This window comes from Silene latifolia, chromosome Y (assembly GCF_048544455.1).
Source record: "Silene latifolia isolate original U9 population chromosome Y, ASM4854445v1, whole genome shotgun sequence".
Classification (NCBI taxonomy): Eukaryota; Viridiplantae; Streptophyta; class Magnoliopsida; order Caryophyllales; family Caryophyllaceae; genus Silene; species Silene latifolia.
Window position 1 is genome coordinate 326,511,479 of NC_133538.1, and position 72,089 is coordinate 326,583,567.

The window sequence follows — 72,089 nt, forward strand, 5'->3', positions numbered from 1 at the left end:
TTCTTTGCTTCAACTCTCGTATCTGTATGTAAAATTTTATTTCATTCTATATTAGAATAATATTCTGTTATACAAGTGTATATTAATAGAAGAATATTATGTTCTATGTGTGTAGCAAGCATTTCAAGGGCAAAGGAAAGAATTTAAATTTGAAAGACAATTGGAAGTATTGAAGAGGCATTTTAGAAATGAGTTAAATCATGCTGGGATTATTGATGTGACAAAAGTTGATATGGTTAGCTCAAACAATATATATAGTCAATACATAGTGTTTTCTGCTGCTAATTTACTCTCGTAACAAATTTTATGTCTGTTGTATCTTCTAATCTTTTCTTATATAAAACAGTTTTTTTTCCCAATAATATCCGACAAGCATTTTTACCTGTTCGTATTCAATATGGAGAAGAACAAGTTTGTCATTCTTGATAATCAACAGCATGATGAAACCCCAAAAACGCGTTATGGAAACAAACCTTGGAATATGGTAATTGTTCAGTTGCCTTTCATTGGTTATTTTCTCTTTTACAATGTCATTTTTTGCACGGTCTCTCTAGACAGTTTGATCTAAATTTTTCCATGCAGCGTAATGCTTTGGCAGAATATTTCAATATTGGTGATTTGAAGGAAAGAGTAAGAGCAATGGAGCCTGCTGTATTGAAAATGCCTTGGAGAAACCATCAAAATGTTGTTGACTGTGGTATTTACACAATGAAACAGATGGAAACGTACAAGGGGGTCAGTATTGGACTTATGGGTTGACAAAAAACAACGTAAGTTTCTAAACAATTTATATCCAATAATTGTAAATGCACTTTTGTTTTAATTAAATGATATTTCTTAAAGTATTAAAAGCACATTCTTGTTTATAAGTTACCTATCCTCAAGATATTCAAACATTTGTAGATGGATGGACTTCGAATATCGAGAATCAAATATCTTTCCACTTTGGTTTCATCCAAGTGCAACATTGTTTGTGATGACGTTTTAACAAAGGTGAAGCAGTATCAAGAGAAGCCCTTCCCAAAGAAACTGGATTTGTCTGATGAAGAATTCTACGAGGGTGATGAGACTGTTGTTGATGTGAAGATAGAAGAGGAGGTAGTTGGAAAGAAAGAGAGGAGTATCGATGATATTAGTGTCCCTGACAACAATGAGACTGTTAGGGTTAAGAAGAGAACAATTGAGGTAGGTTGTACAGAAGGGAATATACCAGATGGTTATGATGCTTGTGAAAACAATGACAGCATGACAGATGTGAGTAATACAAACGACAAGAGTACAAATGGGCATAATCTGCTTGACAGTGGTGACACTACCAAGGGCAAAGTCATCAACAATGAAAATGTTCATGAACATGAAAGAAGTCAACCAGAGTCTCTGAGCATCCTTGCAAATCGTAATTTACTAAGCACAGATACATGCATTATTACTCCTCTTACTAACTTTCAGAATTGCATTGCTGATTATGTGTCATATAGTAGAGGAAAACATACCGATTTAGCCAGGTATATATATATATATATATATTTAGCCAGTATATATATATATATATATATATATATATATATATATATATATATATATATATATATATATATATATATATATATATATATATCTACTAATGTACAATATTTAAATTTAAAATGTTTTGTATCCTGTTTTGAGTTAACACTGGTAGTCCTGAACCAGGGAACTTCTTGTGCATGTGGGTGAAATTTCTCTTCGGCGTATTGAAATGGCAACGCTACGACGATATAAGTATTTAACGAGTGATGTGATCAATTGTTGGGCAAAACTTTTGAATGCCAAGGAATCTAGAAGAAACTCTTCAGAGCCATATCGACTTTTTTTCACCACAGATGTGTGTGTAAGTCAAATATTTATATAAACTTATTTCAACAAGTAAATTTGTAATGTTTTTTCCCTTAGTTAACATCAGAAACTTTACTTGTCTTGCATATAGATGATGCTTCAAGGAGAACTGGACACTGTTGAAAATTTTATCGTGATTAAGGATATAATGAAAGAAGAGTTTACCCAATTCTCGATTAACCCAGATAGAATTGATTTGGTTTGCATCGACAATATACACTCTTTCTGCATGTTATATTTAATTTGCTTGTTGCCTAATTAAATCTTTTAAAATATACAGTTCTTCTTCCCAGTTATATATAAAAGGCATTACCATTTACTAGTCATTGACAGTGTCGACATGGCCCACCTGCAAGCCCAGCCGATCTGTGAACATACAGCGGTCTTTATGAAAGCCACGCTCGGCGGCGTAAAGATGCCTTCCGCCGGATCGTTTTAGATTGGTCGGTTTCGTCTCGGTAAGGGTCTCGAAACGATTAGAGATGTTCGGAGTCGCCACCAAGAATTTGTGGGATGCCTGGAACCCGTTCGAATTCTACTTTATACCTCGGTCAAATTGAAGCACAAAGCAGCGTTTGACATAGGTACTAAAGATAAGGAAATCGTCCCTCTTTAGCATCCTATCTCTAGAATGACTCTCGTACGCCCTGGATAAGGTCGTCCACTATCCAAAGTTTCTGAATAAGAGGTGAAGGTACGTATTGGGAAGCCCTTTAATCAGACACCCAATCCCGCCCGCGTTTAGCGGCCTCTACTGATCGATCTTGGTTGGTTGAATGCAGAAGTTGATAAAACAGTTTAAATGCATGAATGCGCATCCAATGATTTAAACCTAACATGTGAGCGCTTTCTAAGTCGATTGATTTAATCCAAGTATCAAGTATAAGATGTCGAGTTGGATTAATGATTGATTTGCTCGCAAGACGGAAATTAAACATCCATTTACCGTATTAGGTTTAGGGTGCATAACATGATCCATTTGTCTTAGTAAGACATTTCGCAAATATGGTTTTGAATAATTGAATAGTCATATGATCCGTCCTATATCCGGGTTATCCGGAGTCGGGATCGTCCTAGACTAATGCTGAAAGGGAAATGGCCCTGTACCAGACGGCTATAAGAGGCGCGAGCCAGCCGGCGGTGTAAGGGGTCTCCCTCTGGTTTTGAAAATGAGAAAGAAAAGGCCTGCTTGAGGCGCGGGTTAGCCAACGGTTGTATGCCGTGTTCTGACTATTTAGAAAACGTTATAAAACGTGTTAAAAATGGGTATTTGAACCCGGTTTGATTTGAAAGGGTCGTTTAGACCGCATTTGTCGATTTGAAGAACTAGACTCGAATAATCATCATTATTTGATAAAATTCGGTGTCGGGTTCGGTTTGACAAGCTTAACATGAATAGTTTTGAAAATGATTATGGACTAATTGTTTTAAGTCCATTTTGAATGTAATTAGTCGGTACTCATCATCGTACACGAGTTAAAATCCGGCATGGTATGTATAACCAAGGATGACTTTGTGTTAGTGACTAATATGTTTGTTTGAAAAATGTAAAGAAATGAAATAAAAGGCTTTAAAATACCTCTTAAATGTCATTAACCAAATATTATCACCGAAACACGGATTTAACCGTCATGGTATGAAGAACCAAGGGTGAAAAATGCTTTATGGTTAAAACATGTGAAATGAAACAAAAGGTTTCGAAAATACTTGAAATGGTAAAAACTGATTACAAATATGAAAAATGGATTAAGGGAAATGATGAGAACAAACACGGTTGATCTCTGGTCTGAGCACCCCATTTAGGCGCGAGCCTGTTGGCGACCTAAGGGGCTTCTGCCTCAGACCAAAAATCAGTTTTGGCTCGTTTATTCCATGTTTTGGTTCATGTTATGCATGTTTTAGCATGTTAAAGTCATGAAACAAATGAAAACATAATAAAAGAGGATTTTTACACCCTCATACTTACATATTTGGTTATGGCGAGTGACCGACGTAAGTGTAACAACTCGTTTGATCGGAAAAAACTCGGTTTAAAACCGTTTTGGTAAGTAAAAGAGTGTTTTAAAAGTTTAGTGATGGTGTAGTGGTCAAAGTGGTCGGACAAGTGATTTAATGCACGATGACGGTACCAGAAAATGTGTAAGGCTCGTGTTTACGATTGGTAGGTCGTAAACACGCGTCGGATTGCGACTTTAGAAGTCGAGTCGAGAATTTTAAGGGAGAAAAGAGGGGGCGGACACTCGCGTAAGTCTCAAATGGGTGACATTTGAGGGGTATTTATAGGAGAATGAGTGGTTGTGTGAGTTTTGAGCGACGTGGCCACCTGGGCTGCTCAAAGAGGCGCGAGCCATGCCGCGGGTCTTCGAATTGTGTTGTCGCTTTAACAACAAACGCAATCATGATTTTTTCTATCCTAGGTTATATAGTCACATGTTTGGTACTTGACCATTCATGAATCCGGGAAAACTTAGCATAGAAGGCTTGAAGATATTTTGTTTTTGTGGTTGACTCGGTTTGACTCGTTGTTGGAGTCGGGATTTAAATTTTCGAGTCGGTTTTTGGTCTGGTGTCTGTTTTGACTCTAATTAGTGTCATCGTGACCCCGTCGTCGTGCATTAAACACTCCAGGTATTTTTGAAATGTTTTGTTTTCGAAATCGTTTTAAGTTTTCCTACGTAAAGTTGTACACAAACTGTCGATTAAACGCTGCGATCCCAAAACATGTTGTAGTCCGATAATCATCGGGTGTTTGTTGGAGTCTCAGCAGATAATGGGTATCTACAGAGCCCCCACTTTGACTGAGGCTTAGACAGGGCGAAAGTCAAAGTAGAGTCCCCAGGTCAATCGAAGATTACAACCTGAAGACCCAAACGACGTCGAGGCGGCTCGAAAGGATTCGGGCCAATGACCTGCCGTCGGGAAGGGCGATGCCGAGGAGACTCGAGGGTACGAGTCAAGGACCTGTCGTTGGGAACGGTTAAGAGTCTGTCGACTTCTTGTTCGAGTCGTTTAAAATCCATTAGACTACGTACGAAGGCTCGCCAGCCATAAGAAGGAGTCATACCTGAGGCATCATCGGATATGTCCTTGCATGGTTGCGGATAAATGCTCGCCAGCTGCGGTGCATACCTGTGGAGGGCTCGCCAGCCACGGTGCGTTGTAAGGCTCACCAGCCGAGACAAGGAAATGTACCCGAGGCATCTTTGGGATGTGTCCTTGAAAAGGTAAGGAACTGTACCCGAGGCATCTTCGGGATGTATCCTTGAAAGGGTGCGGACAAAGGCTCTCCAGCCATGGTGCGTTGTAAGGCTCGCCAGCCGTGGTGCGTATGTGAGGAGGGCTCGCCAGCCGCGATGCGTTGTAAGGCTCGCCAGCCGTGGTGCGTTGTAAGGCTCGTCAGTCGCGATGCGTTGTAAGGCTCGCCAGCCGTGGTGCGTTGTAAGGCTCGCCAGCCGCGATGCGTTGTAAGGCTTGCTAGCCGTGGTGCGTTGTAAGGCTCGCCAGCCATGGTGCATTGTAAGGCTCGCCAGCCATGGTGCGTATGTGAGGAGGGCTCGCCAGCCACGATGAGTTGTGAGGCTCATCAGCCGAGACAAGGAAATGTATCCGAGGCATCTTCGAGATGTGTCCTTGAAAGGTTGCGGACAAAGGCTCGCCAGCCATGGTGCGTATGTGAGGAGGCTCGCCAGCCGCGGTGCATTGTAAGGCTCGCCAGCCGCGGTGCGTTGTAAGGCTCGCCAGCCATGGTGCGTTGTAAGGCTCGCCAGCCATGGTGCGTTGTAAGGCTCGCCAGCCATGGTGCGTATGTGAGGAGGGCTCGCCAGCCGCGATGCGTTGTAAGGCTCGCCATCTGAGACAAGGAAATGTACCTGAGGCATCTTCGGGATGTGTCCTTGAAAGGTTGCGGACAAAGGCTCGCCATCCATGGTGCGTATGTGAGGAGGGCCTGCCAGCCGCGGTGCGTTGTAAGGCTCGCCAGCCATGGTGCGTTGTAAGGCTTGCCAGCCATGGTGCGTATGTGAGGAGGGCTCGCCAGCCGCGATGCGTTGTAAGGCTCGCCAGCCGAGATAAGGAAATATACCCGAGGCATCTTCGGGATGTGTCCTTGAAAGGTTGCGGACAAAGGCTCGCCAGCCATGGTGCGTATGTGAGGAGGGCTCGCCAGCCGCGGTGCGTTGTAAGGCTCGCCAGCCGCGGTGCGTTGTAAGGCTCGCTAGCCATGGTGCGTTGTAAGGCTCGCCAGCCATGGTGCGTTGTAAGGCTCGCCAGCCAAACGATATGGTCGGGTTAATGGACCATGGGGGTAGCCGCGTCGAAGGGGCTTATTTTGAAAGTAGTGAACTCGTGATGCCGCTGTGGAAATAGTGAGTAGGGGTTCTCACTATCACTATTTTTGGAATGAGTGGGTTTCGCGAGCAAGCCCCCTGTTGGTATTTGAAGGAATAGTGAATTTGGAATCTTCACTATTAATTGAAGTGACGGTTTATGTGCCGACGTTGACATTTTGAAAGAAAAAAGTGAATTTGGAATCTTCACTATCGATTGAAGTGAGGGTTTATGTGCCGCCGTTGACATTTTGTAAGAAACAGTGAATTTGGAATCTTCACTATTGATTGAAGTGACGGTTTATGTGCCGCCGTTGCTTGAAATAGCGGTTTTTGAATTTTCGCCATTATTTTTTGAAGTTGGCGGTTTTGATCGCCGTTTTGCTTGATGTTTTTTGAAAATAGCGAAATTAAATTTTCACTATTTGGTTTTGTTTGTTTTTCTAGGAAATGACAATATTCAATATTGTCAACGAAGATTTTGAAGCTTGTCATGGGAAATTGGGCCAAAGCCCAAATTTCGCTGAAAAAGAAAAGGGGAGGCCTGGTTTAGGCGCGAGCCACCTGGCGATGCAAGCCGGCTTCCCTATTTCTTGTTAAAAAGATGGGATGTTGAGCTGCGGATGATTATTCATCTTCAACCTCGAAAACTCGCCATTAAAGGACCTTCAAGCTTGCTTCCACTTGTGCCATTGTCAACAAATGTCATCTCAACGTAAGTATTTCCTCTTGAATCCTTTCAAATTTGTTGATTGTTAGCTTAGTTGAATTAGGGCGGATTTTGCCCTAAAAAATCGAATTGGGCGTTTTTAGTTGAGCCAATTTCGAGTGAAATTGATGTTTGCATTAGGTTAGAAACCTGTCTAGGAGTATAAGGGTGCTTTTGGTTTGCATTTTGGTCCCCGTTCCCGCTCCCTCGGCTCGAAAAACGTGTTTGAGGCGAGAAGCCGTCTCATTTCACAATGCCAAGTTTATTTGCTTGGGTAGTGGGTCCCACTAGGTTGCATTGTAGTTGGGAAAACCTGTATTTGCCATTTAAGGACCTTCGTTGGATGTTTGTGGGCAAAATTGAATTTTTGCCTTTTGCGACAGTCTTACATCTGACCAAATAAGCGCCTGTTTGGGCTTGAATTGAGTCAGTTTGCCTTGAAATGGACCTGATTGGTAATTTAGGTCGTGTTGAAGCGTGATAAAATCACGTTTGCCTTTTTGCGGTCGTTTTTGAATTTTTGTCCGGCTCGGGCTCAAATTAGCGTATGAATTGCCTTTTTGAGCCGCAGAAAAATCCCCATTGTGTCGGGAATGTATTTTGGGTTATTGGCAGACCTTGTATGGGTCTTGAAATGCCGTTTTTGTTGTTTTGACTCGTCTTTTGCTTGAAAAGAGGGGCGAGTCGTTTTTGTGTTTTTTTTGTGAACCTTTTTGTTTGGTTGGATTTTGGGCGGGATTGCCCTTGCTTTTGCATTGCAGGTTATTTTTTTTGTTTTTGGATTTATCCATTTCATGCCGTCCTAATGCCGAAATTTCGGCAGACGTTTTTTTGTTGTTGTTGTTTTTTTTTTTATCGCAGGGTATCGTCTGGGACTGATGGGGTCCGTTGTCGAGGCTTTGAAGGAGGAAGTCGATCCCGGAGGGGGAGAGTCGACTGTTTTTTGTTACAGGCTTGGTTGTGTTTCTCCCTGGCGGCCTTTGTCCGGCCAATGATCGGGTATCGATCGTTGGTCGTTGTCTGCAGAGATCCGGATAGGCGGCTAATATGGCCGATTTGTCCTTTTCGTCGTGGCTCATAGACAGGGTGGCTGATGAGTGGGGTTCAGTATCGGAATGGTGCATCGCATCATGGTTCTTGGCCTTCTCATCATCCAAAGTCTGCAAGACACTGTCTTCTTTTTTGTCATGGAGCAGGAGCGGAGGGTTATCGTCATGGTAACCTCCTCTGCTTTCGCTGTTGCTTCTCCGTTTCCCATGTTGCTCTCTTTCTTTTCCGTTTGAGAGGATAGAGAGTGCTTAGTTCGGTAGGTGGCGGATAGCCCCCAGTTCGTTGTCTTAGGCCATTGTCTGTATGATAGACGTTTATTTTAGGCCAGTGTCTGTATGATAGACCTTTGTTTTAGGCCAGTGTCTGTATGATAGACGTTTGTTTTAGGCCAGTGTCTGTATGATAGACATTTGTTTTAGGCCAGTGTCTGTATGATAGACGTTTGTTTTAGGCCAGTGTCTGTATGATAGACGTTTGTTGATGTATTTTACGTAAGGCGGTTTGTATGTACGTGTTTTTGGATTGTGGTTTTTTTCGTGATTTTTGGCTTTTTGTGTTGTGTTTCGGAGGAGCGCTTATCGGCTGTTGATTCTCCTTTTGATGTTTGCACCAGTTCCTGCATCGTTAGTGTAGAAAACAGGCAACAGATAGCATATACGCATAAACGTAAACACGTAAAAGCATTTGATTGAAAAAAACAAAAATTAACCAAGATGACTTGAAGTTAAAATTTGAAATTTTGAAATGAATTTTGAAGATTCCGTGACAAATCGTCGCGTTTGGAATTCAAAAGGAATTGATTTGAAAATTTGAGCAATTAACTCGTGTCGTGAATTAAATTGCATCGAAATTTTTTGAAAATTGACTCGAAAAATATAAACTCAAACTGTCAGGAAAGAATTTTAGAAAAGGATTTTTGCGAGTATATTTGGCATTTTGATGTCAAGACTCGAATTTGTGAGTGCTTGAATTTTTGAGGAAAATTGATGTCGTGTTATCAATTTTCGATTTTGATTTATTTGATGGAAAATTGCGAAAAAGCGAAAACAATTCTGGAATTTCGACTGACATGGAAACGATCCATCGCGGATCGGGGCGACTAGCCCTTCCCTCCTAAAAAAAGAAAGAAAAATCCGTATGTTTAAAGCTGCGTCATGGAAATCGTGTCGGATTTCGTAAAACGCGAAAACAAGGAAATGTGAGTGTGAAGAAAGAGACAAGTCAACAGCGGGAATCCTGGAGAGGCCTCAAAGAGGCGCGAGCTGCTCGGAGATGGAAGCCGGCTCTCCTCTTTTTCTGAAAAAATGCGCTGATCGTTTTGTATAAATAGGGACGTTTGCGCTTCATCGTTTTATCATCCGTAACACAAAAAACATCTCTACGAAACCTCTTCTTCTTCCACAAAAATATTTCATGGATGCTTTTGAGAACGCATTGCGACAATGGTGCCGGGATTTGTCGCCTCACGAGAAGTATCAACTCGATTGCATGGGAGTTGGTCAATTGTTGGTTCTTCGTCAAGTCAAGGTGCAACCTCCGTTTCTTGAAGCATGCTCTCGGTTTTGGGATTCGAAACATCATGTTTTCATCTTCCCGAAAGGTGAGATTTGTCCTCTTGCCGAAGAAGTTGGAGTCATTGGTGGGTGGCCGGGTTGTGCTCCGGTGCTTCCTCCGACTCGGTTGTGCTACAAGGAGAAATTCCGTTCCATGTTGGGCTTATCAACAAGCCAAGTCAACTTCCTTCTTGCTCCCCATGGTGTGGATATGTTGGCTCTTTTCAACATCTTCTCGAATCGGTTAGATGCTAATGTCTCGGAGGTGGCTAGGAGAAGGGCTCTTGCATTTTGCCTTGTCCATGTGTACCTCTTTGTAGATGTCTTGAAGAAGGAGGGGCCAAGATGTCATGGTAGCATGACCCTCATCCATGTGATTGAGCAAATGGAGCATGGTAGAGATCCATCATGGTTGGTGCTTGGAGAGATTATCCAAGCTTTAGACAAGGAAGGCTCTTGTGGAGAAACTCCCTCTTTTGGATCGCCAAGGATCCTCCAAGTGTGGCTATTGGAGAGGCTAAAGTATGTAGAGCCTCCGGTTAATCCTTCTTCTTACTCCTTTCGTCACCTTACCATGAGGAAGAAGTTGTACCCGGATAGTTTTGCTTCCACCGAGGCCTATTGGGCCGCAAGATTGGCGGAGGAGGGTGGTCCTCATATCCGTTGGGTGGTGCCGTGGTGGCAATTGAGGTCCTTCACGGGGTTGCCCGCTTCGGGTGCTAGTCCTCGTTCTTTGATGGTGGTGGGTTTGAAGGTTGTTTCCTTCATTTATCCCGAAAGGCTCATGAGGCAAATGGGGCGTCAACAAAAGGTGCCCGCTCAAGATACTCTTGTCCAAGAGAATGTTTTCCGGAACTCCGAGCTTGTGGAATTCTTCGAAAGGTGGTGGGCCACTCGGCCGCTTTGGGAGGTGCCAAACCCCGTTGCCATGACATGGGTGACTCCCGCTTATGTCAAGTGCTCACGTGCTCCGTCCTTGGAAGAGAGATCCAAATTCAGTAAGACCGAGGTTGTCGACTTGAAGTACCGAGAGGTTGGCAAGGCCAACCGTGCCTTCTTTGAGGAATATGTTGATGGAGCTACCCCCGATGTGATGAGACCACCGAAGAGGAGGAGTTCCGACCCCAAGAATATAGTGAGCCGTGCATTGGCTCGTCTTGGGTCGAATATGGGGTCTTGTGCTAGACCGGAGGCCGTTGCCGTCTTAGATCCGTTGAGGATCCGTTCCGAGGAGGAAGTCCATGCTTGGCGGGCCAACAATAAGAACAAGGGGAAGATGTACCCCGAAGGAAAAGGCAAGGGTAGAATGGAAGAGTGAAGACCTCTATTACCCACTTTATTATTATGTTGTATTATTGTTGTGAGTTTGTATTATGTTGTACTAGCTAGTTATTGTGTGATTTGTGCTAGTTTTGAGGTGTGTTAGTTGACACCTTAGCTTTGACAAGTTGCAGACTCATCGAGCTTTATTTGTTGTTGAAATTGTAATCCCTCCCATTATTAATTAAATAAGAGGATTGCTCGTGTCGGAAAGTTGTGAACGCTTGTTTCTTCCATCCGTTTTGTGAAGGCAACTCGATTTGAATCGTCCTAAACAATTGCACTTGGGAAAGTGGTATTTTGTGGAAAGGGAGAAAGGCTCATTTTTGTATTTTGTGGGAAAGGGAATGGTTTTCCCTTTCTTCTTTTTTGATGGGGATGTTTTTTTGTATGTGGGTAATGTTTTATTGTGGGGATGGTTGTATCCTTCTTGTGTAAGAAAGGACTACCAACGTATCCAACTGAAGAGGTGAAATCAAACCATGATCGTAGTTCGAAATGTTTTGTTGAATTAGAATTGGGTTTTGTGGTTGTATCCCTCAGGCATAAGAGGAACTGCCTACGTATTCACCTGAAGAGGTGAAATCAAAACATGCTAGTAGTTCAGGGGGTTTGTTGTTGTAGTGCAAATGGACGTTGCCTTTGACGGATCAAAGGACATTCGAAACGGGCAAGGTGCCGCAGCTTAGACTCGATAAAACATGCAATTTCAAATCAGAACATATTGAGGAACTTGACTTGAAAAGGGTTGAGGTGGTTGCTTGTTGCAAAAACTAGGCTAGGTTGTTGGTTGATAGGGCTCAAGGGTAGTATTTTTTGAGTTGGTCTAGGTTGGTCGGGTTTGTAAAGTCCTCCCCATCTAGGTCACTAAGTCTCACTGCACCCCCCGAAAGTATTTTCTTGACCAGGTATGGCCCGGCCCAGTTGGGTTTGAATTTTCCCCTCGGATCGACGGGTAATGGTGCTCGAACTGACTTGAGGACAAAATCGCCCTCCTGGATGTTTCTGGGTTTAACCTTCTTGTTGAATGCCCGTTGTATACGTCGTTGGTATAGCTGGACGTTGTGTAAGGCGTTGAGTCGTCGTTCGTCTAGAAGAGTGAGTTGTTCGTACCTTCGACGGGTCCATTCCGCCTCAGGGACTTGACTCTCCAGTAGGATGCATAGATATGGGACCTCTAACTCCACCGGTTGAACCGCCTCCATACCGTATGCTAGTTAGAAGGGTGTGGCGCCTGTCGGTGTTCGAATGGAGGTTCAGTATCCCCAGAGTGCGAATGGGAGTTTGCTCGGTCAATCGCGGTAGTTGTCTTGCATTTTCTTGATAATGGTAACAAGAGTTTTGTTCGCTGCCTCCACCTCTCCGTTGGTTTGGGGACGGTAGGGGGATGATCGATGTCGTTTGATCTTGTATTTGTCCAGCAAAGCCTGAGTTTCCGCCCGGAAGTGAGAGCCTTGATCGCTGATGATTTCATGGGGTACCCCATATCGGCAGATGATGTTGTTTTGAATGAACTTGGACACTTGTTTGGCGGTCAAGACTGCATATGACTGCGCTTCCACCCATTTGGTGAAGTAGTCGATGGCGACGAGGACGAAGCAATGCCCCTTGGTGCCTACTGGGTTAACTTTCCCGATGATGTCGATGCCCCAGGTTGAGAAAGGCCAGGGTGACGTCATGGTGTATAAAAGGGATGGTGGTATATGTTGTATATTGGTGAAGATTTGGCAATTGTGGCAATGTTTGACGTAGTTACGGCAATCGGCTTCCATGGTTGTCCAGTAGTAACCTAGCCGCATGATTTTCCGTGTAAGCATCATTGCACTCATGTGAGGGCCACATTCTCCGTCGTGGACCTCTCCCATTTTTTGGCTTTGTGATGGTCAATGCAAAGGAGGAGAATTCCTTGGGGTGTTCTTTTGTAGAGTTGATTTTGGTTTATCACGAATTGTGATGCAAGTAAACGGATGGCTCTTTGTCCTCTTTGATCAGAGTTGGGAGGAAATTCGTTTTTGGTTTTGTAATTGAGGATGGCTTGATACCAAGGTTCATAATGGCTTTCCTCGTCGTCGATAATGGCACAAATGTGAGCTGGCTCGCTCCTTCTCTCGACACATAGGGGCATCGATGTCATGTCGTCAGGTATGTTGACGAGCGCGACAAGCTTTGCCAGGGCATCAGCAAATTGATTTTCCTCTGGCGGCAAGTGGAAGTAGTCGACTTGGTCGAAGAACTCGGCCTCTTGATTGATCTTTGCTCGGTAAGGAGCTAAGCTGTCAGATCGAATTTTACATGATCCGGATACCTGATTGATGATGAGTAAGGAATCGCCATGGACCCTCAATCTCTTGATGCCAAGTGTGATGGCTGCTTGTAGGCCGATGAGGCATGCTTCATATTCAGCGGCATTGTTGGTGACGGCGAAGCCTAGCTTGACCGAGATCGGAACATGTTCTCCCTCTGGTGAAATTAGAAGGATTCCTACCCCGAAGCCTCTCAGATTAGATGCACCATCAAAATATAGGTCCCATGCGTCGGAGTCGGCACAAAGGATGTCTTCGTCAGGAAATGACCATGTGTCGGTCGTTGGATCCTCGTTAACGGGATTTTCTGCTAGGAAGTCGGCGACTGCTCTTCCCTTGATAACCTTGAGGGGTACAAACTTGAGATCGAATTCGAGACACATGGATGACCGGCTAAACTAGACCTTCCGTTTAGTACGGGTTTTTCGAAGATGTATTTAACCGGGTCCATCTTGGAGTAGATGTGGACCGAGTAGCTGAGCATGTAATGCCGCAGCTTCTTTGTTGACCATACTAGGGCAAGGCATGTCTTTTCCAGTTGGGTATACCTCGTCTCGTACTCAATGAACTTTTTGCTGATGTAGTAGATGGCTCGCTCCTCGTTGCCAACTGTTTGTGCTAGCATTGCTCCCATGGCTGTGACAGTAACAGTCAGGTACATGGATAGAGGAATCCCCGGTTGAGGTGGCATGAGGACAGGAGGTTTGGATAGGATTTCCTTTATCATGTCGAAGGCTTTTTGACAGTCGTCGTCCCAATCGGTGTGATCGGATGCACGAAGCTTCTTGAATATCGGTTCACAGATCATAGTGAGCTTGGCAATGCACCGGCTAATGTACTGGACCTGACCGAGAAATCCCCGAATCTCCTTCTCGTTCTTAGGCCGAGGCATTTTTTGAAGGGCTTTGATTTTGATTGGATCAATCTCAATGCCTCTTTTGCTGACGACATGTCCCAAGAGTTTTCCGGAGGTGACCCCGAATGCACACTTCTGAGGATTTAGTCTCATGTTATATTTCCGCAGACGAGCGAAGAATTTCTGGAGGGCGCTGATGTGGTCGTCCCGTTATTTTGATTTGACAATCATGTCATTGTAGACACCTTAAAATGCCTACCGCCCTTGCGAAGACCCGATGATGAGGCCCTTATTTAATTCGGAATGAAACTTACTTGAATTTTATATAAGGTTATTTATGCTCGAAATCGTCTCCAAAACAACCATTTTATAGCCCAATCCACTTCGACAATTTACTATATTTTTAGCCCACTTAATTCATTATGAGAGTAATATTTTATGTTGACGGCATAAAACCGTAAACAATGTTGAGGAGTTACACATATTTTATGGGTCGTTCTCAATACGACACTTAATCAAGCCAAATAATAAGCATACACCTTATAATTCGAAGGCCTTATCCCTCTTTTTGGTAAATTAATAACCCAGCCCAAATAAAGTTAATTATTTTTGTTGAGGTATGATGGTGTGCAAGGACGTTTCCGACAACAATAGGAAATTTGATTACCATACTATTAGGGAAACGTACTCCATATAGGAGATTCAACTAGTCAACTTGCGGATGAAGTTTGCCAAGTAGCAGAGTTAGAGGAGAATGTCAATTGAAAAATCAAAGAGATAAAAAAAGCCAGCTAAATATTTCGGAAATTCCATCTTCTACATGAGTTTACGGATGAACTTGTATAGGATAGTTTTATTATATAAAAATTCCAGATCTTGTCAAATACTCCCGTCCTAACTAGTATAAATACACCCATTTACACCCTTATAAACACACACAAAAAAATTCATAGAAATATACTACCTTTTCAGAAAATACTATTCCATACAAAATACTACCTTCCCAGAATACCCTCCACATACATACATCCATCCTATTTTGAGCATAAAGACGCCCTAAAGTCAGTTCGAGTAAGCTAATTGTCGAAACGCCGTATCCAGGTAGGCCTGAGGGTGTCACATCTATTCTTTACTTCTTATATTATCGTAATTTAGCTTTCGTTGTATGTAAATAATTTGTATAAAATTGTTCTAAAAAAACGTTTTCTTTTGCCTAAATCGTCAAATATATAATATTACAAATAAATAGTAGAGGCCGTCAGTTTGATGGGCGGTCCGGGTGCCTAACACCTTCCCTGATCGTACCTTTACCCCCGAATCCCAATCTTTGGTTCAGACCGGAGTGACGGATCAGTCCCCATTCCAGGGATCAAAAGGGCCTTTTCCGTTAAACTAATTTTTGTATGTTTTTTTATAAAACCTACTGGCGACTCCACATTATTTACCTATAATTTCAAAAAGGAGATTTTTTCAGGGATCTCATAGTGGCGACTCCGTTGGGGATTTAATAAGAGGGTAAGACTTGAAATTTATTGGTAAAATTATATATTTGACTTCGGTAGAGGACGAGCTCGGTATAAAGTTCGTTTTCTATTAACACATCCGTAAAGCGTGGCAAGCTAGTAAGTTTCTATGTCTGCAGTTGTTGACTCATCAAAAATTTGGTGTATATGTTTCTATTCCCATTCCTAACCTCATGAGCAAAGCAATGTGTCAACAAAGATAATCCTAGAATATCAAGGTGCTAGTTAAGTTGAATTGATATTGCGAATTTATGACTCCTGCTAGTATCTATTTTTTTTTTTGTGGTGTGCTTTTGAGCGTTTTTTTTTTATGTTTTAATTTATATTGTAAACGTATATTATTTTAGACAAAAAAGGCATAGGCTCTCCGTAAGTCAATATTATGCCATCTAAGCTACCCTAATTCACCCTCGGAAAGTACGTTGTATACTTAGAAGGTCCATTCGACCGACTAGGCCTTTCACGTATTTTCCACCTCATGACGTCGCGTTTTGGCAACTCGTCTGGTCCATATGACTGGGGGAGCACAGAAGCGAGAGATACCTTCGGGTATTTTAATGTTGTGAGTGCCCAATTTCCTACCCACAAACCTAACCATAGATCCCGTAGAACCTTTGTCTAGGTCATGTTTGATATGTCCTGCTTGATTTATCTTATGGTCGTGTAATTTATCTTTGTATGATATATCTTTCCCATAGCCATAATTAATTTAAAAAAAAAAAAAGTATACACCGAGCTGTAATAGACAGTTCTTTGAGCTTCGTATATTAATAAAAAGTCCAAAACATTTGCAATTGATCATTAGAGTTAGAGTCACCATACTGAGACATCACATTAGGATTGTCCTTTTCCAAACATACTTGCATCATGCATATTGCATCCGCCAGTGTCATAGCACACACCCCGTCAGTTTGTCCGTCAGTCCATCCCTGCACATTTAAGGTTTCCTTTTGTAAATATAGTAAGCATCTGCATATAGCATCACCAGTAGAGCATGCATTATTCACATCCAAGCAGCTCAGTCCCACTCACCGTCCTGCGTTTTCGTTACGCGCGTCTGACCTTCAGTGTTTGCATATGGCATTATCAATTCATCACTTTATCTGCTGTTTGTCAAAAGAAAAAAAGAAAAAAAGGGGTTAGGATTAGTGTACTTGTATTAAGTTTTACCCGCATCATTCAGTCCATTTGCGTATTATATAAATACAACATGCATCCTAGGTAGTTCGACATATGCATTCAGTATATATGCTCTATTCTAGTCCTGTTATAAAAGTAATAAAATCTTTCTCTAAAGCTAAGATGTCATGATCCAGGATAGGGAGGCGTAAAAAAGACCCAAACTTAGTAGTCACTCCAGCTTGCGGACGAGAGAAAGGTACAGGGAGACTAATTAGTATACCGCGGGCCGTACTTGTAACCCAACCACCAGTCACCATGTCGCTCGAAGAATCAGTCAAAGACCTTAAGAATGCTCTATCCATTTTGACCGACCGATTGTCATCCATAGAAGACAAAATCAAGGATGACGGTAGTGGTGAGGATGACCTAACCAAAAAGCTCAAGGACATGGAGAAACTTATCAAAAGAAACGCTAAGTATGCTGACCTACTCGATGTTGAATGTAACATGCCGAACATGCGAGGCAAACTACCTCCGAAATTTACGACCGCTGACCTACCAAAATTCAAAGGTACCGAGCATCCAGCTCACCACATAAGAAGCTTTGTACAAGCAATGGCCTTAAAAGAAGTGGATGCATCAGTTTTTCCGGCTATTTTTCCTTCCACTCTAGAAGATGTAGCCCGGAGTTGGTTTTTCTCCCTAGATCCTTCACGTGTATCTAACTGGGAAGACATAAAAAAAGAATTTCTGACACAATACTCCAGCAATGCAGACTTATTGATCACAAGGCGGGATTTAGAAGTTACGAAGCAAACTGAGAAAGAAGGTTTTACAGATTTCTTGGCTCGGTGGAGGAGTAAAGCTGAAAAAATGATTGAAAGACCGCCCGAAGCCGAACAGGTGGATATTTTTGTGAAAAATTTACGGGAACCTTATAAATCACACCTGCGATATGCAGGCATTGAATCCTTTGCTCGACTAAACAATATTGGTATACAAATAGAAGATGATGTTCTCGAGACTACTGCCAAAAATCAGTCCAAAGGTTGCTTTAACAAAGATAAGAAAAACTTTGCTTCAACTTCTAAAGGGGGAGATTCAGTAAATGTCGTGGAACAAAAACCAAGAAGGGAGTTCACTGATCTAGGTATGAGCCTGTCACGAGCACTGGACCGATTAATTAAGGAAGGATATATAAAACCTATTGGACCCACTCCAGATCCAGCAAACAAAAGTCCGAAATGGAGAGAAAATGAATATTGCAAATATCATAGAGGTAAAGGGCACGACACGGATTATTGCTTCACCTTAAGGCATGCTATCCAAAATTTGATTGATAATCGCACTATCCCTTTACCCAAAGCAGCCCGAAAGCTAAACAATAATAAAAATCCACTCGGAGACGTTCTGGCCATCTCAGCTAATGACTCTATTTATACTGACCCGACTCAGTTTATATATGATATTATGGGTTTATGGGTGAGTGATGAGGAGGACGAATGGGAAGATGATGATACGACTCATGATATTTGGGGTGATGAAGAAAGAGTATCTAATGACATTTGGGCAGATAATGAAGGCAAAGACGACACTGATACTGAACTCGACCAGAACAATGTACAACATTTGACTCGGTCAGGTAGGCACTATAAACCTACTGATGCAAGCCCACCCCAGGTTATGCAAAGTAAAGAAGGGGAAAATAAAAATGCACAGGAGGATGATGCTCTCATTAAGTTATTCAAGAAATTAAAAGCTGACATTACTGTTTGGGACTTATTCTGCAACTCACTGGAACATAGACAAGGTATTCTAAATGCATTGACAAGTATGAGTGTCCCATCTGAAACTACTCCGGCTGAATTGGCCAGTTATTTGACAACGGACAGAGAGGCGCCCGTGGTCACGTTCTCCAATAAATATTTACCCCCAGAGGGTATAAAGCATAATAAGGCACTCCACCTAACTACACTATGCAACAAAAAATATGTGCCCCTCTCACTAGTTGATAATGGATCAGCAGTAAACCTATGCCCACTCAGAACAGCCCAAGCTTTAGGCTTTGAAGAAAAAGACTTTAAGAAGAGTAATCGGATTGTTCGTGCATATGACAACACACGTCGAGACGTATTGGGGCTGTTAACAACTAATATAACTACTGGACCCATAGAAAAGAAAGTCACGTTTCTGGTGATCGACATACCTGCCTCATATAATCTTCTTCTGGGAAGGCCGTGGCTTCATGAGCTTAATGCCATATCTTCATCCCTGCATCAAAAAGTCAAAATGATAATTCAAGGATCAGTAATTACTCTAGATGCATCACCTGCCAGAGTTGAAATCACACCCAATCCAGTATTGCAAGTTAACCATGGTGAAGATGACGTAGACCTATGGGGTTTCAGCGAAGAGGTCGCTTTCATAGAAGATGAGTCACAACCCATTGATAAAAAAATTAGCCCCTATTATGCAAATACTACTGTGAACTTAATAATGAAAAACAGCGGCTACATGCATGGGACAACACTTGATAAGACTCCAAAAAGGGCATCCAACCCTTCACTTAACCGAATCAAACACGACCTCTTTGGTTTAGGGTTTCAGCCATCCAAGAAAGAAATAAGAGAAGCATTGACAAAAAGAATGAAGGAAAAAGCTGCTAAGAGAGACAATAGACCTACAAATCAAACAATAGGTGAATATCCACACACATTAAATGGACAATTTGTCAAAGAAGGTCATTATTTTCCATATTTTAACTTTCCAGAACCATTCTTTGTCGAAAAGACAAAACAGAAAGTTCCCGGATTTGAAATATTTGAGGACTGTTACTTTTATGAGGAGGCACTTCCCCTCCCATTAAAAATGCCAACCGAAGATTGGATTCCAAAAAAAAATAATAATGCCTTTGGTTTACTCTTTGGACAGGCACCCATAAAACACTCAAACCATTTTGTCATGGCACTTCAAGACAGCAACTTTGACCCTTCTAAGCTAATCACAACCCATTGCAACAATAACATGAAGCATGGATGGCGTAAAACCTGGAAGTGGACTACAACTAATGGAAGGAGTATCAAAATCAGTGTGGGAGAAGGGCCTATGTTTGAGGAAGCTGAGTCCGAACCCGAATCTGAAACCGAGTCTGAGACAGAGAGTCAGTCCGAGTCTAGCAAGCAGGGGTTTTCACCCTTCCATACCCCTATCGAGTCTAGTTTTATCAAGTCTAGTGTCCTAAATGAGTCGGGGTTTAACCCTATTTCTTTTCATGCTGAGTCGGGGAGTTCCCCTCGTAATTCTAATTCAAGTTCAAATTCCGAGTCTAGTGATCTACTCCTTAATATACTTCTTTCCAAGGATAATAAAATAACTTTCAATTACTTGTCTGGTTCTCCTACCCCTCCCATTTCTTATTCTGATTGTTTAGTTTTCGACGAAGATGAGTTGCCAAAAGATATAATAAAAGCATTAACACATCAGGAAAATAAAACATCAATAATTGAGGAGACGGAATTAATAAACATAAGCACTGATCAAGATAAGAAAGAAATAAAGATTGGATTGTCACTAAACTCAGAAGAACGAGCAAGTTTGATTAAAGTACTCACACAATATCGTGACGTGTTTGCCTGGTCTTATAAAGATATGCCCGGCATAGACAGAGAAATTGCTGAACATACTATCCCATTGTATCCTGCGGCAAAACCCGTAAAACAGAGACTTAGAAGGATGAAATCAGAATGGGCATTAAAAATAAAAGAGGAAATACAAAAGCAATTAGATGCAGGTTTTATAAGAGTAGCTAACTACCCGGAGTGGGTGGAAAACGTTGTTCCAGTACCCAAAAAAGACGGAAGGGTCAGAATGTGTGTTGACTATAGGGACCTTAATAAAGCAAGTCCAAAAGACAATTTTCCACTACCCCATATTGACATTTTAGTGGATAACACGGCTGATCACGCTCTACTTTCTTTTATGGATGGTTACGCGGGGTATAATCAAATTAAAATGGCCGAGGAAGATATGGAGAAAACTACATTCCTCACTGAATGGGGAACATATTGTTATACGGTTATGCCATTTGGACTTAAAAATGCGGGAGCCACTTACCAAAGGACCGCCACAACACTATTGCATGACATGATGCACAAGGAGGTCGAGGTCTATGTAGATGATATGATAGTAAAGTCATTGGATAGAGAAGGTCATACGACCGCGTTACAAAAATTCTTTGATAGGCTCCGAAAATATAATGTTCGACTCAACCCGCAAAAATGTGCTTTTGGGGTTACCTCTGGGAAGCTTTTAGGATATGTTGTTAGTAATAGAGGCATTGAGGCTGATCCATCCAAGATCAAGGCAAATAGAAATATGCCACCGCCAAAAACAGAGAAGCAAGTTCGGGCATTTCTGGGACAGTTACAATACATTAGTCGTTTTATATCCAAGCTTACCATGGTGTGTGAACCAATTTTTAAGAAACTAAAGAAAGGGGCATCCCTTGAATGGGATGAACAATGTCAGCAAGCATTTGAAAAAGTAAAAAAATACTTAGAAAACCCACCTATCCTGGTCCCTCCAAGACCTGGACTACCACTTCTCTTATACTTGACAGTAACCGAGACATCAATGGGTGCAATGTTAGCACAAGTTCAGGATGGTCAAGAAAAAGCAATTTACTACCTGAGCAAAAAATTCCTGGAATACGAAACCAATTATTCTCCAATCGAGAAATCTTGTCTAGCATTAGTGTGGGCCACCAAGAAGTTAAGGCACTACATGTTGACCCACATAATTCATGTCATATCACGAATGAACCCTCTTAAGTATCTCTTTGAAAAGCCAGTTCTTAGCGGTAGAATAGCAAGATGGACCATGATGCTTGCTGAGTTCGATCTTACATTTATGGCTCTTAAATCGATTAAGGGAAAGGCAATCTCTGATTACCTAGCTGATTTTCCCGTTTCAGAAGACAAACAGGAAGCATACGACTTCCCTGACGTGGAAATATTTGTTACTGATGACGACTATTGGCAGTTATTTTTCGATGGCGCATCCAATCAAAAGGGATATGGCATAGGGGTACTTTTGATTTCACCAGATGGGGCACATACCCCTCTTTCAGTCAAGTTATATTTTAGCGTCACAAATAATGAAGCAGAATATGAAGCGTGTATATTAGGACTTGAGCGGCGGCAGTTTGGGGATTAAAAACTTAAGAGTATACGGAGATTCGTCACTCGTTATAAATCAGATTTTGGGAAAATGGAAAGTCAAAAGTGAGGGCCTGGCACTTTACCAAACGTACCTCGAAACCATTCTCAAGCATTTTGACGATCCGAAGTTCATTTATTTATCCCGAGAGGAAAACCAATTTGCAGATGCTCTAGCTAAATCGGCTTCAATGATCAATATTCCAAATGAATTAGAAACTATCCCATTATGCATTGAAAGAAGAGAGGAACCAGCATACTGTATGGCCCTTGACGATAGAGTAGCTGGTGATGACGCACCATGGTACACGGACGTTTTAAATTATCATTTAGGAAGAGGCTTTCCGCCAGATTCTGATGTAAAGACGCAGCGCGCTATCAAAAGGTTTGCGGCACAATTTATTCTTAGTCAAGGCAAGTTATACAAGAAGTCTCAACAAGGGATATTACTCTTATGTGTGGATGGAAAGGAAGCTAAAAGAATTATGGAAGAAGTGCATAATGGTACTTGCGGACTGCACATGAACGGCCGAATGTTAGCAAAAAAGATAATGCGGATAGGATATTTTTGGTCGACACAGGAACATGATTGTACACAATACGTTAAGAGATGTCATAAATGCCAGATTTATGCCAATGCACAGCATATACCACCTTCATTGCTGTACAATTTGGCATCACCTTGGCCATTTTCGATATGGGGCATAGATGTAATTGGCAAAATCACTCCCAAGGGAACCGGAGGACATGAATTTATATTAGTAGCAATCGACTACTTTACTAAGTGGGTTGAGGCAGCGTCTTATGCTACCTTGACTTCTAAACATGTTGCCAAATTCATCACCGAAAATATAATTTGTAGGTATGGTGTCCCTCATAAGTTGATTAGTGATCATGGTTCCCATTTTAAGAAAGATGTGGCTGCCTTACTAACGCATTACAAGATCCAGCAGCGTAAGTCGTCTACGTATAGACCACAAATGAATGGGGCAGTTGAAGCAGCGAATAAAAATGTGAAAACTATAATTGAAAAGATGACAGAAAAATATCATGATTGGCGTGGAAAATTGCCATTTGCTTTATGGGGTTACCGCACATCAGTTAGAACATCAACAGGAGCGACACCATATTCTCTAGTCTACGGTATGGAGGCCGTGCTTCCAATAGAACTTGAAATTCCCTCCCTTAGAATCGCACTAGAAAGCCAAATACCAGAAGTCGATTGGGTGCAAGCTCGATATGAAGAATTGTTATTAATAGATGAGAAAAGACTCGCGGCTCTCAACCAGGTTCAGTTATACCAACGAAGAATTTATCGTTCTTTTAATAAAAAGGTCAGGGCAAGGAACTTAAAAGATGGTGATCTAGTTCTTAAAGAAATAAGGGCACCTGTCAGGGACCCGAGAGGCAAGTTCAAACCAAACTGGGCCGGTCCATACATAATTAAAAAGATCTTAAGAGGAGGAGCAGTGCAATTAACAGATATTGAAGGGGTTGAGTTCAGTCAATTAACCAATCTTGATCAGTTAAAGAAATATCATGTATAAAAAAAAAAAGAAAAACGACCCGCACCAGGTCAAATAAAAAAAAAAAAAAAAGGAAAAGGAAAAAGTAAAAAAAAAAAAAAAAAAAAAAAAAAAAAAAAAAGAGACCGAGAGGATGTAAAGAGCAGCGGCATTAGAAGAAAACCAGAGAACAGACCCCTTTTAGGTCGAAAAAGAAAAAAAAAAGAAAAAGAAAAAGACAAAATAAAAACAGCATAAAAGTAGCAGCAGTCATGAAAGAGAAGGAAAATAAACAAAGGAGGCAGTAATTCGGGAAGGAGACCCCTCTCAGGTCTTTTAAAACAAAAAACGAGGAAACAAATTAGAAAACAAACTTAAAGGAAACCCATAACAGGTTTTAATGGCAAATTCATAAGCACGCTATTAATATATGTCGCTCCCAATTAGGAGTTTGCAAAAAAAAATATACCATAAAAGATGGCAACTAATCTGAGGGAACTAATAATCGTCTCACTTATTCCGTGTCTAGAATCTATCATTGCAATAAAGTAATTCCTACTCTAACATTTGAGAATGCATAATTTCTCTTATTGCAGCCCTGTGGCTATAGCTGCTGTTACTAAAGATTCCACTTGTCACTCTTTCGGTTCGTTAGCTGTACTCTTCTTCCTAGGTTCATTCTGATCATTCGAGTCATTCTAATCTTTCTTTCTTTTCCAAACCAGACTTCTACTTCCCCCACTTTTGTGTCCCCTCCTTAAGTCTTGAGTTTTAAGAGTCAGGTCAGGTCCTTCTCTCACCTCAATAGCATCAAGTTCCAGCCCACGTTCCGCTTGGCGAGCTGATTCACGCTCCTCTACCGAGTGTGAAATCATCTAGGCCTTATAATGCTGGCTTATGTATGTTGAGTCAGAATTTTTCTTCACAGTCCACGTCACACGCGCATTCCAATATTGGTACCAGTTACGTAAATAAGTGTGAGTCATTGGAGAAATTCCAGGAGAAATAGTGTCTAAGGAAGGAACTCGTTGTGTACGCCCAAATTGTCGTAACAAGCGAGAAGGAAATATAAAAGAGGAATGAGTAAGCCCAGGTAGCCTATAATACGCCACAGAGGATCGCGGGGCAGTCATAGCATGGATACGCCACCATGGTATAGTCATACGAATTGGGAATTCATTGCTCATCCAGTCCCTCCAAAAGCTAAGCGATCGCTCTCCTTTGATGACTCTTTGCCTTCCAGCGAAGCTATGGGGTTGATAAGACAAGGGATCAAGAGGTCGTTCAATTAGTCGTATGTGCTCTTGCAGCCACACCTAGGACAAGGATTAATTGAAACTGTTTCAAGAAGACCCACAACAGGTCGACAAAAAAAAATGAAAAAAAAAAAAGCAGAACAAGGAGGAGAACAGGCGTGTTGTGACACTAAAAAAAAAGAAATACCTGAAGTAACAGGGGGCTACCGCAAAACGCAGCCTCTGGATTACGTCGCAAGGTATCCAATCAATGAAGGGTTTCAGCTAAAACCAAGGCCATGGGGAAGCAGTCGTTGCGCATGTGTTTAACTACTTTAAGAAGACATCCATGACCAAAAATAGTAGAAGGACTTACGAAGAGAAAGCGGTTCAGTAGGCATAATACCAGTGCTCGTTTTTTATAACGGGAATCAATAACAGTCCTAGGGTAGCTAGGGGAACTGAAGTGCGCAATCAGACGACAGAGATTCACTCTACGACCATTTAGAAACTCGTCCAAACGACTTGTAATACCCAGATAGTCTCTGAAATCCTTTCTCAGCTCGTCATCAAGTTTAGGAAGGGCAGGAGGAGACTGAATAGATAATCCTAGGATGGCACTAAATTCTTCCGTCATGGGACAAATCTCACGATCGCCAAAGCGGAATACGTGAACTTCAGGATCCCAAAATAAGGTAGCAGCGCGTAAAAATTCCCAGGAGATCTTAACTTGTTTCAGTGATAGCAGCAAGGGTCCTAGCTGAACACCAATGACGTAGTCCTTTTCATCCTTCGTGAGGTTGTCAAGCCATAATTTTAGTGCGTTTTCAAAATTTTAAGACATTGTGAGTGAAGAGTAAATTTTGAGATGGAGAAGTTTAAAGAGAGAGTGCTATTTAAAGAAAAGAAAGCTGGGGGCTAAAAGAAATCTTTATCCGTATTAAATACGGAGTTACCAGATACCCATCCTTGTCAGGTGTGGAATAGGAATAGCTACTGAGATTTAATAATTCTAGTAGAAGTCGATAAGCTGGACTTTCTAAGAAAAATCACGGCCAAAGGCTCGATTCCTATCTGAATTCGAATGCACCGTCCCTATTCTGGATCATGCTCAACAGCACCGTCTTTCACTTTTATTTAACAGAACTAGTAATGGAGATGTAACACAAATTTATCTAGTCTTTTCTTTTGAAAACAAATGCGTCATTAATTGTTTAGTGTGGTCTTCATTGTCAAAGGTGCATCAACATATAGCATTAGCATTATAAGGATACATTAATTTACATCATGCATTATTATCAGCATAGAACATAAAAAAATGTATTGTTAAAATCATTAATATCAGTCATTATTCACAGTAGTGTCACAATCATGCTATCAATTCAATCAAATTATCAAGCACACAACTCGATTAATCATTTGCACTATCAGTTTATCAAGCACACTACTTGATTCGTAAGACCAGTGAAAAAATAAACTTGGTGTTAATACCCAGCTTGGCCATATTGTCAAGCAAGAACTCGATTTAAGAAAGAAAAATAAAAAAAGAGCATAATTTCAATTCAATTCAATTATCAGTCAAGCACACAACTTGATTAATGACCAGTTAGAAAATGAAGCACAGCAAAAAGACAAGGCGAAATCAGTTAAACAAAAAGGCGGAAAACCTTACAGTTCGAATCAGAGCTTAGCACTCAGAATGCAAAATCCGGTCAAGCAAATCATGACCAGCAGGTTTGTCGAGTCTCCATTGAAGACGGCTACTCTGACTGATCTCATCCCACATCAAGAGACAAAAGATTCGATGATGCTCCTTCATCAATTAACTTGTTGCCAATCGGGGGCTCGAACCATAGCTACGATGGTGCATCTGCTACAGATTTAGTCCCATATCAGGATAGGACGTCTGAGCAATACTGAAAAGTTTTCAAAATCAATCGACAAAAAAAAAATGAAGCACGTACTTCGACAATATTCCAGCCATCGGTTATTTGGTCGCCAATCGACATGCCATATGACGGCCACGGCGGCGCAACCCACGCTGATTTCATCCCATATAAGGATAATTGAATTTATCAACAACAGAAGAAATTTAAGAACAAAGAAGAAAAATTAATTCATTCACAAAGTGACGATTGATTGGAGCTTCGTGGAGCAACCATGGAGGAATTTAATAAAATTAATTAGAGAATGGGGAGAAAGTACCTGAAGTCCTAATACGGAGGAAAACACGATCGATGAAGTGAGTATTCAAGATGCTAAATCCGTTTCACGATCAAAGCCATATCAGCTCCGGCGGTGCTTCGTCATCGTCCATTTTCTCGTAAAACTCCAGCACACAACTTGATTTTGAGACCTGTAAAAAATGGAGACATAAATTTGAAAAGTCAATCACCTCGTCGCTAATACGCATCTCGAACAATGGCTACGACGCGTACAACTGTTGCTTTGTTTAATTCCATACAAGAAGAATCGTGATGATTTGATTACCTCTCATGAGCAGCCATACATGAATTAAAGAAAAAGCCCAAAGAACTAACATGCGATTTATTGAAGTTTCAATCCTCTTAGTAACAATAGAGGAATTAATCTATTGAAAGACAAAGCTCTTTGTGATGTGCAAATCAGAAACAAGGTAAAAGCTTGTTGGTGGAATAATTTGGGGAAACGTAAATTGGGTTTTTCCTTTGCTAAAGAAAGCAGCGCATCAGTGATGACAAGTTAGAGACACTTATCCACTTCAATTTGGGGGCAACTAATTAGATCCACTTATTTCTCAACCCGTCTTTTATTTAAGCATGTACTCCCTCCTATTCATTTTAACCTTCCCCTTTCCTTTTTCATCTATTCATATAACTCTCCCCCTTTCCTTATTTAGTAAAGTTTTATACTTATTTTAATCACTTTACCCCACAACAATACCCCACAATACTCATACTTTATCTTATTTTAATCAACTTACCCCACAACAATACTTATTTTAATCATCTTACCCCACAATAATACCTTCCCTCTCTCCAATTACCTTATACCACCACAATACTTTACAATAAAATAATTCTACCCTTAATTTGCGTGCCATTTTGAAAGGGGAAGGTTAAAATGAATAGGAGGGAGTATAACGTATTCCCTTTAAACATATGCTTGGATAGGATAAAGTTACATCTTTCTATTTTTGCGAAATAAGACTTTTTGCAATTTTTTCAGACCTTTTCGTGAAATAAAATTTTACGATTGTCAAAATTTTCAAATCAATTGGTCGGCAGGCCCTCACATGCATTTTGAGTTCTTAAAATAAAATTTTCTGAACTTTCCCTTTTTGCAAAATAAAATTTTGCAATTTTCAAACTTATCGGTCGGCGGGCTCTAACACGCATCTAAGTTTGTAAAATAAAATTTTACGATCTTATCAATCCTTTTTCAAAATAAAATTTTGAATCCTTTGGTCGGCAGGCCCTGACATGCATTCCGAGTTCTTAAAATGAAATTTTCTGAACTTACCTTTTTGCGAAATAAAATTTTGCAATTTTCAAATCCTTTGGTCGGCAGGCCCTGACATGCACTTGAGTTCTTAAAATAAAATTTTCTGAGCTTGTCCTTTTTGCGAAATAAAATTTTGCAAATCTTAGTTTGTAAAATCAAATTTTACATTCTAGTCCCTTTTCAAAATAAAATTTTGGATTCCTCGGTTGGCGGGCCCTGACACGCAATCGAGCTTGTGAAATCAAATATTGCAGGTTCACCCTTAAGCTAAACAAAGTTTGGCTACACCAGATTCAAGACCAGCAAAACAAAGTTTTGCTTTACCAGATTCCAGACCGGCGAAACAAAGTTTTGCCATATCAGTTTCCAGATTGGTGAAACAAAGTTTTACCAGTTCCATTCCAGATTGACAAAACAAAGTTTTGTCATGCGATCCAGCACCAAATGAACAAAGTTTGGCTATACGATTCAGACAAGAAACAAAGTTTCACTATGCCAGTTTCAGACCAACGAAACAAAGTTTCGTTGCACCAGTTCCAGCTTCATTCCAGGTTAGTAAAATAAAGTTTTACTAAGCCAGTCCCAGATTCCAGTTACTCCAGACAGGTAATATAAGAGGCCCAGGTACGTTTCTTATCCTTTATCTGTTCCGACCGGACTACTTTGACCTTCGTCTTACTCAGACTCGGTCAAAGTGGGGGCTTCTGTAGACACCTCAAAATGTCTACCGGCCTTGCAAACACCCGATGATGAGGCCCTTATTTAATTCGGAATGAAACTTACTTGAATTTGATATAAGGTTATTTATGCTCGAAATCGTCCCTAAAACAACCATTTTATAGCCCAGTCGACTTCGACAATTTACTATATTTTTAGCCCACTTAATTCATTATGAGAGTAATATTTTATGTTGCCGGCATAAAACCGTAAACAATGTTGAGGAGTTACACATATTTTATGGGTCGTACTCAATACGACTTTTAATCAGGCCAAATAATAAGCATACACCTTATAATTCCAAGGCCTTATCCCTCTTTTTGGTAAATTAATAGCCCAGCCCAAATAAAGTTAATTATTTTTGTTGAGGTATGATGGTGTGCAAGGACGTTTCCGACAACAATAGGAAATTTGATTACCATACTATTAGGGAAACGTACTCCATATAGGAGATTCAACTAGTCAACTTGCGGATGAAGTTTGCCAAGTAGCAGAGTTACAGGAGAATGTCAATTGAAAAATCAAAGAGATAAAAAAAGCCAGCTAAATATTTCGGAAATTCCATCTTCTACATGAGTTTACGGATGAACTTGTATAGGATAGTTTTATTATATAAAAATTCCAGATCTTGTCAAATACTCCCGTCCTAACTAGTATAAATACTCCCATTTACACCCTTATAAACACACACAAAAAAATTCATAGAAATATACTACCTTTTCAGAAAATACTATTCCATACAAAATACTACCTTCCCAGAATACCCTCCACATACATACATCCATCCTATTTTGAGCATAAAGACGCCCTAAAGTCAGTTCGAGTAAGCTAATTGTCGAAACGCCGTATCCAGGTAGGCCTGAGGGTGTCACATCTATTCTTTACTTCTTATATTATCGTAATTTAGCTTTCGTTGTATGTAAATAATTTGTATAAAATTGTTCTAAAAAAACGTTTTCTTTTGCCTAAATCGTCAAATATATAATATTACAAATAAATAGTAGAGGCCGTCAGTTTGATGGGCGGTCCGGGTGCCTAACACCTTCCCTGACCGTACCTTTACCCCCGAATCCGCAATCTTTGGTTCAGACCGGAGTGACGGATCAGTCCCCATTCCAGGGATCAAAAGGGACTTTTCCGTTAAACTAATTTTTGTATGTTTTTTTATAAAACCTACTGGCGACTCCACATTATTTACCTATAATTTCAAAAAGGAGATTTTTTCAGGGATCTCACAGTCATCGACATATACCTCTACCTCCTTGTGCATCATATCATATAGGAGCGTGGTAGCGGTTCTCTGATAGGTTGCTCCGGCGTTGATGAGGCCGAAAGGCATGACCGTGTAGTAATATGTACCCCATTGTGTAGTGAACGCAGTCTTGTGCATGTCTTCCTCAGCCATTTTAATCTGGTTGTACCCGGCATACCCGTCCATGAATTATAGGAGAGCATGTTCGGCGGTGTTGTCTACCAGAATGTCAACATGTGGCAAAGGGAAGTCGTCTTTTGGACTCGCCTTGTTTAGATTTCTGAAGTCGACGCAGACCCGAATTCTTCCGCCTTTCTTTGGTACCGGCACAATGTTGGCCACCCAATACGAGTATTCAGATACTTTGATGAACCCGACTTTGAACTGTTTGTCCACCTCTTCTTTGATTTTTAAGGCCCACTCAGGACGCATCCGGCGTAGCTTCTGTTTCACAGGTTTAGCCCCGGGTTTGATGGGTATCCGGTGCTCTGAAATTTCTCTGTCAATCCCAGGCATATCTCTGTAAGACCAGGCGAACACGTCCTTGTATTCATGGAGGAGGTCAATGAACTGTTGTCTTTTCGAGGGGTCCAGGGTTGTCCCTATCCTAAGTTCTTGACGTGTATTGTCGGTTCCTACGTTAATAGGCTCGGTTTCCTCAATGATGGGGGTTTTGGTTTCCCGTTTGTCAAGTTCTTTGGCCAAGTGAGGTGGGTAGTTACTCAAGTCAAATTTCTCATAATCATTCAGAATCGCATTGCAGTTAAATTGAGACGAGTCATAAGCAAACTTAGCGTTCATTAAGTTGACACGAGCGAAAAGCTCGGAGAGGACAGATATCTCGTGGTCAGTCAGAGGCGACACGACAGAAGAAGTGGCCCCTGGAATGTGGCTCCGGGTTGTCACCTTTCATGGGAGTGGGGGTGACCTTAGTAGACTCGGCCTCTCCGAATCGGCCCACGACTTTTTGATAAAATAGTGGGAAGGGGACCTTGACTGGGACTTCCGGAGTGTTAGGAGCTATGACAGACTCTGACTCCGACTCAGACTCAGACTCAGATCCTTCTTTTCTTTCCTTCTTGAACATAGGGCCTTCTCCAGTTGTGATCTTGAGAATGCGGCCTTGGCGATCGGTCCACTTGATGGTCTTCCTCCAGCCCTGGGTGGCTTTCTCCGGGTCAGTATCGGAGATCAAGGCGGTTGGATCAAACTAATTGTCTTTCAGGGTGATGTTGATGGTGTCCTCATAGTCGAGGCGTTTAACGTTATCTTCCCCAAAGAGTAGTGTGGCAGCTTGTCCGTCGAGGCATGGTGACGGTTTGGACTCGGTTGATGGAGCTTCGATGTTGTCGGGGATAAAGTAGTAGTCCTGGAAGACTTCCACTCCCGGGTATCTAGCCCTGGCCACAGAGTCATAGATTGGCTCCGGAAAGCCGTGGTAGTGTTCAAACTCTCCCTCAGGGACGAAGTATCCGTTGAGGGTTAGGTGGTATGGACGGAGGATGACTCCGTGCTTCTTGCGTTTTTGGACTAGGAGGTTCATCTCTAGGATATCTTCATCAGTAGGTTCGTATCCCAGCCCAAAGGGAATGTTGGGGACCTTAGCCTATTTCAAGGGAGGCAAAGGGTCCTTTAGTGGACTGAGCGGCAAACCCGGGAAATAACCCTGACGCATCATGATACGGTTGATCGTGAGATTGGTGAACGGGTCGCCATCAGAGGTTGCCGATTCATCAGTTACGGCGTTTACAGCCTGGAAACCCCACATTTCATTGTCGTCCTCCTCAATGGCTTGGGAAGCTACCCCTCTTCTCATAACTGCTTTAATTTGGGAAGCGGGGATCGTGATTGTTTTCCCGTTGAAGGGGACCCTGATCTTTTGGTGGAGCGTTGAGGTGACCGCTTTGACGGCGTGAATCCAGTGACGTCCCAGGAGCATGTTGAAGGACGCGTCGATGTCGACCACTTAAAAACTGGTTTGTCTTTCTAATGGCCCAGTTGAGATGGTCAAAGGGACTAGCCCAGCGACCTTGCGACGAGTGCCGTCGTAGGCGCGTACTCCTTGGTTTGTTGGGATTAAATCAGATTCCTTAATGCCCAGCCTGTGGGCAGTTTTGAGAGGAATGACATTCACGGCGGAGCCGTCATCCACGAGGACCATCGGTATATTTTTCTGGAGGCATTGTACGGTGATATACAGGGCCATGTTATGATTGGCTCCGAACAAGGGGATATCCTCGTCGGAGAACACGACCGGGTTACTCAGATCAGGGGCGTCTCTCGTCATGTGTGCCACTATTTCTTCTGGTGATGAGGGGGAGGGCACGGTTAATTTCCCCAAGGCCTGCAGCAAGGCCTGTCGGTGCTCAAAAGACGTTGCGATCAACTGCCAAATTGAGATCTCAGCTTTTGCTTTCCGGAGTCAATTTCGGGATTGAGTTCTCGGGAGCCTTTGGTTGAGTGTCCACCTCTGGGACGATTTGGTCATTCGTTGTTGGAACGACCGTTGGGTTGTTCAGATTTTGATAGGGGCGACCGGACCAGGTGAGATGTCCGATTTCCTTCGTCCGCTTTTCCTTCCCTGGGATGACATAGACATCCTCAACATCATCCCGCCATATGCCGTTAATTTCAGGGTCTCGAGGATACCTTGGAGGGGTATTCCTCGGTGGGTAGTTCTTGTGGGGGATATTTTTGTGAGGGCGATTTTTGTGAGGGTAGTTATTTTGAGGGTAATTCTCGTGAAGGTGGTTATTTTGAAGGTGATTTTCATGGGGTCTATGCCAGAATGGTCGCGGGAGCAATCCATCCTGGGGTGGGTAGTTTTGAATGCTTGGGGAATTTTCCCTTGGACGTGGTGCCGGAGGATTGAAGATGAGCCGGCGGTAGGCGTGGTCGAGTCGGGTGATTCTCTCAGAAAGGCTGGCAATGGCCTCCTCAACTTGCTGAAACATAGTGAGCATAGTGGCAGCACTGAACACAAACACTCCGTCTGAAGGATCCTTTTCCAGAACATTCACCTCGTCGTCAATTGGCAAGATGAGATGAGAGCAATCTAGGGTCGGCTCATCGTCAGATATGGCGTGAATTCCCAGAGGATTCGTCTTGTTGTTTGGCTTAGTTGGCGAGGGTATAGGCAAATCTCCCTTCTCAATCATGTCTTAAATGAGGTGCTTGAGTTTGAAGCAAATTTCGGTATCATTCCCTTTCCCTCGATGATACTGGCAGTAGGCATTGGGTTCCAAAATCGGGATTTCTTGGCATCGGCCGGGTCCGGGGTGGGCCCGATCGGTTCTAGCTTCCCTTGGTCCATGAGCCTTTTCAGGGCACTTGCATAAGTTGACCCTATGTTGGTGAACACTCTCTGGGGGCGTTAAGTTTTCTTGGTAGATGGTTCGACGAGGTTAACCTCATCAATCTTGTTCGTCTGACCGTAAGGGCGAGATCCGGTTGAGGTGGATCCTTGATAACCCCTGCCAGTGGTCTTTGCTAAGACACCCTTTTGGAGGTCGTCCTCAATACGTGTCCCCAGAATCTTCAGATCTTGAAAAGTTTTGATATTATGATACCTCAGTAGGTTGGCATAAACTGGGCGGAGGTTGTTGACAAATTTTTCCACCAGAGTTGACTCACTCGGCTTAATGACCAACTGAGTACTCACCCTCCTCCAACGGGTTAGGAACTCAGTGAATCCCTCTTTGTCGTTTTGGGTTAACACCTCGAGAGTACGGGTGTTGGCCTGGATCTCGACATTGTCGGCATACTGTTTGGCAAACTCAACTGCGATCTCATCCCAGGTGGTAAGGTTTTTCGGGTCCAAGGAGTAGTACCATTGGCGAGGAATCGGCTCCAAAGAGGATGGGAAGATCCTCGTAAAACGTTCCTGTTTGACCCCCTTAATGGCCATGTAGTCTTTGAAAGTACGGATGTGGTTGAGTTGGTCCTCCACTCCCTTGAACTTAGGCACATCAGTCAGGGTGAAGTTGTCAGATAACTGGTCCCCAACAGGTTCGAACCTTTGGTTATTTTCAAAGTGGATGTTGTTACCCCGGGCTAGGAGTTGTTCTTCCAAGAGTTTCAGCCTCTTTTCAGTCTCAGTCAGAGGTGGGGTATTATGTTCCCCAATTTCCTTGTTCTCCAGGGCGTCGATACGGGTCTCGACGCGATCCAGGGTGACCTTAAGAGAGGTAAGCGGTGGCTGGGCTAGGCCGATCGATTGTGACATCTCTGTTGTTATCATTGTTGTTGTGGTTGACAGACGAAGTTGAAGACGGGGCCATGGCTCTGAGGCAGAAAAACGGCTCACATTACAACTCAATCAGACACGGTTCCAAGACTGAACGCAGACAACACAGAGGACGAGACCAAGATCAACTTAACAAGACGGGGTGACCGTGTGTGGTACCTCGGTGCTGACTCGATTTATGACGTGACGGTGTTTGATCGAACCTTTGACACGAGTCCAATCATGACGGCGTGACGCCATTGGATGGGTCTCGTGGTGAGACGACTCATAAGTAAAGACCCATAAGTACGTTTGCTTTGACTCGATAGACACGAGGCGGAATTGGAATTGTGGACTGAAGTTTTCAAAAATAGAAATTTTCAAAAAGATTCATTTGTCGCCTTGATGGGCGGCTTCCGAAGATAGAAATATCCGCAAGTCGATCAGTTGAAAAGGGTTGTCTTAAGTTTATTTGCAAAAGACGGTTTGAGTTTGAGTCGGCTCGGAAAGCGGTGTATTGTTTCCCAAGACGGTTTTGAAATTCAAAATTGTATGTTTTGAAAATCGAGTTTGAAATGTTTGAAGAGGTCTCGGGGACGGTGCATGGTCCTCGGGATCCCAAAAGTGTCTCGAGAAAAGGGTGTGTGCTTTTCTCGGGTTTTGAAAGAGCCATTGTCGACGCGAAACGAGTTAAAATCCGTGTCTAAACGCGGCGATTATAACGGCGTAAAAAGGTGATTTGAAATGGTTATACAAAACCGGGTCTGAAAATCGTCATTATGACGGCCTAGAAAGGCGTGTTGAAATGGTTATAAAAAACCGAGTTTGAAAATCGTCATTACGACGGCCTAGAAAGGCGTGTTGAAATGGTTATACAAAACCGAGTTTGAAAAATCGTCATTACGACGGCCTAGAAAGGCGTGCAACGGTCGGCGAAAGACCGAGGTTTGAAATGGCCATTATAACGGCGCAAAAAGGTGTTTTGAAAGTTTGAAATGACACGGAAGGACTTATGATCTAGTAGCACATAAGCACTCACAGTTTCATTATATTATGCATCATGCTGACACGGGTTTTGGCTTAAAAGGGTGGGTTACACACCAAGCAATCAAACCCCGATTTGCGAGAGGGATACCAATCCAAACAAAATGTGTAAGGAGGGTGCCCTAGCCTCGTGCTCGAAAATGATGAAAGCTCTTTGACGAAACAGAAATGTGTAACGTCAATGGTATGCTTGTCTCAATCGGGATTCGAAACGCGGGGATGAGAAAACTCACGCCAACGGGACGAGCCAATTGGTCGAAAAGGGTTAGGTTGTGGGCCCGGACAAGGAACTCGACCGTGACCGTAATATCAATTAATGCATTCCAACCAAGACCTCGTTCGAGTCTCACCATCTAGGGATCACAAAGACGTAAGTGTCCTAGTTTTTCCCAGCGGAGTCGCCAATCTGTGGACATGGCCCACCTGCAAGCCCAGCCGATCTGTGGACATACATCGGTCTTTTTTAAAGCCACGCTCGGCGGCGTAAAGATGCCTTCGACCGGATCGTTTTAGATCGGTCGCTTTCGTCTTGGTAAGGGTCTCAAAACGATTAGAGATGTTCGGAGTCGCCACCAAGCATTTGTGGGATGCCTGGAACCCGTTCGAATTCCACTTTATACCTCGGTCAAATAGAAGCACAAAGCAGCGTTTGACATAGGTACTAAAGATAAGGAAATCGTCCCTCTTTAGCATCCTATCTCTAGAATGACTCTCGTGCCCCCGGATAAGGTCGTCCACTATCCAAAGTTTCTGAGTAAGAGGTGAAGGTACGTATTGGGAAGCCCTTTAATCAGACACCCAATCCCGCCCGCGTTTAGCGGCCTTTACTGATCGATCTTGGTTGGTTGAATGCAAAAGTTGATAAAACGGTTTAAATGCATGAATGCGCATCCAATGATTTAAACCTAACATGTGAGAGCTTTCTAAGTCGGTTAATTTAATCCAAGTATCAAGTATAAGATGTCGAGTTGGATTAATGATTGATTTGCATGCAAGACGGAAATTAAACATCCATTTACCGTATTAGGTTTAGGGTGCATAACATGATCCATTTGTCTTAGTAAGGCCTTTTGAAAATATGGTTTTGAATAATTGAATAGTCATCTGATCCGTCCTATATCCGGGTTAACCGGAGTCAGGATCGTCCTAGACTAATGCTGGAAGGGAACAGGCCCTATACCAGACGGCTATAAGAGGCGCGAGCCAGCCGGCGGTGTAAGGGGCCTCCCTCTGGTTTTGAAAATGAGAAAGAAAAGGCCTGCTTGAGGCGCGGGTTAGCCAACGGTTGTATGCCGTGTTCTGACTATTTATAAAACGTTATAAAACGTGTTAAAAATGGGTATTTGAACCCGGTTTGATTTTAAAGGGTCGTTTAGACCGCATTTGTCGATTTGAAGAACTAGACTCGAATAATCATCATTATTTGATAATATTCGGTGTCGGGTTTGGTTTGACAAGCTTCACATGAATAGTTTTGAAAATGATTATGGACTAATTGTTTTAAGTCCATTTTGAATGTAATTAGTCGGTACTCATCATCGTACCCGGGTTAAAATCCGGCATGGTATGTATAACCAAGGATGACTTTGTGTTAGTGACTAATATGTTTGTTTGAAAAATGTAAAGAAATGAAATAAAAGGCTTTAAAATACCTCTTAAATGTCATTAACCAAATATTATCACCGAAACACGGATTTAACCGTCATGGTATGAAGAACCAAGGGTGAAAAATGCTTCATGGTTAAAACATGTGAAATGAAACAAAAGGTTTCGAAAATACTTGTAATGGTAAAAACCGATTACAAATACGAAAAATGGATTAAGGAAAATGACGAGAACAAACACGGTTGATCTCTGGTCTGAGCGCCCCATTTAGGCACGAGCCTGTTGGCGACCTAAGGGGCTTCTACCTCAGACCAAAAATCAGTTTTGGCTCGTTTATTCCATGTTTTGGTTCATGTTATGCATGTTTTAGCATGTTAAAGTCATGAAACAAATGAAAACATAATAAAAGAGGATTTTTATACCCTCATACTTACATGTTTGGTTATGGCGAGTGACCGACGTAAGTGTAACAACTCGTTTGATCGGAAAAAACTCGGTTTAAAACCGTTTTGGTAAGTAAAAGAGTGTTTTAAAAGTTTAGTGATGGTGTAGTGGTCAAAGTGGTCGGACTAGTGATTTAATGCACGATGACGGTACCAAACAATGTGTAAGGCTCGTGTTTACGATCGGTAGGTCGTAAACACGCGTCGGATTGTGACTTTAGAAGTCGAGTCGAGAATTTTAAGGGAGAAAAGAGGGGGCGGACACTCGCGTAAGTCTCAAATGGGTGGCATTTGAGGGGTATTTATAGGAGAATGAGTGGTTGTGTGAGTTTTGAGCGACGTGGCCACCTGGGCTGCTCAAAGAGGCGCGAGCCATGCCGCGGGTCTTCGAGTTGTGTTGTCGCTTTCACAACAAACGCAATCATGATTTGTTCTATCCTAGGTTTTGTAGACACATGTTTGGTACTTGACAATTTATGAATCCGGAAAAACTTAGCATAGAAGGCTTGAAGATATTTTTTTTTGTGGTTGACTCGGTTTGACTTGTTGTTGGTATCGGGATTTGAATTTTCGAGTCGGTTTTTGGTCCGGTGTCGGTTTTGACTCTAGTTAGTGTCATCGCGACCCCGTCGTCGTGCATTAAACACTCCAGGTATTTTTGAAATGTTTTGAAATATTTTGTTTTCGAAATCGTTTTAAGTTTTCCGACGTAAAGTTGTACACAAACTGTCGATCAAACGCTGCGATCCCAAAACATATTGTAGTCCGATAATCATCGGGTGTTTGTTGGAGTCTCAGCAGATACTGGGTATCTACAGACAGCAACAAGTATAAGTTCATCATCATTGATAATGTGGATCGTGACGGAAAACCAGAAGAATTTTTCCACAATAGACCACTGTCTATTGTAAGATTCTATGCTCTCTTTTGCTTAACAGCACTACATGCTGTTCCTATTCATTATTGTGAATGTACAATGACTTTACATAAAGTATACCTTCCCCAAAAATTTTGTGCCTGTCTTAATTTTCTTATTTTTGTGATATTGTAGCTCATAATTATTAGTGTCCTAATGTTTTCTTCCCCTCCTTCTCCGCCAGCGTAATGTTCAAGAAGAATACTTGAAAGACATCGGTGTTTCAAAGGTAAAAGTTGATCGCATCAAAAAACTGCAGCCTATTCTTGCAAAAATGAAGTGGAGAAACAGCACTAACAAGACCGAGTGTGGTGTTTACGTTATGAGACATATGGAGACATTTAGCGGTAATCTAAATTGGACCTGTGGGTTTAAAAAAGGCGATGTGAGTTTCAGAAGTAATACAATTATTTTTAATACATAATTCAGTACACATTTGTACATGTTCTAACCCCTTGTTTTCTTTACTTTCCTAGGATGCTACCCTACTGATTCTGCGGAAGAAATACATTTCATATATGATTTCAACAGAAGGCAATGTATGTTTTGATGCTGTACTAAAGAAGGCAATGGATTTCCGTTCAAACCCACTGCCATGGGAAGAATACGACGATGAAGATGAGGAAGATGCTGAATTGAAGCCGTAAAAACTTTTTTATTTTTGTTTGTGACATGTGTGTGAGTAATGTAACATAGATTGAGGAAGCTGCGAGTCGAAGAACCTGAAGTTTGAAAAAATTTTAATTCAAGAGAGTGTTATATTCCGGAAACAAATTTCAATAAAGTTTATTGTGGAAAATGCCTTAAAATAATTGTACTGTGGGAAAACAATTCCAATCAAGTTGATGATGTCCCTGCAGAACAACAATAATGATCCTTTAATACAAATATAATGTACTTTGGCTATAAGAGTAATGTACTTTGGCAGTGAAATCAAATTGTACATACAAGCCTTTAAGAATGTTCGTTGCAGAACAACAATAATGATCCTTCAATACAAATGTAATATACTTTGGCTATAAGAGTAATGTACTTTGGCAGTGAAATCGAATTGTACATACAAGCCTTTAAGAATGTTCCTTGCAGAACAACAATAATGATCCTTTAATACAAATATAATATACTTTCCCTATAAGAGTAATGGGCAGTAAAATCGAATTGTACATACAAGCCTTTAAAAATGTTATTGTAGTGTATATTATGGATGTCTATCCTTGAATCAAAAATTTGCACCTTCCACTTCGTTATCAGATTCATCTTCTTCATCGTCGTCCTCCACATCATCAGATTAATCTCCTTCATCATCGTCATCTTCATGGTAGTTTTTGGTGAATATGCAACAAAATGTAAATTAAATATTAGATTTTATAAGGAGAAAATGGCCAAAATGAACAACTAAATTGATGTTAACCAAATATACATTGCTGAAATTCTCATATGTGCCTTCAGAACAACCATAATGTTCATTGCACAAAGAGCTTATGTGCCTCCATATAAGAGTGATGATTTTGGAAGATAAACACTATGCGCTATACTTGTATAATTTAATAATTATTTAATATTAATGTAATATGCTTTAACTAGAAACCAAATTATACATACCTGTCAGATGGTTTTTTTCTTTGCAAGTCCTAAAGTTGTGTCCTTGGCGGCCACATGTTTTGCAGTACCTCTTCTCTTTTCCTCTCTTCTTTAGGGCTTTTAACATTTGTGATTCAATTCTCTTGCCCTTGGTCCTACCCTTGTTTTTAGATTTTTTTAGGAACATGAACCACCAACTTCTCAGGTATTTTGCAGCCCACGTGCTTTTTTATTTCTTTCATCTTGTCTTTCTTCTTTGCTGGAACACTTCTGTTACTAATCATATCCAATCTAATATCTCTCAGTTTTTCAATCAAAAGCTTCATGTCTTTATCATCACACTCAGCTACGCTGACATAAGAATAAACCTCTTGCCACAGCTCAGTACTCAAACTTTTCCTTTAAAACTTTTGAGAGACATCTATCAGTTTGCCATCTTTATCAAAGACAGGCTTACTCATTGCAGCTTTTGTCCATCTTTGCATTATGTACTGTTCTGGTATTTTCTGAAAATCTTGGTTGTGTAGAATCCAAAGGCAACGCCTGCACAACAAGCCCATTCTCTGAAACATAGAACAAGAACAAGTAATCTCCATGTTATCTGGTGAATATGCTACGTTCCATGACTTATTTGGCATATGCAAGTCTGTTAGAATATATATTTTTGTCTCATCAATCTTCTCCACGTCTTTAAAATGGCAATCAGACAAAGCTGTAACCAATTCTGTTTGGAAGTCTTTGAAAATGTTGTGCGAGTATATTATAGAAGCATGGACTTCAAGGTTTGAGTTTGTTTTCCGTGGGATTTCAGAGTGTTTGTTGTCACTGTTTAACTTGGACTACTTGTGTCTTTGTGCTTCCAAGGCACTCTCATAGCACACCCAAAACTCAACAAGGGTCAAATGAGGTGTGAGGAACCTGTCAAAGAAACTGTTTTCACTCTCAGACCCAGAAGTAACCCTCATCAAGCCAGACATGGAAACATCTTTAAAATAGGCAGGGAGCCACTGATCCCTGAGATCGTATAAATCTGAAAACCACTTGTGTTCTACAAGTTGATAATCAGTCATTATCTTCTCCCACTGTTATCAGGCTCAAGTTGGTTGTTCCAAACATACCTATTGAGCCTGGTCTTAAAATCCTCATATTGAAACAGTTGATAACTGACTTTTTCTCTTAGTTTCTTCATTATGTGTCACATGCACAGTTTGTGTATTGACTCCCTAAACACTTCCGAGACTACCGACTTCATTAATTTGTCCTGATCAGTAATTATAATTCTCGGCTGGCAGCCGCCCATTGCTTCCAAAAATATCTTGAACAGCCATGTGTAACACTCAATACTTTCATCACCTATCAACCCAGCTCCAAAGATTATGCACCTTTTGTGGTGATCAACTCCTGTGAAAGGCACAAACACCATATCGTACTTGTTTGTTCCATATGTAGCATCTGCTGATAACACCTCACCGAACAGCATGTAGTTCTTTATGCAGATCGGATATGCCAAAAACACTCTAGTCAGGCACTTGTTTTCATCTACTATAAAATCAAAGTAAAATGAACTGCATGTGTCTTTTCTCCCAATAATCTTTTAAACAAACATTTGCGCATCAAAATTACCAATGTAGGTTTTTATGTCCCTGACAAAGTTTTTGAAATCAACCTCAGTAGCACCAATGTTGTCGTAACCTCTACACGGCTCCTTCCAACCTCTATTGGCTTTCACACCACCTAGTTTTAGCACCTTTACCTTTGTGACAAATTGCTTCTGTACCTCTGTCATTTTTCGGTTACCTTTCAAGAATATTGTACATTCAGGCGAAGCAAGTGGATGGTTATGCGCTTCATCGAATCTGGTAACAATATAAGTTCCATTTTCTTGGTATTTAAACTGCACTAATACACGACAGTCAATTCTTGTAATCGGCCTCACACGGCTTATGTCTGTCACATCAGATTCTGCATCATTCTCAGCAGTATCAGTATCAATCCTCTTCCTTTTCCTACTTTCCTTTACACCTTCCCTATTACAGACAACATTCCTTAATGCAAAACTGTTTGTTAACTCATTGCCTTTAATCCTTTTTGTTGTTGCAAGTCTTGGCGTAAACCCACAGATTGTACAATATTCTTTATAGAATAACTCTGCTGATTCTAGCGTTTCAAATACTTGTCTTACTTTAGGTTTCTTTTCCTCTGGACAGAGTGGAATGTACTGGAGTGCATTTAATGTTTCAATTCTTGTCCTTGGTGTTTTAAAGCTGTTATTTGTAGAAGAAGACGTAGTTGCATCACTTGTACAAATTGTCTGCTTCAACGTAGTTAAGTAAGTAAGTATATTGAATATTATTGCATCAATAATGCAGTAATCCAATTCTAATATGCTCTACAAAGATTGGTAATTTATTTCGTACAATTAAAGGTTCATATATAATGTATTCATGCGAATGCCCATTATCATGCCTTTAAAGGAACATTTATTTTACTGCTAATGTTCATAGAAAATATTGTTGTCCATTTTGATATAGCATATATAAAATGTATTGAATTCTAATGACACTAAACAAACAAATAGTCATAATACTATTTCATTAATATTAGAAAAACATTTACAAAAGCCATTTAAGGCTTTCAAAATGATAAAGCCTACTAAGGCTTATACTGAAAAAAAAAAAATACAAGATAATACCTAATAACAATAAACAAGAGAATTAACTTAATATAATTCTAAACTAATCTAACAGTCGGAGTCATAATAACCCTCATCACCAGACTGCTCCTCAATTTCATATTCTTCTCTTTGGTTTTTAAATTGTCGTTCTTGTTGTTTATGATGTCTAATTATTTCTGCACGACTAGACATAGTCGTGCAAAGGCAGAATCTGTCAAGGAGCCGATTATCCTTTGTGATATAGATTATACCATTTTCATTTCCCCGAACCGCGCCTCGGTAATAATCCCTATCCATTACCCTTGGCTCGGTCCCTCTAAGGAACCACTTTGACCAGCCCTTGCACACCATGGCCATGTTTCTCTTTTCTTCCCTCCCATGTCGATCAAAAAAAATACGGAGCAATGCCTCAGTAGTAAGGAAAGTATGTAAAGGACAACTGTGAGATGGTACATCCATCTCCACAGGAATTTTGTTTGTGAGCAACATTCGTGTAGGGAACTATTGTGCATTTTGAGTAAGACATTGTTTTTTTTTTTAATAAAATTAAGTAGTTTTCTGGACAGATTAAAAGTTTTTCTTATTGGAAAAGGTAGGATGGAAAAGTGGTTGTGTACTCTTGGGTTTATATAGAGGATTAATTGATTATAAGAGATTAAATTATATGAACAGTTGTGGCTTTTCAACTGACACAAACATAATCATGGTAATTAATAAATTGGGTGAAGTTATCTATGTTACTTTAATCTCTTGCATAAAACATATATGCACACTATGAAAATACGTAATGGACATTTGAATTAAACTGAATTCACATTTATTTTCCAAATAATGTTCCATGTTCTTTTTTAAATAATTTAATGTACCTTTAAATATAATATAATGTACTTTTTCCAAACAGTGCTTAATGATATTTTAGTTGCACCTAATTATCAGAAAATGCAAATTACGAATATAGATAGTGGACAATTTATTTTATGGAACATATTTTTTTATAATTAATATAATGTACATTTAGAAGTAATCTTCAAATTAATGTGAATAATTGTGTCTTTTCACCACATAAGCAAGTTACAAACCGTCATTTGGCTTATTGTGAACAGTTGCAAGCCACTTGCAAAAGGTAATAATTACTTGCACATCCTTCTTATATATAATGCACATTTCACTAAGACTGATTGAACATTTCCTTATGAAACGTGTACAACACAACACAACCCATTATTTTTATATGCAAAATTACTTTTCAGTTACTTCAAATTGCACACTTTTCCCTTCTCATTATTTTTACATTTTTTTCTCACCACAAAGTACATTTGCATTTATCATCCTCTTAAAATCAGACAAACAAACTATAAACCCTAATTTAACATTTTTCATTATATAATTAATGTTTTTGTGGTTCTGGACATTAAATCTAATTAACTAAATTTAATCAAATCTGAAATTAAGTTGAATTTGATTAAATTCAACTTTAACATCATCATAAAATCAATTCAACAACGATTCGGCAAGGAATTAAATAACATTGAATGAACATACCTCAATATTGACTGTAGAAAACAATAATTCCAGATGAATGACGAAATCAATTCCGATTTTCGTTACAAAGTTTTGATCTTGAAATAACTGAATAGCTGATGAATGCAAAAGTTTGAACAAATTGACTCTGATTTGCGCTTCGAACACAGCAATTGATGATGAATAACCGATTTTAGATCACTAAATTTGATGTCGAAAGACAAAAATTTACATATTAAGGAAGGATTAATCATGAAATCAATTGATTTTGTTTCGTGTGGTTTGATTTTGTTACGTAGGCTTGATATTGCTGACATGTACAGTCTTATTTTTTGTTTTCCGTGAAAATCTAAGAGAAGTGCGCGTCTAATCTCAGCCGTCAGATAATTTGATGGACGGTTGAGAGCTGTTCTCACGGTTCTCACGATAAGCCCCGTTCTCACCGGAACTCTACCCTAATAATAATAATAATAATAATAATAATAATAATAATAATAATAATAATAATAATAATAATAATAATAATAATAATAATAATAATAATAATAATAATAATAATAATAATAATAATAATAATAATAATAATAATAATAATAATAATAATAATAATAATAATAATAATAATAATAATAATAATAATAATAATAATAATAATAATAATAATAATAATAATAATTAACCAAGTGCTTGTGGCCCAGTGGTGATTCCAGGCTCCCTCAAAACATGGAAAATTCTGCGAATTGCGAGGTCCTGGGTTCAAATCCCACTGTGGGTAACGCATGCGGTTATTTCGGCCTTCGAGGGGAAACCCCGTTGAATAAGTGGACCCTGGGCTTGCCGGTGTCTGGGTGTCCGAGGGTTTGCTCGCTCCTTGAATCAACCTGGTCGGCCTTCGTGGGCAACCCCGATGAAGCTGGGGCTGGTAGCTGGGAGAGGCATTCTCCCTTTGCTTGCAAAAAAAAAAAAAAAAAAAAAAAAAAAAAAAAGAAAATAGTGAGGGTCCACAAGCCAAGAGGTCATGGGTTCGATCCTCACTAGATGACAATTTAACACACTTTATATATTTTACATCGGCATAACCTTGTCCGGGACACTCTTTTCGACATCTGCTATAGATATGGTATTACTGCGGGGAAGGAGGTTGATATCGGTTTGGTTGATGGGCATGCTGGCTCTCTTCGTCCTGCGGATTTATTGCTTTATTCTTGGGACAGGGGCTTGATGAGTGCGTCGACCTGACAGGTTCTTCACCTTTGACTCAGACTGGGTTGGCAGATTTTGTGCCGGGCCGGGTTGTCACCGATCTTTGCTCAAATGAAAGTGTGCTAAGTATGGGGATTTGTGCGCCGTAGCGGGTTATGGTTTCCTACCTTTCTCTTTCTCTTCACTTGGGGAGTCTGGGTTCGGATGTTGTTGCCTTGCTCAGCGGATCCGAAATTCTCGGTATCTCAGGATGCGGGGGCTCGGGTGGCCGCTTACATTTTTACTAGACTTAACTTTGCTATTGCTAAGGGTGTGGGAGCCCAGATTGTCTCTCGGCTCCCCACCAATTTCATGTAAACTTTTATTTTTATTTTAATGAAAGCTGCGCGCATCCATTATAATAAAAAATAATAATAATAATAATAATAATAATAATAATAATAATAATAATAATAATAATAATAATAATAATAATAATAATAATAATAATGTTAGAGTGTAAGAGAGTATGTATGTGTTGTCGATTTTTGGTTGGTCCGGGTTAAACTAGATTCAAAAGTGAAATGTGACGGTCTTTTGCTAGACGGGAAAATGTCTCAAGTCTATATTAACTTAAGACGGAAAACTATTATTATTATTGTCACCATTATTATTATCCGACTAAAATACGTATTTTTATATAAATTAAGCTTTACAATATTACTTTTATATAAATCACGTTTAAAATAAAGTTAATTAAATTAAATAATTTAAAAATATAAAATAAAGTAATTGAACGGTTAAATAAATTATAAAAGTCAAAAAGAGAAATTTGTGGGTGTTACAGGTGACCTCAATGGGCATATGGGTACTAGTCGAGTTGGCTTTGAGAGCATTCATGGGGGTTTGGGTTTCGGAGAGAGAAATGAAGAAGGAAGTGACGTATTAGATTTTGCTTTAGCATATGAATTGGGTATAATGAACACTTGGTTTGAGAAAAGGCATTCTCATTTGGTGACTTATAGGAGTGGGGAAAATGCTAGTCAAATTGACTTCCTTTTGGTAAGGAATGTGTGGAGGAAAGAGTACACCGATTGCAAGGTCATACCCGGTGAAAATTATAACACCTCATGTGAACTGAAGAGGTCCAATGATAGGCTTAAATGACTAGTGCTTAAAGGGATTGAAAATACTACTCATATCAACAAAGTGCACTTTCTTTTATGGTCATCCATGTGAAAGAACTCCAAAGTTAAGCGTACTTGGCTGGGAGTAGTCTTAGGATGGGTGAACTCCTGGGAAGGTTCCCAGGATGCGCATGAGTGAGGACAAAATGCGCTATAAAGGACCCGTGTTGATCTGTGGGCCATGTACACAGCCTGGTGAGCTATCATTAGTAACCGCTCCCGACCCGGTCTAGGCCGGGGTGTTACAAAAATACCGCAACACAGCATAGGCTAGTGGGGCTTGATTTTCGAGGAAGGAGAGACTTGAGGAAGAGAAAGGTAATCAGTGAGGCACGCTTCAAGTGGTGGAAGCTACAAGGGGAAAACCTGTAACACCCCCATAAGTCGTGACCCTTTCCTCTAGGCACTCCCAACACATGGAGGTGTTACAAGACTTGGTTTCCCAAGCTTGTAGTACGAACAATCGAGTAAAGAAATACTTAACATAATTTAAATAGATAAGTTGTAGTTAGTTAAGACGGTTACAAATTTGGGGGATGCAAATACCATCCCATTAATACAACCCAATTGAAATAAGATGTTTAAATGTCAAAAACTAAGATAAACAAGAATGGTGACAACTACTGAAGACCGCTCCCCAAGTCCTCGTATCTAGCATGCTAACCTGTCAACACTGCTCCCCATATGGGCGGAAATAACCATATGGTTCACCACAGACATTTAAAACCCAAGTCTTAGCTTAACCATATAAATGTTCAATGAATGCAATAACTAAGCCTACTTACTCATGTGCCAATGTAAGGCAATAACCAACATTCCAACAAAGTATGAAAATACATGAAAGTCATCCTCCAACATACATCTCCACAAACCGGTGACCGGGACATGCCCACGACGCCACCACCAACACAAGGTACTCGGAACACGTTCGTGGTACCGGGCCCGAGTGCAACTCGAGTCCCCTGCCAGACGTCGTGCCTCAACCACATGAGTCCCTCCATAACCCAAGTACTAAATGTGCACATCCCTCTTGGAGTGGGAAGCTCCAAGGGGGACTTGAGCGGAAGACGATTTCCCATCCGCCTTTCGTATCCAAAATCGTAACCAAGAATCCTCCAATATCCTCCATCATCGACCAAACCATAAACAAGCCAAACAAGTCCAACCAACACAATTATGCAACCATATTAACACAACAAGTATAATCATGCTCAATTCTTCATTAATTCCTTTCTTCTTATTTAATTGCTCTTTAACATGTTATAATGCAATGTAACCAACCTTGTGACAATTCACCATACTTACCTTCACTAAATTATCATAAAGTCATATTATGTGATAAACCCTAAATATCAAGACATGTTATAATGCAACTATCATGAGACAAATATAATTAACGACAATAAATGCACAATTAAACACCCATATCATAATAGCTAAGCAGGGAGAACCCTACATCAAGTTTATCTTTGCGAATCCACAAGCTACCCACTAGAAGTGCTCCTCAATGAAGCTCCCTACACACATTAATTACTACATTCATTACTACAAACTATTATAATAAATCCACTAATTAAACCCTTTAATTATCCCTCTTAATTCTCATAACCTAACTAATTATGAGGTAGTATACTAGGATAATTAAGGTTACTAAGACAAAATTAAAGGAAATGGAATATAAATTAACTTACAAACAAGATGGATGAAGAAGGAGGCAAGAATCCTTCACTTGGATGCTAGGGTTTTTGAGAGGATTGGTTGGGGGATATTTTAGAGAGATTTTTGGGGAAGTTTAGAGAGTGGTGAGGATAAGGTTTGGGAAGGATTTTAGGTGGAAATCTGAAAAGATAAGCCACGAAAGCGACATCCCACCAAACAAACTTCCGGTATAAGCTGAACTCGACCGGCACTCGGTCGAGTGGTCGGTCCACTCGATCAAGTGGGGCTCCACTCGGCCGAGTGACCACTTTTCCAGACTTCCAGCCTAGTGCAAAGGCGTACTCAGTCCTCCACTCGATCGAGTGGAGCTGCACTCGGCCGAGTGGACCATTTACTTGGTCATGTGCAGACTTTATAAATGCGAGGTATTACAATCTTCCCTCCTTAGAAAGAACTTCGTCCCAGAAGTTCACACCCGACACTATAAAAGCCAAAATTCTATATCCCATGAAATTCTCAAGGTGAAAGGCGGTGAGTCGGGTATCGTGAAGCTAATGCGCTATGACCAACTAAAAGCTACTATAAGGTTAGGTGTTGACCGACTAAGTAACAGAATAAGAAAACTCGTGCTACTTGTACTTGCGTAATACGCCCTATTCCTCTAGAAACACGGTTACGACCTCGTAACAAAACTCATACCTGCACGAAAGGTGAGGGTATCGCTCTTTCATAGTTTTCTCGGCCTACCAAGTAGCCTCTTCTACGAGATGGTTGGACCACAACACTTTCACAAATATTGTTTCGCCATGTCTTGTCTTCCTAGCCTTCCAGTCTATTATTTTCTTGGGCGTTTCCACATACGTTAGGGCATCATCTAGTTCGATCATCTCCGCCTCGAGTACATGAGAAGGATCACTTATGTATTTAAGCAATTGAGACACGTGAAAGACATTGTGAACTCGGTCTAAGGCTTTTGCTAAAAGACAATTTTGAAACGAAATTCGAGATATTGCAAAAACTTTTGCTAAAAGATGTGATTAAATGTAGGGTTTAAGCAAATGACAACTATCAGTAATGAATACTCCAATCTGACTCAACCTAATATGCAAAATTAAACGTGATATTTTTGAATTTTTTGAATTTTTTCTAATTTAATTTTTTTGAAATTTTGTATATATGAAAAATAAAAAAAATGCAAGACAAAAATGTAAACGTGAATGCAAAACAGAATGAAATGCAACGCAAAACCCTTCCCCAAACCAAATCACACAATGCCCTCATTGTGCGAAATCATGTGAGAAAAGAAACAAAGGAAAATGGGATTTTGCGATAAGAAACTAAATAAGATATGAAATTGGGACTCGGAAACTTACAAGATTTTAAGCGCAAAAGGAAACCTCCCAAACCAAATGTGAGCTAGGAGGTTTCATGAGCGCAAAGATGCTACCATAGATACCTGAAAAGAAACTAAACATACCGCGCATTATCCGAGAAAACAAAATTGGAAAGGTAAATTACGTGCAAAGAATTAAAAGAACGAGGTATAGCAGCTACAGTGGTCGATCGACCGCTCTAACCAGTCGATCGACCAAGTTACCCGAAATGAAGCTTCGTGCTGCGTGAATCAGTCGATCGACCACTCTAATCAGTCGATCGACCAAGTTACCTGACGTGAACAGTTCCTGCTCATGAATTAACTCAATGAATTGAGTTAACTTTGTTTAATAACCTGTAAATGCACATAAAACGCGCCCAAAATTGCGCTAAACCCAAATGTAAAGTCTAAAGACGGAAATTAAACTAAGCACACACTAAGAGTTTTTATTTCTAAACAACTATGAAGTTTTATTCAAAACACATCCGGGTTGCCTCCCGGCTAGCGCTGGTTTCAGACAGGTCCCGCTCGACCTCCTTTTCTTCAGCATCTCACTCTAATGGAGCCCAATCAAAACAACTCAAGGCTCTCAGAAACCTATCATACACCTGCGCATGTGCTACACAAAACTGTAAGTAGCACCATAAGATAGAAATAACATAGGAAATCAAAATGTAGAATCATTTAAGCCTAACGAATTTCCTATGGCTGCTCCTAAAATCATCCACAAAATAATTCTGCCCTCCAGTTAAAGGCGGAATATAAAAGCTCAAGTTAACCACAAGTGGAGAATTAGAGAGCTCAGGAGCAATTGACTCAAAAATAACGCGAGTAGAATCCAGATGCGCAGACGGGTAAGAACTGTGAGGTGGAGGAATCTGGTCGGCTAAAGGAGAAGGTGTATAATCATCCCAGATGCAAGGGGCTGTAAAGTCAATTGGGTCAATCGGGTCTCCTAAAATAGGCTCATCATCTATATCATCATAAGTATCCCATTTGACCTCAAGACTGTCTAAATCTACCTCCTCACTCTCCTTATCGCTAGACTCGTCAAGATGGAGATTCTCAAAGAGATCCTTCAAATCATCCTCACTATCAGTGCAAGAATCATAAAGGGGTTCTAAACTATCCTCATAAAAAGGATTGTCAACTACGCTAATGGTCTCCTCTATGTCTCCGTCAGCATTTCCTAGATCGGCTTCTAAGGTCTCACCCACCCCCTCATCTGAGTCAACATGGAGAGAAAAGTTGGGTTTCAGAGTTTCAGCAGCAAACCAATCAAAAAATTCTAATACCTCAATTACGGGGAGTCCTGTGAAATCCCCCTTACCAATAGATTTTAGCTATGCTCGCGTAGGGTCAGTCACTCCATGGATGATAGTCAAGCATGTTTGGAGTTCAGAGAATGCATCTCGTCTGGGCTCGGCCCACTCCATAAGCCTGGCGAAATAAGCGCCAAAAATTTCATTCTCTTCCTGCGGAAATCTCAGATAGAACGACATGAGAACGGTCTCAAGGAACCGAGGTTCCCTGAGACTAAAGAAAGAAAGACTAAAATTAAAAACAACTAAAAATTAGCGCTGCCTCCCCGGCAACGGCGCCAAAATTTGATACCGTCGTTTAGTATAAAAAATAAATTTATATTCCGAACTAAAACTATAGATAGTGATAGTAAGGGTCGAACCACAGGGAGGTAGGGAATTATTAGTTGCTTTCTATTTTAGTCTAAGGGTAACAATGAGGGGGGTTTTGATTGATTTATAATTAAACTAAATACAAATAAATAAATAGGCAAATGAAACTGACGATGTAAACGATGATAAAAAGGATGCTAAGACGATCGGTTCATTGTAGCTACGACGACGCAAGTCCTAGGTAAATCTGAAATAATCACGTAAGGTGGGAAAATAAGAAGTCCTCTCAGACCAACTTAACAAGTAGCGCCGCTCAGCCTAAGCTACTAGTCCCTAGGTCTCACTAATACTAGCTCACTCCCTGAAAAGTGATTCCTAATGCCTAAATTTTACTTATCTTACGATCTTAGTATAATTTAGTCGTTCAATTGGTAGTCTATTGCCCTCCCCTCTCTTTCGATCTATTGGGTCGGTTAATTCCTAAGAATTTAACAAATAGCCTCTCAGTCTTTTATCAAAAATTGCAATTAAATCAATTGAACAATGCTAATTCTTACGCGATGCAGTCGATCGACTAGCTGGGGCAGTCGATCGACCAGGCTTTCAGTCGATCGACTATTGACATCAGTCGATCGACCGAACTCCGAAACAGGTCTACCTATTCTACGTCGTCTACGCCACAAATTCCCTCACATCTTAGCAAAGGGTGATTACCTACGCATATTAAAATTGATAACAACAACAAAACTGAAATAAACGATATGGGAAAACATAATTTGAATGATTAAAGCAATAAAACGCAATAAAGAGGCTAGGGTTCGGGATTCTAATCTATCAATTCTATGCTAATGACAAAATAAAGTAGAAACTGAAATTAAGGATGAAATAATACCGAAGTAGAGGGCAAGAATTGAATCCGAAAGAAAGCAAGGAACTTTATTGAGAATTCTAAGCTACGACATAGCTACTGTATTTTTGGAACTAGATGATGAAAACTGAATGATAAAACTGAAAGCTAAAGCTACGTTATATAGGAATATCACGCAACTCTTATTCCTAAATCTAATATATAATGGGCTTAAGCTAAATCTCGTCTTTAAATTCTCGTCAGACTCGTGGAGTGGTCGATCGACCACTTGGACCAGTCGATCGACCAAGCGCCCCATGCACTGCATTCTCGATTCCTACAAATAGCGCACCGATCTTAAAACAGCTGTCATTTCTTCGTTACTTGGTCAAATCAGGCGTTCTACGCGGCATTGCAAAACTAAGAGGATAAGCTTTCACCTCCAATTGGAATCACTCGATTATCTGCTCTAGAACTCGAGATATAGCCATCTGAAACAGCCTGCAATGTCGAGAAGCATTCTGACGGTCTATAGACCATGTAGGTCAGTCTATAGACCACAGTAGCTGATAATCCACTTCTAAAACTCACGCAAATACACTTTTCAGGCCTTGAAATGCATTCTAAACTTCAAGTCCGAGTCAAATATTCATGTCCTTCCTAAGCTTAGCTTTCGGGGTCAAGATTTGGTTCATTTTCTGCTAATTTCCGTAATAATCTGCAATATTACATAAAAATACGAGAGTAGACAGAAATAGGGGAAATAGTAGAATAAACTACATATAATAGACATTAAATGCGTGGAAATAAAGATGTAAAACATCATATTATAGACACGCATCACTTACCCAGCTACCCCTGATACCACCCCCTGGACGTAGCTCGCACTAATCGCAATTAATCAGGGCCCCAACATGCATGCACATACATGGAATGTAGGGATCTCTGCGCTACCAGAATCCTGCAGCGTCCCATTGGTCCTAGAATGACGATAAACTTGCCTAAATTACGCCCCTGTTGGCTTTAAGCGTGATGAACACAAATTGCGTCATGAACAAGGTTAAGTAGTCCAAAACTGCGACATACGCCTAAATCAGCCATCAGGCTGACACGGCACCTAGCTTGGTCTGGTCCAGCCTCTTCAGGCTGACAAGACTGGTCTAAATCAGCCTCTTAGGTTGACACGGCCACTCCTCCTTACATTGCGGCATATGCCTAAATCAGCCATCAGGCTGAAACGGCAGCTAGCTGAGTCAAAAAGTCAGCATTTTCTAGATGACAAGACTCACCTAAATCAGCCAGCAAGCTGACACGGCAACCTCCTAAACTAAGGAAACCTAAAAACGAGCACACAAAATATAAGTTGAAACTTGCCATAAATTAAGGCAAGGGGCATTCCAAAACGTGGCCAAAATACGGCCCCTGAGTTCAACCGCCACCCTGGCGGAACAACCAAGAAAAAGTTTGAAAACTTACAAGTCTGCCACCTCTGGGCCAGACTGCCAAAAAAGTTCATTAAAAATAAAAATACTTAATTATCGGTCACATTAATGACCTCTACCTCTGGAACCTCCTCCGCTGCCGACCCCTGTTTGCACTGCACCACTGACTTGCACATCCTCACCGCCATAGCTTCCCGAGCTCACAACAAAGATCCTGGGACATTCCAAAGATCTCCCCAAAGACTTGCTCGGCCCGGCGCAGAGAGAATTCACCTCCCTAACTTCGGGCATCAAGACACACTCGGATCGTCAGTGGGGTAGAGCATCTCCAAATGTTTTCCTCCTCCTCTATAGCTTCTTTGGGTGGGAGCCTCCTCAAGAGCAAAGACGCATCCCGCTGATTTTTCCCGCGCCGGTGGCATAGGCAACAACATTGGTGGCCAGGAGATCACTCACCGATCTTCTCATCAGAACGCTTGAGGGAGTCGGAGAAAGTGATGCACATCTCTTGAGTGCGGGCCAGCTGATCAGCCCCTTCTTTCAGCTTCTTCTTGGTGACTGCAAGCTCAGCCTTCAACTCCACCACACGTTCCTTCAGATCAGATCGCTGCTGCGCCAACTCGGCAATTGTCCCCTTCAGGTCCTGGTTTTTGGCATTGGTGGCACGACTGGGGGTTTGCACTATGTTGATCATCTTCCTAGTATAGAGTGCAGACTGAAGGGTTTGGGGCAAGAAAAGTCAGAACTCAGCAAGGGAAGTCGAAGGGTAGAATCTAAAACAAAAAAACAAACAAACAGGTAGAAGATGAAGAGCATTCACCATAAAGGCGTTGTGCACGTCATTCTCAGCGATCTCTTCTGGAGAGAACTCTAAGAACGTCTCCTTTAGAGGAGGTAAGAGCAGCTAGTCGATCTCTGGCCAGTATGGTACCTTGTCCACATTCCTAAAACCTTCTGGGAAGTGAGCAATAGTGCCTCCGCTAGCTGAGGCATGAGGACTGGCAGGAGGAGTAGGCGAATGGCGAGACAATGGATCAACCTCTAAGGGCTCAGGTACAGCAGAACTGGAATGCATAGGAGGAGTCTGGAAGGAGGCAGCAGGAGCACTCCTCTTGGAGGCGGATGCCACGTCAGGACTGGCAGAGGATCTCTTTCTTTATGCACTTTGGAGGATGATTTCCAGAGGATCAGCCTTGGAACCTGTGAACAGGCATCACCTCAGGCGTCAGGATACCTAAAGCATCAGGGGAAGCTGCATACAAGTTGAAAAAATTGTGGGAAGCTTACCAGAAGATATGTTGTGAGCTGACTGAAGAGGGTTGGAGGAGGAAGCAGGTGAAAAACTAGGAAGCAGATCATGACACTTTCTCTCGGATTCAGAGATACGAAATGACTTGCTGCGCGCGGATCTTGGCACCAATGCGAGTCGGTCACAGGGCACCGCGAAGACGATGAAGTAAGCTAGTAAGCGGCAAGATAAATAAACCAGGTGACAAAAAGGCTACTTACTCGGTTATGACCCATTTCTCGAAGATGTAATCAGCAGGCGGCTGAATGGAGTCCTTCCTCACAAAGAAGAAGTCCTCAAACCATTTTTCATCTCGGGATTTGGACACGTGCCTGAAGGGAGCATCTCCACGTCCCGGGAGTGAGAATTGGCCCCTACCAAGGGACCTGATGTTGTACATATGGGCCAAATCGCCCAGGGAGATGGAATTACCAGTGTTCTGATCAGCAGCCAGGGAGTAGAGGAGAACCCTCCAAACAGTGGCAGAAATTTGTGCCATGGCGAAATTATTCGTAAAGATGAAATCTTGGATGAGTTTGGGAAAAGGAAAACGGAGGCCATATTTAAATGGGTACAGATAAAAACAAACCCATCCGGGATGAAGGGCATCATCTTTCTGACCCGTTTCAGGGATGACAATATACATCCCGTCACCAAGATCAAGTATGCCCTTGATCGTGGGAATGTCAGCGGAAGTCAAGGCAGAGTCGCAGTCGTGGGGATAAGTGAAGATTCCCCGGGAAGGAAAGGTTGGGTCAGGATTGTGGTCAGTGGGTGCAGGGGTTGATGAAGATTGTCGGGTTTTACCCATGATGAAGAAAGAGAGAACGGAAATTAAAGGAGAAAAGAGGGAGAATACCTGGTGAAAGAGACGGTGGAAGATGGAATAGCAGAGCCGGTGAGGTGAGAGGAGAGGGAAGTCGAGGGTTTAGGGAGAGTGAGAGTTTTTAGAAATGATTTGGAGTTAATGGAGGTGAAGGTGGGGGTTGGGGTTATAAAGAAGAGAGAGGGAGTAGGGTGCAATAAAAGAGGAGGTGGGCGGCTGACGTGATGGGGTTGTATGAAAAGGAGTGTAAATGACGGCTTAGGGTTTTAACATTTGATTACGTAAATTCCTTGCTCGACACCTCGAAGCGTACTTCACAAGAAATTTGGGGCAAACTGTTTGGGCTAAAAATAGCACAATAAAGAGAAGGCCCACTTGATAAAATAATGGATCATGGGAAGAGTGATAAGGGGGGAAAGAGCCCGTGATTGAATAAAGCATTGGGCCGACATGCGCGCAGGAGAAGACAGAAGCCCGACAGAGGAGGCGTCTGGAATTAGGAAAGAGGGAGTCAGGGAGATGTCAGGGAGATCAGGGAGAATTAAGGGAGACGACTGAACATGGAAAGAGTTCTCATGGAAGTAATATTCCCTTTCCATAATCGAGGTAGGACATGCCTAGGGTTCTTACCCTATAAATACCCAAAGGAGCAATCAAAGGAGGTCATTGATACCTTCATACACTCATACATTCATTCACGCATCCGGATTCTCATCAAGATATCAACTCATCCACATACACACGAATACAATCATCCAAGATCTTACGAGCTCGATACCTCACGCCAGCAAGATTAGCATTACGTCTTAATTGTAATCATCCTCCCATTCAAGAATAGTGCAATATTTGGCAGGGTACCATCCCTCCCGCGGTTGTTCCCACATTGGGTTTTCCGCGTCACCAAATCTTACGTGTCAATTTATATTTCGTACTTTATTTCCTTATTTAGACATAATCATACTAACGCTCATAAAAGTCTCATTGACATCGGTTATTTTACCCCATTTACATCGCTTTTGTGGTGATGTTTCTGGGGGCGACGTATTTAGTATTTTTACCTTAACATCGGTTTTAGAACCGATGTAAATAGTATACAATTAACATCGGTTATAGGTGAAAACCGATGTTAATTGTGTTTCAATTACATCGGTTTCTAAGTAAAATCGATGTTAATAGCATCTAATTTACATCGTTTTTCTTGTAGAACCGATGTAATATCAACTTATTTACATCATTTATGGACGAAAACCGATGTAAATAGGTATTTTTATTATTTAAAAAAAAAATACATTTGAGACGTTTTTAATGGGGAAAACGCCTCAAATGAGAGCTTCAATCAATTAAAAAAAAAATCATTTCCAAAACCCATAATGTATAAATATACATTGTTTTGAAAATAAATATTCTTAGATTTATACATAAATAGATACCTGTAGAATACCTCTAACTAAATAATGACAATATTGATAGTAAGATACAAAATAAAAATTAAAAAAATTCATTTCCAAAACCCATAATCTATAAATATACAGTTCCAAGAGATGGGGGGGGGGTATTGATACGAAAGGTACACTGATCTGCACGAGCTAATCCAGACAAAAGCCAAAGTTGAAGCCCTCCTCGCCTTGACAGTAAGTCAGCCATACACTTTCCGCTACCAAGCATGCTGAAAAATGGCAAGTAAGACAAAGAATCAAATATTCAGATCACATTGATATTCAGATCATGATTGAAGTACACTATGGGTAGACTCACTGTTCAGATATTCTGTCAAAGAGGCAATCTCATGTTTAATTAATCACAATTACTAATTTCATAATCAGTAGTAATATTCAAATAACAACTGAAGGTGAGGATTGAAAGCGTATAGGGTGGTTGATCAGTAAGCTATGGGTATAGTTGTTCAGAACACGGCTAAACATAAGATGCATAACAAGCATATTGTAATAAATCTAATATTTCGTAATTTAGCATGCAAAATATGATGATAGTAGCAAATATCAGCTCTTAGACTATTAATTAGCGCTGGAATGGGATTTGGTGCACAAAGATGGATCATCACCGACCAAAGACAATAGGAGTGCCTTGTTATTTCTGGACAACAATCAAGCTTCAAGCGTAGACCAACACTAAATGCACAGCCTAAACACGGCGAAACCCATAAACAAAGAGCGGAAATTGTCATGATATCATTGAAGGCTTACCAGAACTTAGGGCGGCAAAATTTCATAATAACGATTCCAGTGACTGCATTAATCTATCAATTTGGCATTCCAAACCTATGCTACTCAGACTGAGCTGCAATAGTCGAACAGAGGTGAATGTCAGTGTTGAAAACAGTTGCTTTGTGAAAAAAATGAAATATAAATGTATTAGGCTTAAAATAAAGTGCCCAACTGTTGTGTACTCGTGCATGAACAAGTGTCGTGCCTGAACAACTAGCAAATGGGACATACTCAGCTAAAAGAATCATTAACAACTATTTTGTGAAGTGGCTATTTTATAACTTTGCTGACTGAGGAAATACGATCATATGCGGACACCATTTTGATAACAATTATGTTTCAATCTGGACTAAAAACAGCATTTATTTTCACCTAGCATTATTTTGAGGGAAAAAAAAAAGACAAGGGAAGGATACAAACTGAAAGATTAAACAAAAAATTAAAATTTTTTCAACCTAGCAGGTTATCCAAGACAGAATGCAATATTTTAGTGGAGAAACTGGTCTTTCGTATCAGAAACCTGGGTGCCGAAAGATGTCCTATGTTGCAGACCAACTCTGATTAATTCGGTCCTGAACACTTTTTACTCTTATTGGGCATCCATTTTCATTATACCAAAGAAGATAATTAATTACCTATGGGATGGAAGTGCTGAATTCCATCATGTCCCTCTGGTGGCAATGTGGCATGGTCGAAGATAACTCTACCTAAACAAGGAGGATTGGGCATTAGAAAGGCTGAGTTGTGGAATGTAGCTACTGTAGCAAAACTTGTAGATTGGATTTATACCAAAGCGAATAGACTATGGGGTCGTTGGGTTAATCAGATTTACGTCAAAGATCAGCCTGACATGATTACACTCCACCTGCTGATACGAGTTGGACATGGAAATCAATCTGCAAAGTGAAAGAAAAAATGAAGCAAGGATATGTGAATGATAGATGCCAGCCCAACATACAAGGATACACAATCAAAAGAGGAAATCAATCTGCAAAGTCAAAGATCAATCTGCAAAGTGAAAGAAAAAATGAAGCAAGGATATGTGAATGATAGATGCCAGCCCAACATACAAGGATACACAATCAAAAGAGGATACGATTGGCTTAGAAGGAAAGAACCTATTCAGAAATGGCATACCCAAATATGGAGTAAGTGGAATTTACTGATTAGCATATGACAAACCTGGTACCGTGTAGTGATAATAGACATTTTTAGTTGAGTAATTTTTTACTTAAACATGTTCGTCATCATCATCGAATATCATATTATGTAAATAAAATTGTAGGTGTAATCTCATCACGGGGAGTCTCACACTATAAGACTATTTCATAGGAAGGAGGTTGACAAAAGGTTTACTGATGAATATGTAAAAAGTTTACATGGAACAAACCTGATCCTTGTCGACCAAGACAGCTCGAACAACTTCAGTGAAGTCATTTCTCCGTGAAGACCTCAGAGCAATTCTATACTCGAGCTTCATCACTCCACTCAGCTAAAGAACAGGCAATCAAGTAATCAAGTAATCAGCAGTAAATATAGCAACCAATAATAAAATGAAGGGTATGAACTCTAACAAACAGTGTTACTCGGACTCAATTAGAGGTATCTAACGCGAGGAAAAACTACAAAAAGAAACGCTACTCAAACTTGGACAGAGGTAAGAGATATGGGCCTCCAATTCTCGTACACGACTATTTTATGATAATTCTTTTATTTTTGGCTTATAATGAAGGTGCAAGTGTAAATTGCCGAGTACTGCAAGAAGCTATGAAACTCAGACTCGATTAGAGGTATCATGTGATCGGAGTAAGCATACCCATGACATCAGAGTTCTCTTCCTGCTGACCAATTGACTTGTTTGCTTCAAAGGTAGAAGCAATGTGAGACAGAAGCAACTTCAGCTGTGCTTCAATCTCTGGCAATTTCGAAAGCAACATAGCAATATCCTCATTTGGATTTGGAGAACTGAGAAAAATCAAAGAGCTATTCAGAAATGACAGTCATAAAAAGGCAAATCAAATCCCAATTGTCGTACTCAAACGACTCGTAATGCACATCAAATATACAAATATACACATAATTGAATCCCTAATTTTACAATTTCTCAATTGACAGACATAAAAAGGCACATAATTGGGATAACTTCAAATATACACATTAAATATACAAATATACACATAATTGTAATCAACATAATTGATAGTCATAAAAAGGCAAATCTAATCCCAATTGTCGTACCCAAAACCCACAATTTCTCAAACCCTAACGAGGTATATTTGCAATCACACCGTAATTTCAAGAGCAACTCACCCATACAATCATAAAACAATAGAAATAACATCATACTACAACTAGTTTAGGATAAATTAAAATTAAAAAAAATTACTCATAAATCCTAATTGACTAAATTGAAACTACTGAAGTGAGAGATTATACCTATTTTATGTAGAAGAGATTGACGATTGACGATAGTTGGGGGATGCGATGAGGTTTCGCCTGAAGATAGAAGAAAGGATGGAAGGCGACGGCTTGACGATGGAGGGTTGTAAGTTCGGGTTTATGTGAGAAACTGAAGGATTTGTTTGAGGGCAACTGATGAATGGTTTTCCTTATTAGAGAAGCTAATAAGTTGCGTGATACAAACGTGTACCATGGAATTTTATCGGACATCAGTTTACTAGTTTAAGTAAAACCGATGCAATATAAATACTATCTAAATACATTGACATCGGTTTCAATAAAACCGATACAACTTAAATAAATTAACATCGGTTTTCAAATAACCGATGTTAATAACTGATGTAAATAATAAAAATAAAATAATTAACATCGTTTTTTTTAAAACCGATGTAAATAGGCGAGGTTAGATTATTTACATCGTTTTTATTAAGAAGCGATGCTATTAGGGCGATGCCAATAGCACTTTTTCTACTAGTGAATTACCCAACGAGTAAGACCGCATTGACCCGGATCAATCAATTCGGTAAAAAATACCTAAACAATATCAACAATTAAGATTCGTTTTGAAGCTTGTGCGTGGTAGCTCGCGGCATCGCTGCACGTCATATAGTTCATCTTTTATCATATTTCATAATCTTAAGTAGTTAGGGAAGATCATCTCCATTTATAGGTCACCATTATCGTACACATATCGGCAATTGAGATCCGTTTTGAAGCTCGTGGTAGGCTCGCGACACCGCTGCACGTCATATAATTCATCTGTAGATGAAAGCAGATATGTCAATTCAATAAAAGAGCATATAAATAGTAGTTTTACGCTTTGGTTTAGTAGAAGAATTCTAACATAACTCCAAGCCTCTAGCATGTATTCTACACATATTCTACTTTTTGCAAAAAATTTATCCTATCAGCTATCAATAAGGCTTTTATTTAATTATTAATTCTCAAATTTTATATACGTTCTCAATTATTATCAGCGTTTTCAGAAAGATGGACTCTCTGTAATCACTCGAAAAATCTTCCTTTATATATATATATATATATATATATATATATATATATATATATATATATATATATATATATATATATATATATATATATATATATATATAGAGAGAGAGAGAGAGAGAGAGAGAGAGATTCGGGATCATATGAGAACCACTAGGATGATGAGAACCACTAATAATACTACTAATACTAATAATAATAATAATAATAATAATAATAATAATAATAATAATAATAATAATAATAATAATAATAATAATAATAATAATAATAATAATAATAATAATAATAATAATAATAAGGATAAATTGATAACTTATACCTTACATAATATCATTTCTCAAAACTTATACCTTAGATAACTTTCTTTTAAAACTTATACCTAAAATGTCATTTTCTTTCAAACTTAATACCAAAGTCTTTAAAACATAAATTGACCATTTTACTCTTATTAAATAAACCAATCCATCATTTATTCATTTCCCATCCCCATCAATTCATTAACCCCAAATCCAACTCACCACCACCATCGCCAGTCCACAACAACAACGATAAACCACCTCCTTCCCCACCAATACCATCACTATAAAAAATGCTTTTCTCAATCAGGCAGGTTTTGCCATTCTCATCATTTTCCGCATTTTTGGGTTCTTACGGAACTTTCCCCTACATTTTCAATCACCATTTTATTCTCTTCTCGGGAAACAACCACCTACTTCTGGGTTTCTTCATTTGCTACTTCAATTGTGTGAATATAAAAGACCAAATCTTTGGGATATTTAGAAGAGATTAGATGAAATTATTGAAGGATGCAGAAATTTCAGCTTATATTTGATCTATTTATTACAGTGATTTTTTTTTTTGGTGCAAATGTCAGCGATGGTGGCAGCAACAATTGAGAGTGATGGTGATGACTGTTCGATTTGTTTCTCTATATAGGACGAGGAGTGTTTGTGTTGAATAATGGTATGGGTTTGGGCATTATTGGAGTTCGACGGATTTGGGGGTGGGTTATGATGGATTGTCGACAAGAGAACCGGCAGGGCGGTGGCGTTGGTGGGAGATGACGCTAATTTATAGTGATGATTAAGGTGGAAGTGTGGATTAAGGAGTTTAATGGGTGAAAGGGTGGGGTTACAGTTAATTAGTAAGGGTAAAATTTTCAATTCATGTGTCTTTTTAGAAATTGGTATTAAGTTTGAAAGAAAATATGATTTTAGGTATAAGTTTTAAAAAAAAGTTATCTTAGTTATAAGATATGAAAAATGGTATTATAGTAGGTATAAGTTATCAATTTACCCTAATAATAATAATAATAATAATAATAATAATAATAATAATAATAATAATAATAATAATAATAATAATAATAATAATAATAATAATAATAATAATAATAATAATAATAATAATAATAATAATAATAATAATAATAATAATAATAATAATAATAATAATAATAATAATAATAATAATAATAATTTTACGCTGATCACCCCAAACCCTTCAATCTCAATCATTTCCGCTTTCTCACTCATGTTCTTCTCTCTCTCTTCGACTATCATCATCTCCGTCGCCATTTTTGTTCCTCTTGTCCGATCATCGTCTCCGATCATCACTCTCCTACCTTCATCGTCTCCGATCATCACTCCCCGATCATCTGCTTCTCAAATTACAGTTCAATTCATTCATCACCAACATTTTCGCGAGATTTATCAATCTCATTCCTACAAATTAAGGTAATATGTTTCTCAAATTAATGGCGATTCCATTCTAATTTTATCATACATGTATTTTTCCCTCGACATTCATCAATTTCTATCCAGCTATTAACCCTAATTTGTAGTAATTTCCCTAATTAAGGTCTTTTATTGTTATTCTATGACGAATTATTAGATTTCTAGTCTTATTTTCGACTGCATGTTCGAGTTTTTGTACTACGTTTTGAAAATGAGGAATTTAGTTGATCTCTGGATTATTAATGATCTATATTGTTAAGATCTGTGAATTTGCTTGATGATTTCGGATGTTCGCTATAGGTTTAGGTTCTATGGATGACAATTTCCAAGTGTCTAGCATGCATAATCTAATTGTGTCACCAATTCACATTGAATTTATTTTGAAACAAATTTCTACATTTTCCAAGTCTTTCTGCAACAACATCAGATTGTGTCAAAAGTGAAGACTATGCATTGACCTCATTTGCATAGAAATTCATAGTTTATATGTTGCTTATAGTTTAGTGAGTTCTGCATTTTTGTTCTGATTGCATGTTCAAGTAATTTTTTATAATTGAATTTGCGGATTTGTGATGATCTTTTGGTTTTAATGATCTGTATTGCTCGGATCTGAAAAAATAGTCCAGCTGGTAGTTGCTTGATGTTTTCAGCTTCTTATAGCCAATTAGGCTTAGGTTTTAGGATACCCGTCCTCTGTATATGCGTGAAATAAGGTCCAATGTGCATGAAATAAGGTTCAATGTGCATCAAATAAGGTCCTGCCTGCAACAAATAAGATGTCACTTTAAAATTAGCAGTTGGTCAATTGTCAATAAGGTGCCAATGCTTAATTAGTAGTTGGCCCTTGACTTGGAAAATATGCATATTTTTTTTACATTTTAATACTCTTGATTGTGCATTGGCCAAAATTTCTATTTTCACCCGTGTTAACATCAGTCAATGCATTCACATATATGAGGCGAAAGACTGTTGCAAGGAAGAAAAAAACACTTGTAAAAAAAACACCAATAAAAGGCGGTAGAACAGTGAAAGATTATTACCTACCAAACCCAACAAATTCAAGCATAAATGATGCTGTTGACCAAAGTACGTTGAGTAAGAAAATATGCATAGCTTCGTCTGTTTTTTGTGTTTCATCCCTTACCCCAAAATAATGATAGACTATATTTTAATGCTCTCTCTAAACTTGGATGCAATACCTGTACTGCATGCTTAATGTGATATTTCCTGAATTTATCTTAGTGCTTTTGTGCATGCTTAATGTGATATTTCAAATGATGGAATGCTTGTACTCTTTTCCTTACTAGTTTCTATTTCTGCTTTTTTCATTCGAGAGTTCAATTTGTGATGCTTGTAGATTATTCTCCTAATGGTCAATTACTTATACATAGCCAAGTATGGTCAATTGGTACAAGGGGTGGGTAGTCAATATTGTTGCAGCAGATAAAGCAGTTTTTGCCGAGAATTACGTAAGAGAGAAAAAAAAGAGGCTATGAGTTTGTCATTTGATCCCTTAGTCAAAGTTTAGCTCACTGACAACCGTTATCAAGCCCAACTTGATGATGTTTTCAAGAATCAAGATCTATTGACTAACATATTTAACCGAGTCAAATGTTACGAAGATAAGGCAAACATGGCGTTGGTCTGTAAGAATTGATCTCAGCTTTTCCTCATACACCCAAGTGTTCCTCGCATTGAACATGCATATGGCCTTTCTTTACGGACCAATGATATCAATGGTATCAGAATTATTCGTACGGGTCCTATAATCATTTATAAAAGATGCAAATGCTTTATGACTGAAGATTTTTAGCAGCTAAAGTGCTCCTGCATCATCAACAAGAGAAAATTTCTTTTCAAAGAGAACACCTTAACGCTCTTGATGATGCTAAACGTGCATATGTGAATGAGTTGCTTCATGCTTTAGCTACGTCATCTCCAGCACGTGACATAGCAGTTGCCATTTCAACAGAGTTAACAACTCGAGAAACTTTGCCTTTTTTCGGTTTTTTCCTTGATATATAACTCAACTGCTCAAGTTTGTACCACTTTTTGGCATTTTGATGTCTGTGTATTTAGGCCTTTAACCATTCAGATGTTAAAGTTCCCCTATCTTCAATCTTTTGTAGTACTCTTATATAATTCCATGTATTAAGCCACCCTTGTATAATTATGTAATCGGCTTTCTTTCATTTTGGATGTTGTAAAACTTTGTCATGTATAGATGCTATGTTTTATTAATGAAGTTTCTTTTCCTTATTTTGTCAATCAACGAGCTTACGTTGTTTCATAATTACATGTTTAATTGTAAACGTAGAGGGTTTGGGGTGAAATTGACTTATGAATTCATGGCGTAATCTTGTAGATGCATCAAAAAATAATCTACGTGCATTAAATAACCTTGTATATGCATGAAATAAGCTGCCTTCTTAACACTACTTAATTTGACAGATAATCCTCCCAAACCAAGTATAACAGCTGCAACACCCGAACAAATTCCTCCGAGTCGACGGAGTCCGCGTATCCAACCAAAAGTTACCGAGCAAGTAACACCAGATATGCTTTCTGGTAACAACAATGGTGAGGTTTTTACCCTTTCCCGTCCCTTTTAATGTAACACTCGCGAATTTCCCATTTGTAGCACTTATAATTTAATTAACCATTCTATTGTTTTATTTATATTTTAAGTTATTTAATTTAATTAATTTCGTTTTAAACATAATTTTCATAAAAGTTACATTTTTATAAGCTTATTTATATAAAAATATAAATATTCAGTCAGCCACTAATAATAATAATAATAATAATAATAATAAGTTCTGTCTTGAGTTATAGTAGATTTAAAACGTATTTCGGTCTAGCGAGAGACCGTCACATCTCACTTTTGAACCTAGATTATTTCGGACCAACCCGATTTCGACAACACAATACACTCACCTACTCTTTAACTTAAATAATTTTATAATTATTATTATTATTATTATTATTATTATTATTATTATTATTATTATTATTATTATTATTATTATTATTATTATTATTATTATTATTATTATTATCATTATTATTATTATTATTATCATTATTATTATCATTATTATTATCATTATTATTATTATTATTATTATTATTATTATTATTATTATTATTATTATTATTATTATTATTATTATTATTATTATTATTATTATTATTATTATTATTATTATTATTATTACACTCGTTGCATTCTCCTTGTTGCTTTGCTGGCTACCAACTATACCCAGTACTCTTGCACTCACCAATATTCCTACTTTAATTCTTGTTTTAACTCCAGTTTTATTGATCTAAATTAAGTATTTTGATTTAATAACCATGGACATAAATTCCCAAATATGATAGAAACAATGATGGAGTTTAGGGGGGGTCTAGTGACACCAACTAGCTGGGACATTAGTCCGTTGGAGGCTTAAAAAGTAATATTATTATAATTATTATTATTATTATTATTATTATTATTATTATTTTTTTTTTTTTTTTTATTATTATAAATGCGCGCAGCTTTCATTATAATAAAAAAAAATAAAAGGTTTACATGAAATTGGTGGGGAGCCGAGAGACAATCTGGGCTCCCACACCCTTAGCAATAGTAAAGCTAATATGAGTAAAAATGTAAGCGACTACCCGAGCCCCAGCATCCTGAGATACCGAGAATTTCTGGATCCGCTTGAGCAAGGCAACAGCATCCGAACTCAGCTCCCCAAGAGAAGAGAAAGAGAAAGGTAGGAAACCATAACCCGCTACCGCGCACAAATCCCCATACTTAGCACACTTTCGCCGAGCATCGCATCGACAACCCCCGGCCCGACACAAAATCGCCAACCCGTCTGAGTCAAAGGTGAAGAACCTGTCAGGTCGACAAACACATCCCGCCCCCTGTCCCAAGAATAAAGTAATAAATCCGCAGGACGAAGAGAGCCACCATGCCCATCAACCAAACCGATATCAACCTCCTTCCCCGCAGAAATACCAGATCTATAGCAGATGTCGAAAAGAGTGTCCCGGACAAGGTTATGCCGATGTTTAACGCCCACAAGATAAGATACAAGAAACAGCGTGGTCCCCAAAAACATCCCAAAAAACCGGAGAGCAAGCGGACGGGGCCTAGATACCGTGAATAACGGAACACCCGAGGCGATACCCCAAAGACACTACGGTAAGTCCTCCCGTTCATAGTCTGCCCCAACCCTGAGATAGGAACCGCACGTAACCAATCAGAGGAGTGAGAACCCTGCTGAGACTGCCATAAAGCGATCTGTCGTGGTGTCAAAGAGAAAACAGACTCTGAGGCAGCAGCAACCGTCGTGAGCAGAAAACACCCTCACACAAAAATGGACGGACCACAAACCCGTCTTCTCCTTCCTTTTTTAGAAACTCTATCAGCAACAACACACACTCAGTGAGCAGAAAACACCATTTTTGGCGAGCTTGAAACCCAGATCTCTCCCCCATTTCTCGACCAAATTCCATAATTTTTGTACCTTTCACTTCCCCTTTCGTTCCTCCTTCTTTCAAGGTAAGAAAGTCTCGTTTTTGTGGTAGTTTCGAAAGTCGTCGTCTTATAAAAGTATTCGATTTCCAGCCTCTTTATCCCGTTTTCTTGATCTTTGATGAAGGTTTCGAAGACCCGTGCTTGAGGAACGGTTTGCTTGAATATTTAAAGCGTTTTCGAGGTAACAGTGATAGGTTACTCGACAAAAACGTTGAAATTCCGTCTAATGTGTCGTTTTATATGCTCTTGTTTGAGAAAGTTTGGTTCTTTACATTTTTCTCATTTGTATGGTAAATTTCATCTCATATTGGTGTTTGAATTGGACTAATTTAAGGTTGTGTTACACATGCGTATATCCGTCTTAAATTGGTCTCAGATTCGGCTGTTCTCTGCGTGTGTTCATGGTCTCTTTCGGACCTGCATTTGTACTGTTTTGGGAGTTAGTTTGTCGTAAAGCAATGTGTTTGCTTTTTATTTCTCTATTCTTTACTAACACCCAAATTGTCCGGGAGTGCTTGGAGGACTTAGAAAAGATAGATTCCTGATCTCACCCCCATTATTTAAAAATCTCATCAAAATAAGGCAATTAAAAGATGAATTGATAACAAAGGAAAATATTCTTAAAGAAAAGCTGCTGCGACATAACAATGAGTTCTTATAATTTACTTTTATGTTTCCTCAACCATCTTTGATTGATTCATTTTCCTTTATACATCCTTGCCACCTTTTCTTTGCATTTGAAAACACATTTATCAATATCATTCCATTTCATTTTTCTCAAACCAACATCCAAAATGAATTGTTGAAATGAACTCAACCAAATTTGTTACAAGTTGAAGAATGAAACAGACGTTACAAATTGAGTTTTCTGCATCAAAAGGGGAAATGGGAAACAATCGACATTGTGGTGGTGTGAATGAGGGTTGTGGGCAGTCGAATAGTAGTCGTGTGGAGGTTGCTCACAGCCTGCATTGAGGCTGTTACAGTGTGTTTTAGCAACATGTGCCTGTGGTGTTTGTAGCATATATCGATGGTGTTTGCAACCCGTTTTGGGTGGTCGTTTGCAGCTTGTTTTGGCTTGTTTTGGCCTACCTTGTGGTCTGGTTTTGGGCGTGTTATGTGGTTAATTTTTGGGTCGGTCACGGCCTGTTTTGGTATTCGGTTTTGGCCGCTTTGGGGTCTGTTTTGGTGGCCTGTTACGGCATGTATTTCGGCCTGTTTTGACGGTCTGTTTAACCTGCTTGTGGTGGTCTGTATTGGCTTGTTTTGGGCTGCCTGGGCTGGGCAGTGTGGGTGGCCTCGGTTGCCTAGGCAGTGGCTGGGCAGGTTGTTCGCGGCCTAGTTGATCACGAGGTTGGTCACGTGTGGAGCTAAGCACAGCTTGTGCAGTCCTCTACCCTCTTTCTTCCTTGTTCTATGCTTTTAATGTCTTATATTATGCCTTGAACATGCTTAGAAACTCTTGGTTCATCCATAAATCATATTGTCTGCTTAGAAATGGTGAGAACGTGGGTTATTTACATTTTATCTCGTATTTTGTTTGATTCATTCCGTTATATACCACTTGTTATATTTTGTTAAGGTAACATATATAAATGAAATTAAATGCTCGTTATGTTATGCAAGTATGAAATGGCTTAGTGAATCTCATTCATGGAATATTACTTTCTTATTAGATTTTATTTAAATATTTAATTGGTTGAGTCGTATTCTTGTAGAAATGCCATAATGCCATCTTATATGCTTGACATTCATTTTCGCCCTACTTATGATGTTCTGGCAAGTACGGGTTTGGCCTACTTGTGCTGTGTTGGCAAGTACGGTTTGGCCTACTTGTGTTGTTCTGGCAAGTACGATTTTTGGCCACTTGTGCTGTTCTGCCAAGTGAGTCATTCCACCACTTTCGTGCTGTTCTGGCGATTGGGGTACTCGGTCTCCATTAGTAGTCGAGTCTTGGGTGCGTGATGTGCTGGCGCACGTCGAATCGGGATGTACACCCAAGAATCTGCAGATTTAGACTAGGACCGTATTATTATCGTAGTCCTACCAGGGGAAATTATAGTCTAAGAGTGATAAATGTCTTGCAGTATTTGGATGGTTACTTTGGTCATATATCCTTGAAATACGTGCTCGTGGCTAAGTGGTCGTGTCTATTTCCTTGCCTTTCTTCTCCATTTATTTTATTGTTGCTTATGCCTTACTTACTTGTTTATTCCATCATTTCTTTTATCCTTGTTGGTCTAAACACGTATGATCCCATGTTTAGTTATAAGTCGATTCACTCATAACTTATCTAATATGATTATTTGTTCATGTTCTTTGTTATGTTCGTTTTGACATTTTGTGGCTGGGAGAACCTTGAGTTACTCCCCACTGAATGTGGCTTTCACGTTTACATGAATGACAGGTTTGTGAAGATGCATTTGTGGGGTTTAGACGTGTGAGCTAGCGAGCACCTTGGACTAGTAGTCGTTTTATTAGGATTGCTTAGACTCACCTTTTATTGTATCGTCATTCGAGGGATATATTTTCCCTCATCTTTAACTATCACGTTTGTATAAACTTAACTTTATTTCCGCATTCTTTATTTGGGTTTTAGATTATTGTGAACCCGCGCTTTAAAATTTTAAAGTTTCAAAATTTTCCTAATTTCCGCTTGAACTTATAAGTTATATTTTCCGCGTTATAACGGGGGTTCACAGTTGGTATCAGAGCCTATGTTGCTCCCGACGCACACACGTGCACCCCAAATTTAAATTTGAACTTGACCTTAAATAATGAATGAGAGATGGATAGATATAAGGACTTAAGTTCGTAGTCTCTTTGTGTATGCTCCGTGGTAGGTTCTAAAATATTTGTTGATTGTCAATTATTTTTGTAACCTTGGATCAATGACCGTGAGCTTATCCGCGTTGTGATCAAGACTTGGTGCCTATTGCCGAAGATTGAAGATTTGTTCAAATTTTGAAGAATGACTTAGGTTGAAGTAACATAAGTGAGAGTGTTGTGGTTATAAGTTTTTTTTTGTTAAGAAGTTTTCGAAACCGTTTAGGATGATGTGGTTGTTTGAGATTTGAGTACCTGGCGCTTCCTTGTTGTCTAATTTTCCTTCTTCTTTGACCGTAAGCGTTACCGTTCATACCTCTGTTCCTCGTTTCGTCGCGCTCCTCCCTTAAGTTTGATACTCGTAACCTATGAAACTATATCTTTGACATCCTTGTTGACCTTACTTCGACTCTTACCCCTAAGAAGTTCATCATAGCTCTTCTGTTGGTTAAATTTAGATCCTCTTACCGTACATTGTTTTTGTTATATCTAAGTTACCTTTCATTTCGTACAATTTCTAAACATTTCAAACTATCATTTTTGGTTCGTTGTTGAAAATTTATATGACTCTTGCAAAAACTTTACCTATTTTAAGGGTTTGAAATGAAAATTTGATTTAGTTCCCTATTTGTTCCTTGAGTATAGACTTCTTTATCATGATTTTAATTGCTAAACCCGAATTTCTCTTAATTTTGCTCAATTTCTATCTAACTTTGATCTATTTATGATTCTTTGTCAAAGTTTAATGTTACATTTTCAAGAATTTGACTCCTTTTTGAATTTAACAGTGAATATTTTAATTTTCATTTGGCTTTCGCAAAAGAAAATTTGAGCGGATTATCTTTTTCTTTTGGTTTTAACGTTGATGCGATGTTTGGATTCGTTATTAAAGGCGTCTAATAACTTACCCTACGCTTATCGGTGAATGATTTTATTTTGAATTTGTCTTTGACTTGGAAAGTTAGCTCTCTTGTGTGCACGACAAGAGTAATTTCATTCCATGAAGAAGCCTTATACTTTTGAAAACTCTTCATAAACGTTTTTGGAAAACATTTTGGTTTTAAATTTCTGCAAATGGGTTGATATTTGACCTTGTCTTTGATTTGGATGTGATGTTCTTGAATGCGCAACGAGAACACCCCCGTTCCTTTGACGAGAATCTGGCTCAGTTGAAAACATTCTACTTGAAAGTTCTGAAAGAATTATTAATTCTCACAAAGAGTAACCTTTTAATATTTTAGTTACAATTTCAAAAAGTCCGTCTTTATCTTTATAACCTTTCATTTTCTACTTTCAAGTTTCGAGGACGAAACTTTTTAAAAGGTGGGGTGATTGTAACACTCGCGAATTTCCCATTTGTAGCACTTATAATTTAATTAACATTCTATTGTTTTATTTATATTTTAAATTATTTAATATAATTAATTTCGTTTTAAACATAATTTTCATAAAAGTTACATTTTTATAAGCTTATTTATATAAAAATATAAATATTTAGTCAGCCACTAATAATAATAATAATAATAATAATAATAATAATAATAATAATAATAATAATAATAATAATAATAATAATAATAATAATAATAATAATAATAATAATAATAATAATAATAATAATAATAATAATAATAATAATAATAATAAGTTCCGTCTTGAGTTATAGTAGATTTAAGACGTATTTCGGTCTAGCGAGAGACCGTCACATCTCACTTTTGAACCTAGATTATTTCGGACCAACCCGATTTCGACAACACAACACACTCACCTACTCTTTAACTTAAATAATTTTAATATTATTATT

The 72,089-nt window shown here is 39.7% G+C and overlaps 1 long non-coding RNA gene across 7 annotated transcripts; it reads right to left on the reverse strand.

Annotated features, from left to right (window-relative positions):
* Positions 1 to 16,251: 16,251 nt before the first annotated feature.
* LOC141634172 (uncharacterized) lies at positions 16,252 to 27,349 on the reverse strand. Of its 7 annotated transcripts, none has more exons than XR_012538929.1 (8): positions 27,083 to 27,349; positions 26,798 to 26,948; positions 26,557 to 26,633; positions 26,265 to 26,462; positions 20,248 to 20,333; positions 18,843 to 18,907; positions 16,547 to 16,620; positions 16,252 to 16,443 (listed from the first exon to the last, which is right to left on the reverse strand). It is a non-coding gene; the product is annotated as an uncharacterized LOC141634172 (long non-coding RNA). The 7 variants fall into 7 exon arrangements; XR_012538933.1 differs by having other exon boundaries at positions 16,547 to 16,617; positions 27,083 to 27,336; XR_012538932.1 differs by having other exon boundaries at positions 16,547 to 16,617; positions 26,265 to 26,465; positions 27,083 to 27,336.
* Positions 27,350 to 72,089: the final 44,740 nt, after the last annotated feature.